We start from the raw sequence: 72,089 nt of genomic DNA on the forward strand, positions 1-72,089 counted from the left end.
TCCTGTGATACTTCTTGAGAGAGGGAATCCTGTGAAAAGTAGAGCTAATTAGTATGCCTTTTAATAATCATTTATTAATTGATAGATAAGAATAACACTTACAATTTTTTCAGCAACCTCTTTCACACGAGGGTTGTCAATCACTCCATCTTTATTTGTTCGTGCCAATGCCCAGAGTCTTTGGTGGGATATGGTAACATCCGATCCCTTAGCCTCAACTTCTTTCTGCTCCACGCCTGCATACCCTAACCTCCCTACTCTGTAAGGGTATTCATTCTTGGCCACTCTCTTCTTATTTTGGGCGCTCAGTTCCTTTAATCAATAACAAAAATATCCTATTAGTACACATAGATATATTCAATAAAAGGCACTAAAATTTAAATTTTAGAAACATAAATACCTTAAATTCCTTCTCATGCCGAGAGACAACAAAAGCATCCCAATCTTCTTGCTTTACTAAAGGCTGTAATAGGGGAGGAACTTGGGCTACAAATTCAGCATCAGGGTCTTTCAAATATTTTTGTGTAATAAAATGTCTGAAAGACCGTAATGCCCTCCCAGCCTTTTGAAGGACAAAATCCTTCTTGCTCTCGTCTATTTCAAATCCTGACTGTAAAATAAAATAAATATGTTAGGTGCATCAATTTAAAATATTATAATAGAATATAACTTAGTCAAATGCAACTTACAAATACAGTCTCCCAAACAATGTCCTTCGTGGCTTGATTAACTTTACGCCAAGATTTTTGCATGATAGGTACAGTTGTTTTTGCTACAACCCCAATATAACTTATAAATTTTGCAGATTTGATGACTTGGCCTTTCTTGTTCCACTGCACTGATATTTTGTTCCTTGCTGCTCTTGTTTTTGTGACTTCTTCCATTATTGTTAGGCCTCGTTGGATATTGTAATATTCCTGTTCCAATTTTTTTTGTGACGATGGAGCATCAGTAGAAGTTGTAGCAGGATCTGATAGAAGGATTTCAGTAGACTCAGAATTTGAAGCCATTTACCTGTAACACAATAAAATTCCAAAATTAATCAACCATGATTAATTCAAAAAATTAATCAACCATGATTAATTCAAATATAATCGACTATATTAATTCAAACATGAAACAAAAATGGCATAATTAATTTAAAGGTTACATGTTCAAGTTGCTCTTTTTTGTTTCCTTGACTTGGGTTTTTTACTTCCCCCTCCTTGAAATATTTTCTTCTTATGCTGAAATAATTTACCCCTCTTTGAAATCCAAATGCCTTCATTGTAATCATTTCTCATGTATAGAGCTTCATCAGCAGTGTCGTTACTTTAATTTGATGTCCCTTCGAATGGGTCATCTTCAATTGCTACATTTTCATTTATTTTTTCATGTAACATAAGAATAGAGCACCCCTTATTAGCAGGGTCAGGGATATAAAACACTTGTTTGGCTTGTTGCGCTAAAATAAAAGGCTCATCCTTATACCCTTCCTTGTTTAAATTGACTTGTACAAAGCCAAATTGGTAATCAAATTTCAAGCCATTTTTTTGATCAATCCACTTGCACCCAAAGACTGGAACTCGAAAGGATATGTAATCTAAATCCCATATATGCTAAATTACACCAAAGTATGACATGTTTGCATAGAAGGATTTTTATCCTTAGTACTGGAAATATGCATGGAATAAGTTACAAGAGTTACACCATTATTTTGCATTGTGCTCCTATCATCTTGCTCCCTTATATAAAATGTGTATCCGTTGACAAGGTAAGCAGTGTAAGAAATGGCTTGTTTGCTTGGACCGTTGGCTAACTATCTTAATTTGTTAGAAACTGAATTGGAATTAACATTTAACTTTTGAAGAATGTGCTCCTTAAAGCATCTTGTAAAAGTTTTGTTGTGTTCCCTAGCATACCAAATTTCTGATTTATTGAGATTGTCCCTCCTAAGTTCAGCCATATGCTTGTCTACATACTCTTCAATCTCTTCAGTGTTGTGCAACACATATAAGTGGGCTTGCTCCCACTGTACACTTGACATAGTAATGACTTTGCTTCCCATGATCCCCTCTCCACTTATTCTACCCATATGTCGAGACTTTAGAAGCCCAACATAGCTAATATGACTCAGGTATTCAGTACAAAAGTCAATAGCCTCTTCACAAATATACCGTTCAACAATACAACCCTCCGGTCGACTTCGATTTTTCACATAGCCTTTCAAAATCTTCATATAGCGCTCAATAGGATACATCCATCTTAAATAAGCAGGCCCGCATATTTAAACCTCCCTAACTAAGTGAACAGTTAGGTGGATCATAATATCAAAGAATGGCGGTGGAAAATACATCTCAAGCTCACACAGTGTTAATACAATTCGAGCTTGCAACCTTGGCAACTTATGCAAATGGACTTGAAAAACAAAATAACTTAGTGATCGCCCCTCGTACTTTAGGGGGTAAAATTGCACGTATAGCAACTGGAATGAAATCCTCCATTAAAACATGGCAATCGTGAGACTTTAAGCCTTTCAACTTTAAATCTTTCATTGATACAATATTTTTTATATTTGAAGAGTAACCCTCAGGAACTTTAACTACATTAAGGAACTCACAAAATGCAGTTTTCTGTTTCTTAGATAGCGTATAAGCTGCCGGAGGGAGAAAGGTACGGTTCCCTTTATCTTGGGGTGCTAATTCTTCTCTTATTCCTAAAGAGACCATGTCCAACCTTACTTTTATGCCATCTTTTTTTTTCTTGACACTTGGAGTAAAGTCCCAATAAGACTCTCACAGACATTTTTTTCAATATGCATGACATCAAAAAAATGCCGAACATCCAAGGTGGTCCAATAAGGGAGTTCAAAGAAAATAGATCTCTTCTTCCATCCGGTTATCCCAAGGTGCCTTGCAAATGGTTTGCCAAATTCAATATCCAAATCCTTAATCTTCTCAAACAACTCATCACCAGTTAACGGTAAAGGTGTCTTACCTTCTTCTGGATTTCCATTGAACGCTTTTCTCAACTGCCAATAACGATGTTCTTGGTGTAAAAACCTATGGTGGCCAAGGTAAACATTCTTCATCCCATGCTGAAGCCTCATAGAATGTGTTCCCTCTTCACAAATAGGGCATCCAAGTTGCCCTTTAATGCTATACCCTGACAGATTGCTATAAGCAGGAAAGTCATTGATTGTACCGAAGAGCATAGCTCTTAAATTAAATCTTTCTTCTCTATACCCATCATATACCTCTATACCTGACTCCCACATGATCTTCAAGTCATCAATTAGAGAAGCCAAATATATGTCTATGTCATTCCCAGGTTGCTTGGGTCCCGCAATTAGCATGGACAACATCATATACTTGCGCTTCATGCAAAGCCATGGAGGAAGGTTATAAATCACTAAAATGACTGGCCAAGTGCTGTGGCTACTACTTTGAATCCCATGAGGATTCATCCCGTCGGTAGACAATGCAAGGCGTAGATTCCTACTCTCTTCCCCAAATTCAGGATACTCATAACCAATCTTTCTCCATTGTGGAGAATCAACAGGATGACAAAGCATGCCATCTTTTATCCTTTCATCCGCATGCCATGTTAAGTTTTTCACAATTTTTGCATTGCTATACATGCGTCTAAATCTAGGCACGATTGGAAAATACCATAGTGCCTTCGCGGGACTTAATCCGTTCTGCTTGTAGCGTGAGGCATTACACTTCAGACACTCGGTTAACGACACATATTCATTTCGAAATAAAAGGCAATCATTAAGGCACGAGTGTATCTTTTCATAACTCATGCCGATTGATCGCAATACTTGTTTTGCGTCATATGTTCGATAAGGAAGCTCATTTTCCTTAGGAAGTAATTCTACTTTCAAATACCCAAGCAACTCAGTAAAGCTTGCATCACTCCATCCATGTTTTGCCTTCATGTTGTACAATTTTAACACTGCTGACAACTTTGATGCACTACAACCAGCATACAACGGTGTCTCCGCATCACTTTTCAACTTCTCAAACATTTTCGGATAATCCTCGAGGTCTTCTTCAACTGCTTTAGCCATCTGTTCAAGACAATCTTCCTCAAGTGTGTATGTGTCAAAATCATCAGGAGATGATGCACAGCTTTCACTATGCTTCTGGCTGCAACTAATATTATCTCTTGTCTCTCCATGCATTGTCCAACACTTGTAACTTTGATCCATCCCATTAATCACTAGGTGTTCTTCACAAGTATCTGGACTAACCCGCTTCACAAGACCACACTTTAAACATGGGCAAACAATCCTAGTAGGATCCTCTGCATGCTTAACTGCAAGCTTAACAAAATTTGCCACCCCATCCCAATATTCCTTGGATAGACGATTGACAGACATCCATTCTTTATCCATAATTCCTAGAAAGATTAAGAGGGAAATATGATTAGTGACTTTGACTACTCCTAGATAGTGGGAGAATTAGATACAAAGATCAATTAGTCAATAAGTCACTAACCACATGTTTGCACATTCCTTCTTTAATCTTGTTTAAAACTAATAATTATATTTTAATGCTAGCCATTGAAATAATTTTGGCAGCATAACAACTTAAAAAAGAGAGTTTCCCGGGCCTTATCCCCTCTTCCTATTAATATAAATGACAACAACAACAGTATCCACAACAACAAACACATAAAGTTATATTCAAGAATAATTTAAAAAAATTAATAGTATATATTACGGCTTAAAATGAGTATTACCAGGTCTTTATGCCTTTAAAAAAATCAAGTTATCCATAATGAGACTATATATGATCCTACAACAATAATAACAACATTAATAAGAAACTTAATTTTAATTAAAATCATATTAAACCACATCAAACACTATATAAATATCAATTTAAAATATCAAAAATATTAAAAATAAGGTAATTAGGTGGTATACTATTTTCATATCCTTAATGAATTTCCTCATATCAACAAAATAATTGGATGATCCCTTAATTCAATAATTAAGTACCCAAAAACTTAAAACTTCAAACACTCACTGGGAAGAACAACAATGCAGATCAAAATAAATAACACAAAAATTATTTATTACGTATGAAAATCAAAATCAACAACCTATACATTCAAAATGAAGATTAATGATTGGGAAAGCAGGAACCTACCTCAACAAGAAGAGGGAACACCGACTGTGCAGAAAAACAGAGACGAGAGTCTGTTGCCGAGTGATAGAGACCGAGAATCCAAACGAACGAGTGCCCACGAGACTTATGGAGGCCGAGAATCAAAAACCCCTCAAGAATCGAGACTGAAAATGTGTTTTTTGGCAGTTAGAGTGACAAAAAATGGGTTTCGGTGGCTCTGGGTTTGTTTCTGAAGACGAAGGATTTGCAGAAATGGAGAGCAAAAAAGAAATCTGGAGGGAATTTAAATGACAATACTTGACGGTTATTTTGACGCTTGTTTTAAAACAACCGTCAAGTATATAGCAGACAAACTTGACGGTTATTTCAAAACAAGCGTCAAGTATGTAAAAAAAATTTAATTTTTTTTCTACTATTAATTTGACATTTGTTTATTGAAGACCGACGTGTAAATTTTAGCTTTATATGACGGTTATTTATAAAAAACGTCAAATATATATACTTGACGGTTATCTTTAAATAACGGTCAAGTATTTATTTAAATATTTGACGCTTGTTTCATAAAAACCATCAAGTATTCTCCGCCTTTCTTATTTGTCGTTTTTTTCAAATAAACGTCAATTATAGGGTGTCAATTATATACCTTTTTGTAGTAGTGATTTTTACTCTACCATCTGATGCTGCAATAAATGAATAATGGTCCTAATTGACTTTTAGAATGGAACAATTTTGCTTTGCTGAAATGGTGTTTGGGAAGTTAAATGGGATTTTGGAAACTTGAAGTGTTTGGGTAAAAATTTTTAAGACCACAATTTTGTGACTAAAATCAATTTTTAAAGTGTTTTCAAACAAGAAATAAATTATTGTCTTTTTTTTTCTTTGGTTGCCCACCTGGTATCTAGAGGTTTTCCTGTATACATAAGGCTTAAATTTAAGATCTTCTTTGAGCAAAATTGAGTTGCTTATTACTGGAACTAACCTTTGTTGGTGCTCCAAATCATTGTCAATTGTGAATACCTATGTAAATGATGAAGAAAGAGCAAGGCGTGCTTACAGAAATGGGCATGGTAATTAGTTCTTCATACATGGGCCACAGATTGACCCAACTTTGAGCCCATAAACCTAGATTCTCTGTCCAATCATCTGCACCGGCGAAACTTTGATTATCCTGATGAGTTCTTGTCTTGAAGAGTGAAGACCATCGAGCGAGCGAGAGAGATGGGGGAAGCGAGAGGGATGGTAGGGGATATAGAGAAGATGATCGCAGTGGGCCTCGTATGGGGCGCGACAAATGCTATCATGCGCCGTGGTGCTCTTATTTGGGATCACGCTCTCAAATCTTCGTCCTCATCGAAGCCACCTCGGCACTGTACAACTCTTCCCCAGAGATGTCTTTTTTCTCTGGGAAATTGGCTCAAGCTTCTCTCGATCTGGCAGTACACTATCCCCTTCTTGATTAATCTCTCTGCCTCTGCTACTTTCTTTGCTATTCTCAGTGACGCCCCGATATCGCTGGTTGTCCCCGTCACCAATGCGACAACATTTGCCGCCACCGCCGTGTTTGGTATGCTACTTGGCGAAGAAACCCACGTCCCTCGAGCTTTGTATGGTACGGCTGTTATCATTTTGGGAGTTTGGCTATGTATTAGTTAATAATTTAATTTTTTTTTTGGTTGGTTGATTGTCAATTCCAATTTTCGGCTTTCGTTTTGAAATCTTGAACTGTACAGTTTATATGCTTGGTTGATAATTTTTGAATTGCATTCTTGTTTGTTCGTCTTGTTCCCATAGTTTCAAATTTATGCCGTGCGTGAATTTGTTAGCAAATGAAATTTCTCTGATCCACTCATGATTCCAGAACGCATTGCATTAATACTTAACAACCAGGCTTCATTTACTATCAGTCTACTATCGTACTCCATGAAATGTTATCAATTGAAATGATGAAGAAACCTGTCAAAACATTAGTTGATGTAGGAATAAGCGTAGAAATCTCACAGTCACATATTAGTATAAAGTGATGAGATGAAGTTTTGGGCTAGGACGAGATCAACTGATCTTTTTGTAGTTTCAAGCCCCATTGGATCTCTTCGCCACCATACACACCCACACACACATCAGTGAGACAGTTACTTGCATTATTTCATTGTCTGAATTATATCGGTGAAATGAATCCCTTTGAAGCTTGCAGTACTCTATTTTCTATTTTCCAGTTGTATGGTCCTGAAATCAATGAGCTAGAGGACGAGCTTCTGCCTGGGTTGCTTCTATAATATTTGGGGTTTTCTCTTTTCTGGAGTCACGGAATGTTACAATTAAGTTTTATGTTTGGTTGCATTGCAGAGGAATACTAGATAACAGAAGTTACAATGCGTGCCAATCTAGTATTAACCCTATTAACTCATTCTCTTTATGTGATGAAAAGTTGAGAGGAAATAAAAGGAGTTCATTAGAAAGCCATGAAAATTACCCTGAACGTCGTGTAAAACTCAAACCTTGTTCCTTGCTTCGGGTTAAATAAGCAATCCCCTTTCTTCAATAGTTGTGCAGAAGCTTACTTGGCAGTGATAGATCGTGGAATTAGAGAGGTATGATTGTTTTTACAAAATTGAGAATAGTGAACTAGTATTTTCTGGTAGTCCTTGTGATTCTAGATGTAGGATATTTATTCTGATTAAGAAAATTAAATAGGGAAGAAGTTAGTTATTTGAAAAAAAAAATGTGTTAAAGTTTTCCTTAAGGCCTTTAATCATTTACTCAATGTAACTTATGTATCATACATGAATCAAACCATAGGGATAGTTTGAGAAAAAAAATAATAAATTAGATATGGAAGACAAAGAAAATTAAGGTCATAAATTCAAGGCTAGAACAAATTCTCTAACTAGCTCTTACATTTAGAATTGAAGGGAATAATAACATTCTACCTTCATAAATGCAGAAGCTAGATGATGATTCACACATAATAAGAAATCTTTTTAAGCTTGTTATTTGTTAAAAAGAAAAGTGTGTTGGTTTCCTAAAATACTCCTTCTTTTAGTCATTTATATTGAACACTATCCTATTGATTGTACATATTTGAAAAAATAAAATAAACATGGGAGAAAGAGAAAATTGATGTCTTATATTTAAGACTAAAATAAACTTCTCAATTGCTCTAGATTTAAAACCAGAAGGAATATCATTTGTAGAGGGACCCTAGTGAATGGGTTGTGATTTGGTAGTGAAGTTATACATGAGGTATAATTAGGGGTGGAAGGACTAGGTGTCCTATCAGGGGCCTACAACTTGACCTACTTTAAGCCTGACATGACTTATTTACTAAATAGGTCATGTCAGGTTCAAGCCTCTGTTAGGCTCTTTTTGCTAAATAGACACTATTTTTATAAAGCTTAGCCTACTAGCCCTATGCATCAGTTTATTTACATATATATATATATATTATTACATAATATAGTACATATGTATAATATGTAAAAGCCTACTAGTCTTATGCATCAGTTTATTTGCATATATATTATTAATATAGTACATATGTATAATATGTAATGTATAATATATATAATATTTAATTTAGGAATTTGGAACCCTTTCTTTGGCTCCTTTCTTCTCATTCTTCCTTTGAAACAAAACTTGAAAGCACTAGACAGGTTCTTTCTGGCCTGTGTTTTTTTTTAATTAGCTTTTGTTTGATAAGTTGATGATATATCCATTTTACCATTTGATTTTTAATCAAATTGTTCTATTTTATTTCTAGTTTCTTGGTTATATTTTCAAATAAATTGAACTTATGTATTAATTTCAATGTTGCTACTGTAGCTTACAAGTTCTATTGCTTATTATGTATTTTAGTTGATTAATCAAGTTGTGCATAGGTAGGCTTTAATAGTTCTAAAGCCTATTATGTAAGCCTATTTAGGGCCCATTTTGTTTCTTCTTCTTTTCAATGAAAAGAGGACTTTTTTTTTTTGAAAAAATTATTTAGTGAAATTTTATGATGCTCGTTTAACTTTTTAAAATAATCAAAATCTGAAAAAAGGCAGATGTCTAATTATTTTGATGAGTTAATTTGAATAACTTCTAAGAATAATATGATACATTAGGTTAGAGTGAATTCTATAACAATGCGAAGACACTCAAAGCTATGATAAAATTTTAAAATGAGTAAAAATAAATGATTTTTTTATGAATAGAGATCCATGAAGATATTGTAAAATCTAAACATAACTAAATAATAATCACTTTTGATTATTGTAACTAAATATAAAATAATGTTTGTTTTTTTAATAAAATATCTACAAAATAAACCTCATTTCATAAAATTTGTAAATTATCTAAAAATCATTTTTTTATCTTAAATAAATGGGCCTCGCCTTGCTAGAGCTTTCCTTTTCACTTCACTTTGTTGCATAGGCAACCTCTTTTCGGGGCTCTCCCCATCGTGGGAGTCCTCCTCACTGGGAGTCCACTTATTGGGAGGTTTCTACTTGGAGCATTCTGAGTTCGAGGAGGGATTTGTCTTGGGGTGGGTTTTAGTTTGTATGTGGGTTTAGGTGAGTGCGTTTGTGATATCTGGTGGCAATATGGGGTCAAGGAGTTTTGATGGTTTGGAGGAGAGTTCTTACTGCCAGGATTGCGCACTGAATAACGATGAATGTGATTTTGACAATATCGTGATGGTGGAGGATCTTTGGTTGGTAACTCCAGGCGTTGAAGTGATGATGGATTGCATTTTGGTTCTAAATTGAAGACGCATGATTGGGCTTCCCAGGGATTGCTATGAAGGCAGAGATCACAACTTTGAATGGTGATAAACCAAAATTGTTACATCTTTTCATTCCTTTTTTCCCTCGGTTTTTGGCATTTATCTAAGGTATTTTGGACATTTTGGAAACTTATTGTTTATTGCCTTAATTCAATTGAAACAAAACACAAAGGGTTTACGCCAGAGACGATCCTAGTTGGTACTATACTATATAGTGGTTCCTTGTTTAAATTTGCATTTGACACGATTAAGACTTTTCAAATTTTCGGCATCGTTGTTGAGGACCACTTTGTTCTCTTGTTTTGATTGTATTAGGTTTTGTTTAAATTGATTCTCTTAAATTAATTGCTTTTGTTTTGGTTGATATGTGTTTGCTGGCTTGCAGTTTGACTTTTCGGGTTGACTATTTGAAAATTTTAGGTTCTTGTCTATAAAATTCTGAAAAATTCCAGTCCCAATGTTTTTGACCTTCCGAGCAAAAGTAATAGTTTTTGCTATTTGGCCTCCCCTGTTTTGGTCAAAAGCCCGTCATTTACCCTATTTTTTCCCGAATTTTTAGTATTTTTTGCATTTTTCCAATTTTTTGCAAATTCAATTTTTTTTCCACTGTTTGAGTTGGGTACTTGCCTTTTTGATTTCAATTAGCTTCATTTAGATAGTATAATTTTAGACTTAGGATATTACAAATTAATTTGCTTGGGTTTAATTTTTCTGGAATTTTTAGAAGTCTTGAAGCATTATATTCAATTTACTCGAATTTTTTTGTGTGCTTGAGTGGATTGTTTGACTCTCTTGATTATTGAAGATTGTATGTCCAGTGATAAATTTGAGAAAATTAATTTTAGCATATACAAAGGTCCTTGAGGAATTAAAGTTTAGGCTTGAGAATTGCAATTCTACTTCCATAATCTGTTGATAATCCTAAACTTGAATTTGTTGATTACTGTTGTTTTGAAAAATATGGTTGAGGAGAATCGTGATGTGAATGCTGAAATTCTAGGAAATAATAGAAATAATAATAGAAATGGTGAGAAACATAATGAGAATGTGCAAGATAGTAGGTCTATTATATATATATATAGAGAGAGAGAGAGAGAGAGAGAGAGAGACTTCAAACTTTAACTATGAGAGGTTTGGAGCAGTCTTTTCTAACAATCAGACGGTTGAGGAGAACCGTGATATGAATGCTGAAATTCTTGGAAATAATAGGAATAATTATAGAAATGGTGAGAAACACAATGAGAATGTGCAATATATTAGGTCTATTTTAAAGAGAGAGAGAGAGAGAGGGGGGGGGGGAACCACTTTAAACTTTAACTATGAGGAGTTTGGAGTAGTCTTTCCTAACAATTAGACCATTGAAGTTAAACCTTCCTTGCTTAATTCTTTGTCTAAATTTCATGGGTTAGCTGGAAAGGAACCTAATAATCATCTTTAGGGTCTTCAAATGACATGTGCTAGAATGAGACATGGGGGGTTCAAGTAGATGATGTCATCTAGAGAGTGTTTCACCTAACTCTACAAATGGCAGCTAAGGATTGGTTTAGAATATTACCATCTTATATAGTTTACACCTTATGGATTGATTTAAGAAAGACATTCTTAGAGAAATACTTTCTAGCAACTACAGCTTAGAATGTCTTTCTTAAATCAGTCCATGGAGTGAATAGTTTAATATATATGGAATCAAAAAGAGTTTAATTAGGAAAGCTTTATAAAATTGAAGTTCATGAGCGTAGTCTCCCACTTGGTAGAACCAAGAAAGCTAGCCATGCATTGAATTTATGCTCCAATAGGTGTCAATTTATGCTCCAAAGCTTCATCCATGTAGAGAAAGGAAGGAGGAGAATTGGCTAGCATGAATGATCACAAATTGAGATGATTTTAAGGATGGTTTTGTGTGGACATTGAGAGAAATTGAGTGGTATATTTGGTTTTGAGATTGGTGAAGGATTGGAGGAGATATGGCTGAGGGGGGGGAGAGAGGATGAAGAGAGAAGATAGACAAAATTGATGAAGAAGAATAATGAGACGGTGATTACAAGGTGAATGGTGAAATCAGATTTGAATTCTCTCTCATTTACTCCAAATTGGACTCAAGAAATAGTTGAAAACGTGTTTGTGTGTTGTGTGAGCAATGTGAGAATAAGGAAGCGTAATGGACAAGTGAAATTGAGATGCACGGGGTGGGTCATGTGCTATAGACCTAGAGATCATTGTGTCTCTGGCTCTTAGGATAATATCGATTTAGGTAAGGCCTCTCAACACCACTTCTAGGCAAACACGGCCACTTTAAGATCATCAATCCCTTGATATATTAACCCATGGATCTTTAAGTGTAGGGACATGGCTCACACTCATGGATTGCGCTTAGATTCTTTTTGATGCATAGTTTCTCAAAGAGGCAAAAGTAGAGCAAATCTAGGCATGACAAAAGTAAAATGTTATTGAATCAAGCTTTCAGAAGAGAAGAGAGAGTTTAGAAGAGAGACATAAGGAAACACATCAATTTTTCTTCTTAATGGAAGATGCGTATAGACTATGCCTTACAACATGATTGAAGCACCCTTTTAGGGAGGAGAAAGATGACACATACTGTTATCATAGATTTGGCTAAAAGCAAAGGTAAAAATTAAGAGTGAAAATGAAAGAAACTTTTATTGAAGCTGATTTCAACTAAAGTAAAGCTTCTTTAGGAAAAGGCTAAAAGCACAAAAGAACAAAGCTATTTTTCTAAAGATGACTGATTAAAAGTTAAAGAAAGAATTGACAAAAGTAAAAGCATATTCTCATGCGTGACGAAGGATCATATGCTTGTGGATGCACCTTTGGTTAGATGTCAAGTTCGAATACTAGTTTTTTTCTTTCCTAAAGTGCCTTGCTAAGGTGTCTTTTATCCATTATGCTTCTTTGTCTTCTTGCTCCTCAGACTGTCCATGATCAAAAGATTCTTTTGCTTTAGGAAATTGCTGATGGAATTGGGACTTTATTTCATAAGGATCTTGACTTTTGGAGGAAGGGTTTCATGTGGATCTTGGCTTTGAGATAGTTGAGCCTCATAAGTAATGGAAGCTCATTCCATCCATGTGGAATATCCCTTCTTCATAGTAATATTAACAATCCATTTTGGTAGTCAAATTGCTTGAGTTAGAAGATCTTCAAGGACGACAAGCTGAAACTGAATAGGACCAAGTGAAGTACATTTAAGATTAGGATCTATGCTCGTAAAGTTGTTTAAATCACATAAAAAATCTTTTAATTCATAGGAGACTTCCTTTTTATGTGATGACCAATTAGGAGAGGATTTCCATAAGTAGGTCTGATTGGCAACATAGAGATTCCCCTTTCTATCCAAATTGTAGGGATAGTGGATAATGAAGGAGTAAACCTTTTGTTTGTTTAATGGTAACTTCCATAAGCCAAAGTTTTCAATGACCTGATAAAGTTTATTGCGCCATTGAGATAGTGGTGAAAACCATTCAAGAAAGTTCCAAAAGTTAGAACTTTCATTAGTAGTGAGAATATAGAAAGAATATTGTTGTGTAGATTCTAATTTCTTATTCTTTCAAAGATGTTGATACCTATGGGAGAACAAGAGCGAATGAAATCCTAAAAAATCCTCCCTCAATTAATAACAAAATAATCAAGAAAATTAAAGAGAGATATTCTGTGATTATTTTAAATAATTACAGAATATTATAGACACTAAAACATAGATAAAATAAAGATACTAGGGTTAGGGTTACAAGGTAAATAGGCCTAGCTAATACAAGACCCCTTCCAACACTTCCCCTCATGTTTGGTGAATAGATATTTATCATTCTTAGCTTGCTTATAATTCTACATGTTTAGTCATAACATCAACCACTTGCTTCCTATAAGGAATGTAGGATAAGTCTATCATCTTGGCTTCATTTTTCCCTTTGATAAAATGTCGATCAATCTCAACATGCTTAGTGTCGTCATGCTGGACAGGATTGTTGGCAATCGTGAGTGCAACCATCTTGTCACTCAACATCTTGATTAGAGATCCCAAGTTCTTTCAATAAGTGCACAATCCATTTTCCTTCATAGATTTCGAGTGCCAATGCTTTATATTTAGATTCTGTATTCTTCTAGATACAATTGGTTGCTTCTTGCTCCTCTACGTTACAATATTTCCCCAAACAAAAGCACAATATTGTGTGGTAGAGCATCTATTATCAATAGTTGTTGCCTAATAAGCATTTGTATATGCTTATACACCTTTTGGTTTCTTTGAATCGATTATACTTTAATCTTCTTTTGATTTCCCTTAGAGAAAAATAGACCCCTTCTTAGAGTGGTCTTAAGGTATCTAAGGATACGATATATAGCTTCCATGTGCTCCTTTTAAGGGTTACTTCCAAATTGACTTGCATCTTCCACTACTTAGGATATGTCAGGTGTAGGGTGAGATCTTGATAAATCAACTTACAGTTAAGTTCCAAATTGTCTTTATTGATAGATTTTCCTTTTAGTTTTACTTCTAACTTATAGTTAAGTTCCATAGGGGTATTTGCAGGTCTAGCCCCTAGCATACTTGTCTCCTTAAGTTGATCTAAGGTATATTTTCTTTGAGGCACTCAATCCTTTAGATGATCGAGCTCTCTCTATCCCAAGGAAGTGTTTTAAACTCCTTAAGTCTTTCATTTCAAATTCCTTGGCTAGTTTCTCCTTTAGCCTTGCAATCTCCTCAGTGTCATCTTCTGCTAACACTGTATCGTTTGCATAAACAATCAACATAATGAATTTTGAGCCATTGAGTTTAATAAATAGTGTGTTCAGCTTAATAGTGTTTATAACCAAAACTCTTAATAGCACATGTAAGTCCTTCAAACCAAGCCCTTGGGGTTTGCTTTAATCCATATAGAGATTTTTAAGGCTTGCACACTTTGTTCACATTCTCTTCTCCTCTCAGACCTGAAGGTATCTTTATGTATACCTCCTCCATCAAGTCATCATTTACGAAGGCATTCTTGGCATCTAACTGGTACAAGGGCCAATTCAAGTTCACAACAAATGAAAACAAAACATTAATGGTATCAGATTTAGCAACAGGAGCAAACGTTTCTTGGTAGTCAATACCATACGCTTGGTAAACCCCCTAGCAACCAGCCTTGCTTTATATTTATTGATACTACCATCAGGATTAAACTTTTCAATAAAGACCTATTTGCACCCTACAATAGACTTCCTTTTAGGTAGTTTAACATATTTTTGAGTTATATTTTTTCATCTAGAGTCCTCAATTCTTTTTCGATTGCCAATTTCCCGTTTTGATTAGATATAGCCTCATTAAAAGTTTTAAGAATTTTCTCCCCATCAATATTTGCCACAAAGGCCTTAATGTGAGGTTTGAGTCTATCATAAGAGACATACTTGTTGATAGGGGTAACTAGTATAGCTTCTTTTGCCTTTCCTATAAGCAATAGGCCACTTTAGAACTTTAGGACTATTCTTAAGCAAGATATCATGACTTTGCCCTGGACTTGTAATGGGATCTTTCTTTCTTGCTCTATGATCAGATTGGTTTATTTTTGTCTTAGTAGTTTCTAGTTTAGTAACAGATTCATGACAAGAAGATAAGTTTGGTTCAAGTCTAGAGGGTGATTCAGAGTGAGTTCTAGGTGTTGGAAATGGGTTTTTGGGGTTTGGATATGGTGTTTTAGGGTTTGTAATCATGTCAATAGGTTAAGAATCTGGACAAAAATCATTCTATGGTGCTTAAGGTCCAGTGAATGGGTTGGTTTGTGTGGTTAGAAAAATCATTTGCGGCATAAACTGACCAATCACTATCATTGTCCTCTTAAGTGGTTAATTTAGGGTAGAATGGTAGTGTTTCAATAAATTGAACATTCATAGTAATATAAACCTTGCGTATCCTTTTTTAGATGAGGAACATCCCAAGAAAATACACTTGATGCACCTAGAGTCCAATTTTCCACCACTATCATCAAACATAAAAGCAGTGCAACCAAAAACACATTTAGGAAGAGGGTGAAAAAGATGTCAGTGAGGATAATTTTCACAATTTTTGTATTGATATTTGAAAGTTTAAAACATTGGAAGGAATCTTTTGTTAAGATAGGTTGCAGTAAGAACCGCATCTGTCCAAAACATATTAGGGACATTACTACCAAGCAAAAGAACTCTAGATACCTCTAGAAGATGTCTATTTTTCCTCTTGGCCGCATCATTTTGTTGAGGTGTGTGAACATAATTAGTTTGATGATCGATCTTTTTTTTAGCAAGAAAATTTGTAAATTGAGAATTAAGGTATTCCTTGCCATTATCACTTCGCAAATTTTTTATTTGAGTTTAGAGTTGATTTTTGATAAACACGAGGTTTTGAAAATAAAAAAAAAACTTTAGATTTATCTTGCATCAATAACAGGCATGTTAAGCTAGTGTGATCATCAATAAAAGTGACAATCCACTTGGCTTTAGAAGTAGTTTCAACCCTATATAGATCCCAAACATCATTGTGGATGAGAGAAATATTGAGTAGGTTTATATGGAATGGAATGATAGGAATTACGTGTTTGCTTGGCAAAAGTTGAGTATCACAATGAAAATCAAATTTCATTTTATTGATGGTATTGGGAAACAAGACTTTCATGTAATCAAAATTAGGATGACATATTCTAGAATGCCATAATATAAGGTCGTTTTGAGACATTATTGAAAAAATAGAACTAGTCTTGAAGCCTTCACTTTTGGAGTTGCCTTTAAGATGATAAAACCCATTACTTTCCTTAGAATTGCCACTCATTTTCCCTAAAGCCATGTCCTGAAAATTATAGCCATATTTGTCAAGAAAATACTAGGAAATTTAACTAACAGGCAACACATTTTACAAATAGCAAGTTACACTGTGTGTTAGGTACATATGAAACATTTGTAAGAATGATATCAACTGATATAACAACAATTCTTGCATAAGTATTATTAGCAACTTGAATATGAGTATGATTGGAAGATGTATTTAATTTAGAAAAGAATTCTCAAAAGCCTAAAATATTATGTGTAACTCATGAGTCAACTACCCAAACATTTTTAGACCATGAAACCATACTTAAAGCAGTGGTAAGAGCAATACTTGCTTGGACTAAAGGAGTAAAAGGAGTAGATTTCTCATGAGAATATTTGTTTAGAATTTTTCTTAACATAGATAGTTCCTTGTTGTCCATGAGATTACTTTCACCCTTGAGATTGCTAACCATTAGGCCCTTGCTCTCCCCTTTGGATTTTTGCTTCAAATGGGTAGGTTTGCCATGAATTTTCCAATACATATCATGAGTGCGACCTTTTTTGTTACAATGATTACACTTTATATTCTTTTTGGTTGTTGATCTTCATCTTAATTTCCATGAGCCACTAAAGTGGAGGTTTCAATGTTCAGTGAAGGAGAAATAGGCAATTGACTCTATACTGGCTCCTTGCAACTTTCTTTATATTTAATCATGTTGAATACTTCTTCTAGTGAAGTAAGAGGCTTCATACCTGTGATTCGTTCCCCAAACATCTTTAAAAGAATTAATTAGTCCAAGAAGAAAGTCATAGCAGTGTTCACAATCAATTACCTTTTGAAAACAAACTTCATCAGCGTGACATGGCCACTGGTGCGCCTTATATAAATCAATTTGTTGCCAAACTGCATAAGAGCATTGAAAAACTAGGTGATAGACTTCTCTCCTTATGTGATACCATGAGACATTCTCTTAACTTGAAAGATGGCAGCTATATTCTCGTTTACGAAGTATGTGTGTTTTGCTTACTCTCAAGTCTCTTGTGCAGAATTAGCAAGTAGATAGTTTTTGCTAATTGCAAGGGTCATAGAATGTGCTAACTAGGCCATGATAGCATTGTTCTCAACACATAAAGTCTCACACTTTGAATCCTTTGTTGGTGGCATAAGGTCCTAAATGAGATGCTTTTCTCTGTTTCATCCACAGACAAACATAAGTACATTCCTTGACCATTACAAATAAATGTTCCCATTTAGACAATGGGAAATTGTAACGTGAGCGAGCGCATCCCCTCTTTATTGTGTTAGAAAATTCGTGCCCCTCTCTTCATTTCAATTGCCCTTATTGAGCATTTTCTAAATGTTGACCTTGTCTTAGGGTTCTTACCATTGGTGGTACATGCTCTTGGAGGATTGGTCAGCATAGCTTTGTAAGATATGGGCATTCTAGCTTTGATACCATGAGAATACGGAGAGAATATTGCTGTGCAAATTCTAATTTGTTATTTCTTTAAAGATATTGATACATATAAGAGAAGAGGAGCGGATGAAATCCCCTAAAATTCTCCGTCAATTAATAATAGAATAATTGGAAAATTAAAGATAGATATTTTGTAATTATTTTAAGTAATTACATAACATTACAAACATTAAAACGCATATAAAATAATGATACTAGGGTTAGGGTTACAAGGTAAATAGGTCTATAGCTAATATAAGCCCACTTTCAACAATTAGTATCACTGAGGTAGTGGTAAATGGTTAAAGGTGAGATAGCAAATGCATATTCATAAAGGGCTAAAAGGGACTAAACATACCACATGGCTTCTTTTGGAATGGGACCTCGGATATAAGCAATGGCTATATATGGAGTTTAAATATCAAAATATTTAAGGTTAGGATGGATTTGGGTTTTTTTTGAAGGAGAAGGTGGAGCCAAAAAATATGCTTCTCTTAGCTAACTGATGGACTTCAAGAACAAATGTGAGATAGGAATTAGGAGGAAAAACTAATTTCCTTGGTATGAAGTTGATCATAAATAGAGATTGGTTATGAGAGTGTTATGAGTTGGACTTTTTTCTAAGGCCTAGCTAGCTAATTTGCAATGGTGTTATGACTTCGTTTTATGTGTTGAATTATGAAGTTATAACAAGAAAAATAGTCTTGCCATTGCAGAAGTTAAGCTTTTAGGGAGTACTTTTTTATTCCGATCAAGGATTTTGGGGAATGACATGTTAATTTCTATCACAAAGTAGTAGGAGTTGAGATGAAAGTTGAACTTTTCTATGTCACTTTTAATAGCTATAAGTTATATGCGATGTCATAATACTTTAAAGAGGTTTTGAACTCTTCGCTTGCATGACTATAGTAGTGTCTCTTTCCATGTTCTTCTCCAACGAGTACTGTTCCTTAATTGTTATCACTTGCATCCATCTGCAGAATTCTTTACTCCTTATCAGGGATCTTAAGTTATGGAGGATGTTGATATATCCATTTTAGATATTAGACAGCTTTAGTTTGGTTACCCCACGTTGGTGGATTTTTCCACAGCAACTTGGCTAGTGTAATTTGACACATGAGGAATGAAGTCTTTGATATAATTCATGTTTCTTAAGAATTGTTGAATTTGAGTCACATAAGTTTTTATCTTGAAAATTCAATAATTCCTGAGCAGTAGGTGGACTGAGTTGGTATTGTCCATCTTGGAGAATCATACTTAAGAACTCTATTTGGGTTGCTCCTATATGATCTTTACAAGCCGAAAGCATAATTCATTATTTTTGGATTATCTTGAATTTGGTTAGTAGGTCTTTATGTTCCAGTGCAGTTTCTAAAAACAGTAGTATGTCATCAATATAGACCAAGATGTTGTTGATAGTGGGCTTTAAGATGTGGATTATAGCCTTTTGGAACAGTGATGTGATAGTTTTAAGTCTGATACCATGGGGGTGGGACTCATGCATGCCTAGTCTCAGAGATTCTTATGTCTTAGCGTATTGTAGTATATTGATCTAGGTAAGATTCATTAATGCCTCTCCTAGGCAAACTTGGGCCACTTTAGGATCCTTAAGCTCTCAACACATAAGCTCACACGCATGAACCATTGGTCATATTCTTTTTGGTGTATAGGATCCTCATAAAGAGGCAAGTACAGAGCATACTTGAATCTTGATATGATAGAGGTATGATATTAGAGATTCAAGCTTTTAGGAGAGAGAGGAGAGTTTTAGGGAGACATGTTTTAAAAAACACACGGAATTTTTATTGCTTAACCAACTCTACTCTACAAACTAAATGAAGCCATGATTGCATCTTTGCAAACTATATTGAGAAAGGGAGGAGGATTAGGACATTTCTACATGATTATAAGAAGATGAGCCATTATCATATGCATACCTAATTTAGACACTCTTGATATAAAACAAAAGTAAAAGTAATGCAATATAACTAAAGTCAACAACTTTGTTCAAAAGTCAAAAGTAACTTTTGACAAAATATTACAAGACAAACTTACTTTTTGACATAGTATATTACAAGACAAACTTGACAAAAGCAAATATGACTAAAGTAAATAGATTCCTAATTATCGTAAGATTTTGTGGATGCACTCTTGATTTGATGACATATTGAGCCACCTTTTTTTTTTTTACTTTTGGCGCCACTTGCCGACAGAGATTTTAAAGAAAATCTTATCTTCATCAAGATCTTGATCTATTTCTTGAGTAGGTTCAAAGGTTGATGTGTTCTTTAGTTTTGGAAATAGCCGGTGGATCTGTGTCTTTAGTTGGTATGGGTCTTGGCTATCTGGTAAAAAAGGAGGAGTGGATGAGGATATTCCGTCATAGGATTCCATCTATGTTGCATATTCTTGTTGGACAATAAGACTCGTGAGCCATTTTGAAAATTCATATTAGAGAGATGGTAATGGATCACTAGGAATGATAGGCTGATTAGGAATAAGACCAAGTATTGTGCATCTAAGATTAGGATTAGGGACTAGATAATTATTCATTTCACAAAAAAATTCATAGTTGAATTTTCATATGCTGGCCAGTTATGTGCAGTTTTTCATAGATATGATTGGTTTGCTAAGTAGAGTTTTTGTTTATTGTTGAGATGATAAGGATAATGGACATTAAAAGAGGAATAAACTTTTTGTTTCTTCCCATAAGCTTCTTGATTTAATGACCTTAAAGAGTTCTTGACGCCATCTTAGTATGGGAGAAAACTAGTGAAGTAGTTTCTACATGTTTGATCCATTATTAGCAAAATCAGAGACAAAATATTGCTAGCGGAGGATAGGATAATGCACAAACATAGAGTGGAAAGAGACCAAAAATACCACATTAGTTCATCTGGGAGGGGACCTTTAATAAAATGAACAACTATATAAGAAGCTTAAAGATCAAAGAACTTGAGCTAAGGTTGGATATGGATTTTTTGGAGGAGGTAAAGTCAAAAGCAAAGACTTCTTTTGGAAGGCTTTTGGACTTTAGGGATAGTGTTTGGACTATGACTTGGAGGAAAAATTAATTTACTTGGTATGATGTTAAGGATAAAAAAGGGGTTGAATTTGTGAAGGAGTGACAAAGTTAATTTTTTTTTTTTTTGTGGTTTGGTAAGGTGACTTAATGGTGCTGTGATTTTCTTTGATGTGTTGGACTATGAATTTATAGCGTACAAATTAGTCTTTCTATCAAAGGAGTTGAGTTTCACGGAGGATTTTTTTATTTTGATCACGCATCTTTAGAAATGATGTGTTGTCGTAGGGACTGCAATGAAAATTGAATTTTTCAATGCCACATTCTATAGCTAGGATTTTTTTGTAGGCTATGTGGCAGTGCTTTTTATAGTCTTTGAATTCTCCATTAGCATGACCACAGTAGTGTGTTTTCTTATTTTCTTCTTCAATAAGTATTGCTCTTCAATAATCATTACTTGCATTAGTTTGCAAAATGCATTATCTGTTGTCAGGAATCCTAAATGAAGGAGGATGCTGACAAATTTACTTTAAGTGTTGGACAACTTTTGTTTGATTGGGACCCTATGGTTGTAGATTTTTCCACAATAGCTTGGACAACTGGCTAGTATGATGGGATGTTTGAGGAATAAAGTATTTGATATAATTAACTATACCTAAAAATTATTAGATCTAAGTTTTGGATATGTTTTCATCAGGAAAGTTCAATAATTTTTCTGCAATGTGTGGGTGGGGTTGGTACTGTTGTTCTTGTACAAGCATTCCAAAAAATTTTATTTATGACTGTACCAATATAACCTTTTCGAGTGAGAGCATGATCTCATACTGTTGGATGATTTTGTAGAATTGGTCCAATAAGTACTTATGTTCTTGTTTTGTTTCTAAAAATAGTAGTATGTCATTAATATAAACTAGAGTATTATTGATAATGAGCTTAAAGATTTTAATCATGACCTTTTGAAATAGAGATAGAGTAATTTTAAGCCGATAGGGCTTTAATGTTCATTGGTCTTGAGCATTTGGGATATAGAAGGATATCTTGTATTTGTTTATAGGGTCTATATCCAATTTCCAAAAGCCTGCTTTGAGGTCAAACTTAGAAAATATTTTGGCCCGCTTGAGATGGACCAATTGATTGTTAATTTTGGGTAAGGAAAATTTATCATCTTAAAGAAAAGCATTGAAAGACTTGTAGTTAATCACCAACCTATTATTTCCTTTCTGCTTCTCAGATCATTTTTCAACATAGAAAGCTTGACATGTCCAATCTGATTTTGTTAGTTTAATAAGTCCTTATAAGGATTGATATCTTTATTTTTCTTGAAGGGAAGTCTAATGAAAAATTCCTTAATTTTTTTTCGCAAGGGAGATGAGTGTTGAATTGATCATGACTTTCACAATAAAATTTCAGAAGTTGATCCTTGATTGATTCATATCTTGTAGGAGTTTTTTGAATTTCCATGATGTTGGGAATTTTAGTATATGCTTTGAAGAACTATTTGAACCTTATTCCTTTGGGAAGTATCTATAGGTTGTTGGTTTGATAATACACATTAGATCCTGCAAGAATGTCTTTTTCAGGTAGGTTACTTCCAAGAATTTTGGTCCGTATAGTGCATCCAGAGAAAAATCTTATACCAATTCTTCTTTTGGTAATAAGATATATTTTAAATAGCTTTCCATCAATAATGATGAAATATTCATTATGAGGGACTCATTCCTCTTTAGGAAGGATATGGGGCTTCACACTCTTGCAGGAACCTGTGTCCATGAAGGCAATAATAGATATGAGGTTATCATACTTGGATGGGAGGATTTGGATTTTTATATTGGGCTGTGGATACTGTGAAGGATGATGTAATTGATTTAGATTGATGAGGCCTGTTGGTGTTAGGTTTCAAGGAGATGGGCTAAGGGTCTGAATTAGACTGGGTCCAATGGTATATACAAGCGAATATTAGGATGGATACTGTTCTTCATTCGAGCTGTCATTTGATACAAGGAGAATGTATTGGGTATCTTCATCTCTTTCAGGCTATTCGTTAAGAACAGATTCAATATCTTGATCATCTTTAAGAGGGATAATCTTAAGGGATTGTAACATCTTTAAAAAATAACAATCTAGGCAACTCGTCTAATTGTATAGCCCAAATAGAATTTTTGGGAATGCTTATACAAGAAAGTTAGTGCCAGCTTAGCTTGCACATTACAAAGGAATTATTTAACTTTCCTGATGAAATCTTATTTAAAACTCAACACCAATAGTTTTGGGTATTGGTTATTATACTAGAGATTTTATTTCTCAAATATCCTATCATACTAGCCAACTATTTAGGCTACTGTGGAAAAATCCACTACCATGAGGTTCTAGTCAAATAAAAGCTGTCTAACACTTAAAATAAATTTCTCAATATCCTCCTTTACTTAGGCCTTTTTTATGCATCACTTTATCTGAAAGGAAACTAGAGCAAAGCTCTCCTTTGGGTGTTAGGCGCTCCCGTGGTTTGCAAGAAGGAAAAAGGATGAGTCCCTTGTTGCATCTGGCATGACAAAGGATGATGCATTTTGCAGAAAGATGCAAGTGATGATTATTAGGGAGCAATACTTGTCAAAAAAGAAAATGGGAAAAGACACTACTGTGATCATCCTAGTAGAGAATTCAATGATTCTAAAAAGGACTACTACAAATCCTACAAAGAAGTCCTACATGTAAAACATGGCATTGAGAAATTCAATTTTTATCTCAACCACTACCACTTTGTAGTAGAAATGGATAACATGTCATTCCGAAATATTCTTGATCAAAATAAGATCCTCCCTGAAACTCAACTCCTTTAATAGAAACACTAGTTTGCATGTTGTAAATTCACAGTTTATCATATCAAAGGAAATCACAACACTATTGCATATTATCGTACCATACCACAAAAAAAGATTAGCCTTGTGACTCCTTCACAAATTCAACCTCTTTTCCTCCTTCACATCATGCCAAGTAAATTATTTTTGCCTCCATGTCATAGTTCAACCATTGTCTCTAAAGTTTTAAAGCTTACTAGGAAAAGTCATTTCTTTTGGCTTGACTTCTCCTTTTAAAAAACCCTTGTCTAACCTTAGCTTGAATTCTTTGATTTTCAAGCTTCTTATCTAGCTGTTCCTTTTCACTTTATATGTTTGTGAATTAGTTTTTTCTCTACTAAAAATATTTCATTAACTCTATGACTTTGCTAATGAGGGGCCAAACCTGTGGAAACTGCTTGACTAGTTCTCTTCCATACCCAGGTGGTGTCAATGACTCTCGAAGGTCATTGAATCAAGCAGTTTATGGAAAAAACCTCTGAATGAACAAAAAACTTATTTCTTTTTTATTGTCTATCATCTATATCATCTCAGTAGTAAAGAAAAACTTTATGTAGCCAATCAAGCATGTCTATGGAACACTCTATGTAACCTCTTCTTATGTCCACTCGATATAGGAGAAGATTAACTGAATCATCACATCACAAATTTGCACAATAATCAAATATTTTATTTGAAAAGCTTTGGTTAAAGACTTATTTGTAAAACCATCCAAAATCATACTATATTAGAGAATACATAGCAGAAGCAAATCACACATTTGTATAATGCATAATAGCGATAACCCACCAGCATTCCTATCACAATTGTATGCATTTAAAATCACAAAATTAGGTTGGGAATTGGTTCGTGCACCATAGCGTGCAGTATGTGTGCCACGTCATGTGGCACGGAGCTACACGCTCAACCTTTCTGTGTCATGTGCTGTAACATGTAACACTATGCATCGTGACGTGCTTGTTTGAAATTCTGTTGTCATTTTGACAGCAAAATGACGAACTTTTGGTGTGCGCCATTTTCTCATACGACGTCCGATCGAAGTGATTCAAGCACCCACATGAAGCTTATCTTATAAGCTAGCTAATGAGATATGTTTGCATATGATTTAACGGTTTGATCAAAATTTGGACATCAAAGTATAAAAAGTCACTTTTTTTGAAAATTTCACGCACCCAAGCACTCAAATCGATCCCTTTCTCTTATTAGACCACACAAGGCTTTAAATTGAGTTCAAAAGGACCTAATATACCTAAATGATCATATTATATCATAATTATACCCATATATTAAAATTTGACTCTTCAATGGTCCATTTCTACATTTCACAAACTTTCACAAATTATCATCACTTGGCATATCTTAGCCTACTTGGCTCTTTTCTCAACATAAATATATATATCCACATTCATAACACATGTATTACTCAATCTTAATTTCAAATTACTCATTTTATCATAATTTTTCATTGGGTCTAAGATTCACCAATATCAACAATAATTTCAACTCAAATATACTCAAATCATAGCACTTGATTCATTTCATAACACATACATACAATTGGTCTAAGATTTTCCAAAATCACGACCCAAGTTATGCATGCAACTCTATGGCAATTCATTTACAAATATATACATGAGTTTCTTAGTTCATTGTACAATTTTAGGGTATACACGGCTTCAACAACTCAAGCCAGTTCAAACTCTCTTTCCTTACCTTAATCATTACCTTGCCTTGTAAATATGTAATCATGGGGGTGAGATAAAAATTTCAATTATAGAATAACTTATTTCTATTGACTGTCACATGCAACTATATTAAAGTAAAACATAGTATACTATTTTATATAATATATCCTATATTTCATTTTAAATCACACCAATCAAACATTTCATCACTTTTACACTTGTTTTACTACTTTTCTTCACTTATACCACATATAGCAACTTATTGCATCACATAGTATTCTATAGCACGCTCGCTATCGATTGAATCTCCAAATTACCCTAACACGAAATTATAGGCTTGCCTTAGACTAATGTACACTCTTATTGGCCTTGAGCTCACTTTAGTGGTAGAATCACTCGTCTAAAGGTGTGTTATCTCACTTCCGGACTATGGTTTTCCTCAATACACACAATGGGGTGTTGTTGACTCCAACACCATATCACACAGACAATAAGCAGTCTCAAATCTCTAACACTGCACTTCAATAGGTATTAAGGAGGTATAATTTTTCAATATCGCACCCCGTTGGGCACTAAGAAGTACTATATGGTCTTATTATCACCTCTCCACTCGGGTGAACTCCTACCCCTAAGATCCTACTTTTCGAATCATTCAAGGTTCTCATTTAGCACTTTACATGTTTTTTTAATAATATATATATATATATATATATATTTATTATATATAACATAACATATTATTTGAAAGCACCCATTTCAATGTTTTTATTCTATCAAAAGTTATTTCATACAATGTTCACACAATGTTATAAAAACATGTTTGGTTCAAGATGCTTTTATGCACTACCTAGTTTACTAACACAGTTATAATAAACAGTCAAATAAAGGAAGTTATTCAGTTATCTCAACCCTTCTGTTACTAGAAAGGCTACTTGTGGATTTTAACAACCATTATAACTTATCACAAGCTTTGTTTCTCTACTCACACATTCAATATGCCAATCTGAACACATTTGATACATTTTAATCATTTGGTCTATTTTGACTAAAAACTCATATTTACTACTTATGGTTATATTTAATCATAAATTCTTTTTCATTTATTCATTTTAAGTTTATTACTACTCAATTACTATTTTACATCACCTTAATCGATCTCATTTTACTCAAATCAGATTTTTGCCTTAAATTCTCTCTCTCTAAAGGCCAAATTGAGTTTGTGGGTTCAAAGCTATACTGTTCAGCTTTAAACTAGTCGCAAAGCTCTAATATAACTTTCGAGAACCTTTTTATTACTATTGAGTAAGAATTATTAAACACATCAAATTTCACTTATTCAATTTCTCTATAACTCATTTTTGGAGAAATTTGAGTAGAATGGAAGGTAAAAGTTATATGTAACTTACTCTCTAAGTTACAGATCAGAAGCACCTTCCAATGACATGAAATAGCTTGCCTTAGTACCTCTGCCCTTCTTCTCTCCCTTTCTCATGTGTTTTTAGATTTTCTTTTTTTTTTTAAATCACCCAGATTTCACAACTTAAGAAGTCATTTTCTGATCCATGCGAGCACAAGCCATGGCACATGGCATAGTGAGATCTATTCTCACCACACACACTTGCTTCAATTCGAAAAGCACTCCTTCCCCCTGTATCTGTTCATTCAACATTATAATGAGTTAAATTATCAAGTAATCATTGAAATATTTAATCCCACATTAATTATCACTTTACTTTTGATTAACCATTAACCTTAAGATTAAGAAATTCAGGATGTTACATTACACATGACTAGTCAGCACATAAAAATTCAAGTTTAATTGAATTAAAATAATTTTTATGTGAAATGAAAAATTATTGAGTCCCTGATCCTAATCTTGGATGCACATAACTGGATCTTATTCCTAATAAGCTTATCCTTTCTAGTGATCCATCATCATTTGTCCAATATGAATTTTCGAAATGGCTCACAAGTCTTGTTGTCCATTAAAGATATGAAACATGGATGGAATCTTATGATGGAGCATTCATCCACTCCTCCTTCTCTACCAAACAGCCAGGTACCAGATAGAGACATAGACCTACTAGCTATTTTCAGAACTGAAGACACATCAATCTCTGAACCAAATAGCCAGGACTTGTACCAGATAAGATTTTCTTTGAAATCTTTGCCGCCAAATGGAGTTGAAAGGAAGAAAAAATGTGGCTCAATGTCATTAGATCAAGAGTACATCCACAAAAGCTTACAATGATTGGGAATATGTTTACTTTATTCATATTTTCTTTTCTCAAGTTTGTCTTGTTATATACTTTGTCAAAAAATAAGTTTGTCTTATAATACTTTGTCAAACATTGTTTTTTGACTTTTGAATAAAGTTATTGGCTTTAGTCATATCACATTACTTTTATTTTTACTTTATGTCAAGAGTGTTTAAAGTGGATATGAATGTAATAATGGCTTGTCTTCTTGTGATCACGTAGAAATGTCTTGATTCTCCTCCCTTTGTTTGTTTAAGGAGGCTTCAGTTGGTTTGTAAAGTAGAGCTAATTAATCAATAAAAATTTCATGTTTACTAAAACATGTCTTATTAAAACTCTCTTATCTCTCTTGAAAGTTTGACTCTAATATCTTATTTCTATCATACCAAGATTAAAATATTTTTTGCACTTGCCTCTTTGTGAGGATCCTATGCACAAGAAAGAATCTAATTGATGATCCATGTGTATGAGCCCATGTCACTATGTTTAGAGATTCGTGGGTTAAGCTTTTGAGGGGTTGAGGATTTTAAAGTGGCTTGAGTTTGCTTGGAAGAGGTGTTGATGGGCCTTACTTGGATCAATAGACCTTGAGACAATAAGACACAAGGATCTTTGGAACTAGGTGTACATGAGTCTTGCTCCTCTGGTACTTGGCATTATGAATACATAAAGTAATTTTATAAATATTTGTTGGATCAATCTTAATTGCTAAAAACTTACTGTGGGATTAAACTTTGAGAATATTTTAACCGATTCAAATGGATTAGCTAATTGTTGATCTTTGGTAGAGGAAAATCATCATCTTGAAGAAATGTTTTGAGAGGCTTATAATCAATAACTAACTGTCTATTTCCTCCATGTTTCTTTGATCTCTTCTCAACATAAAATTTCTTGGCAAGCTCAATTTGACTTTCTTGGTTGTACAAGCCCTTACTTGAGTAAAACCATGCATTCTTGTCTTGCTAGTATATGATCTTCTAGATTCATGTTAGGATAAGATGCTTTTGTAGGATTCGCATCTTCAATTTTCTTGAATGGAAGTCTGATAAAAAATTCTTCATTTTTTCATAGAGGAGATGGATGTTAAAACTGATCATGACTTTTATAGTAGAGCTAAAGGAGTTGATCTTTGATTTGTTCATAGTTTAGAAGAGCTTGTTGAATCTCCAAGATACTTGGAATATCTGTATTTGTTGAAAAATTGTTTAAACTTCAGTCCTTTAGAAAGCATTTGTATATTCCTTTCTTGTTGATAAACATAAAAGCTAACTAGGATATCTTTGGTAGGTAAATTGTTTCTAAGGAGTTTAGTCCAAACAACACATCCAGGGAAATCTTGCACCAATTTTTCTTCGAACAAGAATATTTTGAATGGTTTTCTAACAACAATGGTGAAGTATTCATTGTGCATGACCTATTCTTCTTTAGGAAAAATATAAGTTTTTATGACACTTCTATGGGAACCAATGTTAATGAAGGCAATGGCTAAAATGTGCTTATCATATTTCCTAGGCAGAATTTGAAATTAAGTTAAAGTGTATTTTTATTTTTGGATTTTTTTTAGGAGCGCTGGGTACTCTGTATTGATAAATGGGGCAATTTTTTTCTTGGAAATTTTTTTGAGAAGCAAAAAACCTCTTCTGTTAGTTATTGTGAACACCGTATTTTGTCTGGGCAATTTTTTTTAAAATTTAATAATAAAAATAAAAAATATAAAAAACATAAAAATGAAATTTAATCCTTTTTTAGGATTATATTTTTTTAAAAAATCTTCCTTAAATTTTTTTTAAAAAAAAAAATCTTTCAAATTATCCCAACCATTCAAAGATATTGGGAATCAATTTTTTGAGACTCAATTATTTTTAAATTTCTCTCCTTAAATCTTTTGTTTTTTATTTAAAAATATGTGTTTTAAAATTAGACTTTTCTCTCCCTCAATCTAATTAATAAAAAAGGCATTAAAGAATGGCTAAAAAAAAAAAAGAAACATATGCATGCAGCATCAGAACACAAGAAACACACGTACACATACACACTTTTAGCCATGCAGCAGAAAAAGAAGAAAACAGTAGAAACAGAGACACGAAACGCAGAAATAGCACCCACACACGAGTAGAAAAACACAGCAAAAGAAGTAAAAAAAAAAGAAAAAGAAATAGATACATGCAGCATTGGAACACACGAAACACACGCGCGCGCACACACTCTTTCGGCCATGCAGTAGAAAAAGAAGAAAACAGCAGAAACAGAGACACAAAATTGCAGTAAAGAAACATGCATGACACACATGAAACATATAGAAATAAAGCAACTCTAAAAGGACTCATACACAAAGAAAAGACAGAGATGCACATTGTAGAAAAAAAGCAAAAGCAGAGCAGAAATGCGGCGTGCACGCAAGTGAAAGGAAGGAAAGCAACGTGCACCCAAGAGGAAGATCCCGAGCTTCAGTGATAAAGAGCAGGAGAAATAGCAGAAAACGGGGGAATGAGAGAGCATAAGAAGAGAGCGAGAAAGCAGAGACGGGGGAGGAGAAATTGAAAACAAAAAATAAAGACAGAGGAGAGTTCGAGAGAGGATGGAGAATGAGAAGGAGATGAAGAGTGAGAGATGAGAGAGATCGAGAAAGAAGAACAGAGGCAGAGGAGAGAGTCCGAGAGAGGATGGAGAATGAGGAGGAGATGGAGAGTGAAAGATGAGGAGGAAACCGGGAAGAACAGAGCATAAAGGAAACACCGCATGCACGAGAAAAAAAGAGTCCTGAGAGAAAAGGAGAAGAGGAAAACGGACAAGAGAGAAAAAAAGACAGAAAACAGAGTAGAAAGATCAAGAATAAGAGAGCACGAGGAGAAAAAAAGCAAAGGATGCTGGTCATGGGACCTTCGGCCAGACGAGAAAACTCAGAGAAGAGAGAGACTGAGGAGAACGAGAGAGCAAAGCCTGGAGTGAGCAAGGACAAGTAGAAAAAGAAGAAGAAAGCTATACGAGAAAAAAAATGAAACAAACAGAGCAAAAGTGATCTGGAAGGGGAGAAGCAAAAACTGAGAGCGTGACAACTTAGGAGACTATGGTGTGGACATAATGAGCATAGTCAACCCTCAGACTCATAGCAAAGAATGTTGATTCTCACCCTGATCTTCGAAGGTTGTGGTCTGAATTAACGGTAAGATTTCTATATTAGATCTCTTTAGTTATAAAACTTATTAGTTGTTAATTTACTCCGCAAACTTTTGAGTATATTTTGCTTCAAATATCAGCAATCAGTATGTTTATAAGTTAGTTCTTCTAAATGCCAAAGCCACTGGTTATTTTTATCTTCTTATTTATTTGCATACTCATTATGTCACTATTGGAAATGAGTTCCAATTTTTTTTTGGATGAATTTTGCATTTTGTAATTGAGATCCAATAAAAATAAGAGAGTATATACTTGTTTGTTACTTATTTGTCGTGTGAAATTTTAAGAATTTTCACAGGAATTTAAAATGATCTCATATCGTGTAAATCAATAAGATTTCACAGGTATGAAGATCCGACTTGTATACTAAAGATGGGTTCTAATGGCTCACCATTAAAATTAAGTCTCTTTATACTAAATATTTAAGTCTCATGTGAAATTTCAAGAATCTTTGTTGAGACATAAATTAATCACATTATCGTGTAGGATAATAAATCCTCGTAGATATCGTGATTCACAATTTGTATGGTAAATAAATAAATGAATTTTGTAAATAAAATAAAAAATATTTTTATAATTTTAATTAATTAAATTAATGAACTTAGATTATAATTATATTTACCAATTGTATCTTTTGATTATGTGAGATTTTTGAAACTCCGTAGACCCTTAAGATAATCGTACTATCGCATGAGTCAATAAGGCTTCGCAGATATAACGATTAAGATTTCTATATTAAAAAAAATGTGTTATATAATTACACATTAAAATATATTCAAAGTGAATATTATTTAATTCTTTTATCGTGTGAGACTTTGAATCTCCACAGATATTCAAGATAATCTCGTGTCATGTAAATCAATAAGATTTCGCAGATATGAGAGCAAAACTTATATATTAAAATTAACTCTCCTTTTATAATCCAAATTAATAATTTATTTAAATCTCATGTGAGATTTCAAGAATCTTCGTAGAGACTTAAATTAATCACATCATCGTGGGGATAATAAGTCCTCACATATGTATTGATTATCAATTTTTATAATAAATAAATAATTTTTGTAAATAATGATATAATACATAATTTAGGAAAATTAATTAATCAAATTAGCGTATTTAAATTGCAATCATATTTACCAATTATATCTTTTAGTCATGTGAGATTTTTGAATCTCCATAGACTTCTAAGATAATCGTATTATCGTATGAGTCAATAAAATTCTGCAGATATAATGATTAAATTTTTAAAGTATATATATAAATTATATATTAAATTAATCAATTAAGAATGCACTTAAATAAATTTAATTCCTTTATCGTGTGAGATTTTAGAATCTCCGCAGATATTTAGGATAAATCATATTACTGTGTAAGCCAATAAGGCTATGCAGGTATGATGATTAAAATTCTTTAAAAACATGTACATGCATACTTAAATAAATTATTACTAGAATTTAAAAATAAATAAATTAAATTGTTAAATTTTTTTATCGTATGAGATTTCAGAATCTTCGCAAATATTTAGAATAACTGCATTATCGTATGAGTCAATAAGGCTCTGCAGCTATAGCAATTAAAATTCTCAATCATAAAACATAAAGAAAAATAATTTTAAACCCTTTTCTTTTCTTTAATTTGAAATTCAAAAATTGAGAAAATAATTAAAATTAAATTACTTTTTGTAATTTAAAACACACATATCGGTTTCAGAAATCATTTTGTTTGCAAAATGGTGAATTATTTTTAATTAATTTCTCTTTAAAAAAAATATTTTCACCAACAACTTTTAAACCTGAACTACGTGGATTTTGATCCCCATCACAGGGTACGTAGGCCTCAGAGTCAGATTTTAAGTTAAGTTCGTCCTCCCACGTAAATAAATAAATATTTCTCACTCAATTATCATCATTTTTATATCAAACACATAAATATAAAAGGGATAATTAAAATAATTATAAAACCATATTAAAAGAGCACAACAAACTTCAGGTAACTGTTCTGAAGAACGGGTGTTGTGGGGTGCTTAAAACCTTCCCCATACTCAACCGACTCTCGAACCTATTCTCTGATTTTGCAGACCACCCTTATCCTCCTTTTAATCGGTTTCCCAAGATTTACCTCAAAATTTTGGTGGCGACTCCTCGTTTGATCCGATTCTCACCGCGAAGGCCGGCACCTCCGCTCGCTCACCATCCATGTCGCATTTTTTTCGGGTGTGACAGTTAGCCATCAACATCCTTGATTTTTGTTGATGTGGCATATGTGTAGAGCCCACGTACAGTGACAAATAAGATTTTGACAATGACCTTTGGTGCTAGTTTGCCCTTGAACTCTTTTTCAAGCAGTGTTGAGCACCTTTAAATCCTTTTCTAGAAGCACTTGATACCTAGAAGTCTTATTAAAATTAAATTTAATAAATATTGTCAAAATTCATATTTAATAATTTAGGCATTATTATTTATAAATATTCATTCAAAATTTATAAATTATTTTTTAAATATTAATAACACAAGCTAGCATTTTATAAATTTATAGATAACTTTTTATTTTTTATTTATCTATTTTCAATCTTTTTTTTAGATAGTGCCCAAATCGTTATGTTTTTTGTTTGTGTTAGAACTTATATTTGTAATATTGGTTAAATTCTTAAAATTTTAAATTATTTTCTATAATTTTTTTGTCAACTAACAAGCTTTCTCCAAAATATTGCAATGCCCAAATTTCATACTCTTAGTACATTATAGTGGTAGGAGTAAAATTAAAAACATGATAAATTAAGACCAACAATATGCCAATAAAAACCTTTATCTAAAAGATATTGTTTATTCTATTAATATTTTACAAAAAAAAGTTACTTAATAAGAGAAAAATGAAAAGATGGGAATAAAAAATTCCTTCATTAGTTTGGATGTTCATTCCCTTCATTTTAAATACAAAATTATAAAATATTAAAAATATTAAAATATTAAATTGGTTGGTGTAATATTTTGAAATATGATGGTTAGTTGATCAAAAAAATTATAAAAAATGATTTAAAAAAATTTAATGAACTCAATAAATATTAAAAATATGATTAACATCTAAAAATATTATTAGTCATTTATAAATTTTTTAAAAATTAATTTAAAATGTTAATATTTTAAAAATAATTTTTAAATTTTGAATGAGTGTTTATAAATAATAATATTTAAATTATTAAATATTAAAATACTTAATATTTTAATAATATTTATGAAATTTTATTTTAACAAGACTTTAGAGTGTCCGGCATTTTTAGAAAAAGACTTTAAGGTGCTCAGAATTCTTGAAAATAGTTTAGGAAAAAATTAGCATTAAATGACGTGGTTAAAGTTTTATATGTCACTATGTATAGGCCCATGCATATGCTATATCAACAGAAAATAGAAAAATTAATGATTGATAAATAAAAGGAGTTTTTTGCTCTTCAAAAAAATAGTTCATAACTAAAATTGCCCTACTTATTAATTCAGGGTGCCCAACACTCCTTAAAAAAGAATTTAGGGATAAAATTATACTTTAACCCTTTGAACTTTGATATTGGGTTAAGGAACTTTAAACTAGTGAGAGAGTTGATTACAAGATCTTTCGATCTAGAGAAAGGACTAATAGTACATATGGATGGATATTGTTCAATATTGTAAAAATTAGATGTATCTCTTGGACTTATTTAGACGGATTGCAAGATCTTTCTTTTGATATAGGAAGAGCATATTGTGTGTCTTCATTTTGTTTAGATTATTCCTAAAGAACGGATTCGATGTCTTCATCATCATGAAGGTAGACAACAATCTCAAAAGATTGAAGGAGCTTCATATATGTCTTGGACTTATTTGCACATTTTTTTTTTGCAAAATGATCTTTATGTCCACATAGAAAACATCGATCAGACTTTTTTTTAACTTTAAGGACCTTCTCTTAAAGAATTGTTACATTTGCATTTGTGGAAATGGTGTTTCTTCTTACAAGAACATTGATCACGATCCTTGCATTTAATGTTTAAGTATGACCTTTTATAAGCAGGTTGTAACTTGATTATCCGTTGAGCATGGACTTAAAGAACTTCTATTGCTCACAGTTTATCTAGAGTGGAAAGAGTTAATAAATTTCTCTGAGAGTGATTTGGGACATATGTCTCTATACAGTAGTATTGATGGTTTAGTATAGCTCTAGCTATAACTCATCTAGTAAGGAAGCAACAAATGTATGCTTGAGATTGACATCATTGGAACTGTTTAGCATGTAGTATGTTTCAACATATGTAACATCCTGAATTTCTTAATCTTAAATTTAGATGTAAATCAAGGGTGAAGTGTAAATTAAAGTGAGATTAGAGATTCAGATGATTGATTGGTATTTTGACTTGTTTGTGTTGTATGAACAGATATAGGTGATAGGAGTGCGTTTTGGGTCAAAGCAAGTGTGTGTGGTGAGAATAAATCTCACTGTGCCATGCGCTGCAGCTTGTTCTGCATATGCCACGGCGCATGGACCAGAAATTCACTTCATAAGTCGTGAATTTTAGAAAATTTTAGAGGAGAGAATTTGAGAAACACATGAAACAGAGAGAGAAGAAAGGCTGAGAAGATATGTTAAGTCATTTTGGAGAGCTGGAAGGTGATTCGGATCGGTAACTTGCGAGGTAAGCTATGTATAACTCTTACCTTCCATTCTACACAAATTTCTCTGAAAATGAGTTATAGAAAAATTGAATTGATGGAATTTGAGGGGTTTGATTCTTGCCCAATAGTTAAATTAGAGCTTTAAGATTGGTTTAGAGCGAAATGGTTGAGTTATGATCTCGAAGGCTCAATTTTAGCCTTTAGAGAGAGAAAGTTAGGGCAAAATCTGTCTTGAGTGAAATAAGACTAATTGAGGTAATGTAAAGTAGTAATTGGATAGTTATGGACTTAAAATGGATAAATGAAAAAGAGTTTACAGATGAATATAGCTCTAAATAGTAAAACAAAGTTTTTAGTAAAAATGGACTAAATGATTAAAATGTGCCAAATGTGTTCAGATTAGCATATTGGGCCAGTGAGTGGAGAAAGGAAGCTTGAGATAAGCTTGTACGATAGTGAAAATCCATGGGTAATCTTTCTAGTGACAGAAGGGTTAAGATAACTGAATAACTTCCTTTGTTTAACTGTTTATTGTAAATGTATGTTAGTATACTATGTAATGCATGAATTAAGCATGTTTTGTGGTATTGAGTGATTGTGTGTGTAAAATGACTTTTGGTCAAAATGAACATTGAAATTGTGTTTTGTAATATAAAGTGCTATATATATATATATGTTATGTATAAGAAAGAGTTAAATTGTGAAAAGGGAACCTTAAATGGTTCGATAAAGCATGAGCTGAGTAGTGGGAGTTCACCCGAGTATAGGGAATGATAAAGATCATATGACAAGGTTTCCTTAGTATCCTGTTAGGGTGTGGTGTTAGAAACAATTCTCCTCAGTACCTTGAAATGTGCTATGTTAGAGAAGATCTCCTGAGTACCTATTAAGGTACTGTATTGGAGATGAGAGACTCCTTAGTATCTTTGTGATATGGGTTGGAGTCAACGACGCCTCATTGTGTGTATTGGGGGAAAATCATAGTCCATATTGTGTGTTAGAACATCTTTGGCTAGGTGATTCTATGATTGCAAGTCAACTCAAGACTAATGAGAGTGTACATTAGTTTGAGATGAGCTTATGGTTTCATGTCGGAGTGACTTTGAGGTTTGATTGGCAGAGATCATGCTAATATTTTATGTGATATGATGAAATATCTTGAGATAGCATGGAATCCTTTGGGATTCATGAAAAGATGAAGAAAATGAAATGTAATATGATGTAAATATTACTTTATGAGGTTTTAATGGTATACGATGTTTAGTTTCATATTGTTGCACGTGATAGTCAATAAGAGTGGGTTATTCTGTTACTGAGATTTTTATCTCACCCCCGTGGTTACATGTTTACAAGATCGTGAAGTTATTAGGCCAAAGGAAAAGAGTCTGGACCGGCTTGAGTTGTGAAGCCGTGTACCTTGAGGTTGTGTAATGAACTGAATTAAAAAATTGAATATATAATGTATATGAGTTACCATAAGTTGCATGCATGTATTGAACTGTGTTTTTGTGAAATCAAGCTCGATTATGTGTATATGTGTTGTTTAAGACAAAAGAGACTTTGATTTGAGTATGTTTGTGTTGCAACGGTTATGTGTTGGTGAATCTTAAGCCAAAGGAAAAATTATGAGGAAATGAGTAATTTGGGGGCTAAGATTGTATTGTGATTATGATTGGTGAATCTTAAGCCAAGGAACAAATTATGATGAAATGAAGATTGTATTATGAATATGATTGCATATGTATGAGTGGAGAAATAGCCAAGTAGGCTAAGTTATGCCAAGAAAAAGCATAGTATGTTAAGTTAGTGAATTGTAAAAATTGACCATGGAAGGGTTAAATTTTGATATATGATCATGATTGTGATTAATTATAGTCAATCAAGTGCATTAGATCCTTTTACACTTAGTTCAAGGCCTAGTAAGGTTTAATGAGAGAAAGGGATCGATTTCAGTGCTTGGGTGCGCAAAATTTTCAAAAAAAGTGACTTTTTGCAGCTGGGTGTCTAAATTTTGATTGGACCGTTAGATCGTGTCCAAACTTATCTTATTAGTTAGTATACAAGCTAAACTTCGTGTGGGCGCTTGAATCACTCTGATCGAATGTCGTATGAGAAATTGGGGCACGCTGGAAGTTTGTCATTTTTGTTGTCAAAATGATAGTAGAAAAACGGACAAGTGCGCTGCGGCATATGGAGACACATACCGCGACACACGACACAGACAGAGAGAGAGAGTGTGGCTCTATGCCACATGCCGCGGCACATGTACCAAGTTTCAGTTTTTAATTTGTGTTGAAGTGCATGCATTTGAGATAGGAATACTAGCGGGTTATTTTTACTATGTATTTGAGAAGTATATGATTTATTTCTGATGTGTTTTCTCTAATTGAATTGAGATTTAATTATTTTCATAAAGTAAGTCTTCGGCTGAAACTTTTGAAAAGAAATTTGATTGTCATGGATGATGTGAGAAAATGATAGCACCATAATCTTCTCTTATATTGAGTGGATATAGGAGGAAGTTACAACATATGTTGAAAATGCTTTTATAAATCTCTTTGATCTAATGAGCAGTACTTTATTTCAAAGAACTCATGTCTGCTCTGTTTATCTATAAGATTAAAAGCATCCTTAAGAATGATATTGCATTAAGAAGTCATGATGTTTGCATTTTCTAGTACTTATTGAGGGGTTGAAACCATTTTCTCAAATTTCTAATCATTTTTTAGAGAAATTCTAGGAGTACCTTTTGAAGAGTTATATCTTGTCTTGTCATTTATAAATCTTTTCTAGCTCCAAACTCATTAAGTTTTCCCCTTCATTTATGAAAAGGTAGATTATCAAAATTAAACTATGGTCTAGGGGATGGTTTAGAATAATGGGTGTTAGCTCTGGCTAAATTATGTTCAATGAACCTTAATTCATCTTCCAGATCCTCTACAGTTGGTTTAAAAGGAGGTTGTACCATGAAAATTTTGGTAATATGAACTAAATGTTGATCATCCCCAGATTCTTAATTTTCATATGAGAGTTTAGTTGAAACAATTGAATCTTAATCTTCCATATTATAGACTTGTTCAAAAATCATTTTTTATAAAAGAAATGGTTTTTGAAGGATCTATTGAGTATATGATGATTTTAGCCTTTTCAGAGAAAAAGGGTGGTCGTTTTGGTGGTGAAGGAGGTGTCGATGTTTTTAAGGGTTGGATAGGATAAAATTAAAGATGTATTCTATAAGATGGTGAAACTTGATATTCTCGAGGTTTAGTATGACCATGTTGAAGTGGTTGTGGTTATATTGGTTGTGATCATGGCTTTGTTTCTTTCTAGCTTGTCTGAGGATAGCATAAGACATCTTAAAAATTATACCATAATCATAAAGTAAGGTTTATATAAGTGTATGATGGAGATTGTATTAGTGGAATCATACTAAGATAAGTAGTATATGATTCATAAATAGTTTTGCATTAATCTTTAGCTAAGTCAATATCTATTCTCTTTAATTCTTTTTAGATTTCAAAATTTTTTATTCCTTTCTTGCAAAATGATGCCCAACATATCTAGTTATTGCTCTTGCTTCAAAAGTCTTGACTTGGTCATCTATCTGATTAACATGTAATGACAAGGCATCTGTTTTATTTGTGAGATGGTCAAGCTTAGAGTCAATCATGCACAAGACTTTATCTTAATTGATAGTGTTATGAGACTACTAATTGATAACTTCTTCTATTACTTGGACAAGGTTGAGGGTTGTTTGAGGAGTGACTTCAGTAACTATAATGAAGGGTCTACCTGTCACAGTGGTGTTATCTTCATATCTATATTCCAAAGGAAGAAAATCTTCCTTATATGATCTCATCATTGCTATAAAAGACAAAGTTTGTCTTTCAGTAGGTAAGAATGTTGGAATCGTAGGATTAGATTTTTTTAGTGGAAGATCTTTATGGCCCAATTCTTTTATAAGCCCAAAGAGAGAGCTTTTCTCAATAGGGGAATTCGAAGGTCCTACCCATCTTCTTCTAGTTTGTTTAGGCACATGGTCTTCATCATTATCAAGATGTTTGTGTTTGCAAGGGGACTTGTGATGCCTAGTTTTTCTAGTAGTCCTTTGTCCACCACACCACTTATTATCATCATCACAATTATCTTAGAGTTCATAGTCACATATGGGTTCACACATATGAATTTAATTTTAGACATTAATTAGATTTTATTATATCACATGCTATTTAATTAAATTATGTGATTTATATGATATAGGTGGCATGTGACTTGTGCATCAATTAGGCAGTTGAAGTCAACACTCCTTGAGGTCAATGGTTGAGCATTTGCACGTGATTTGTGCTATTTTTAGGATATTAAATCAGTTTAAATGATGTGGATGACACATGTGAAATTACACATACATTAAAATCATCTATAAACCAATAGGAAGTTGCCACTTTAAAAGTATGACAAGACTCCCATTTTCATTTTAATTTCTTTTCTTATTATTTAATTAAGCTTTCATCTAATGGGAAACAAGTGGGAGCATGCCATTTACCCCTTTTTTTTCAGATCAAACACTCATCTTATTCATCTTCCATATTTTCTCTCGCTTGTTCTTGGTGTTCTTCATTTTTTCCTCCTTTTCTCTACAATACAGCCATGTCTAGCCACCATTTCTCCCTCTTTTCACCATCAAATCCACTTAATTCTTCCACCATTCTTCTCCTCTCTTAAGGCTGAACCAACCCCAAGGAACTAGAAGGAGATTTGAAGCTCAATTCATCAAGAAGCATGGAGCATGTGCCATGACCTTGTTGTGTTCATGGAGGAAGCAAAGTGCTCTTGATGTTTTCTACCTAGAGTCTCCATGGAATTCTAGGGGAGAGTTGATGGAAGAGGAGTTTTGAAGTCTTTACTTGGCTAAGCTCAACTATTTCTTTATCTTGTTTCAATTCCATTAGTATACTATGACTATTGTTGATTGTGGTTCAATTTGACTTTAGTTACATAGTTATTTGTAATTTGTAATGTTGAAACAAGATTGTTGAGTTTAACTTCATGACCTATGTGCTGCTAGAATTTCATCTACTTTATGAATTTACATGATAATATGTGATTTTAATTGGTGAATGTCTTGTATTAGCCTAGCATGTAATTGTATGGTGAATACTTGATGAGTTGCTTGAGTTTTTATAGTTTTGAACTTAGGTACAGCTTTAGGCAGTGGCATTTGGGAATGAATTTTTGCTAAACACTTGGTCAGTTTTAGAGCTAAGCTAGTAAGGTTAAATAGAGGGCTTGTAATAGCACTTAGGAAATTAAATTAGTGAAGCTATGATACTTGAGATAGTTGTCTTAAGTAAGTGCATTTTTCAGCCAAGGAAGAGGAGTTGAGTAAGCTGCCATGTTTGATTAGAAATTAGGATTCTTCCATTAACAACACCTTATAGTTCCTACTTAAATTGGGAAGCTACTTCATTCATAGTTAGGTTTAGTTTGTTAGTTTAATTCACTAGATAATTATGTTGGCAATTAGTTAATCAACTTCAAACTTTAGGTGATTTATTTCACTAGATAACTCTAAATTAGAATTAAAATCATTCCTTGGGAGATGATCTAGGATTTATCTACAATCTACTACCATTGATTCCTACTTCTGGTGGGTTTTGACTCACATTTCTCCCTTCTTAAGGAACAAAGTACCCATAGTAGGGGATGAGTATTGTATAATTTCTAAGACAAAGGGAAAGAGTTGTATAATGAATGTATATTAGTTGCTAATTATTATATATGAATGTAGCACACCAAGAAGAGTATGGTAGATTTCAGAACTTGAGAAATTGATACTAAATTGTATTGCCTGACTTGACATTATCATTAATCACCATACAATCACAGCCCATTGTGGTAATTAAGAGCTATAACTCAAGTAAGAAGTTAGAGCTCAAACTTAATATTTTTTTAAACATATTAGAGCATGAAAAAGTTTGGGAAGTAAAACACCTAAAAATAGGGTCAAAAATATCATTTTTGTGCATTCTGGCACTTATGCCACGGCATGAGGCATATAGGGCTCAATTTTACTGTTGTACCATATGCTATGACATATGCAATTATGCCACATCATAGATGCCAGTTCATTACAGCATTTTACTGTCATGACAACTTTTTAAGGTGAACTTTTGACGCGTGCCATTTTCACATTCGATGTCTATTGGAATGATTCAAGCAGCCATGTGAAACTTATTCAATAAGCTAAGTAATGGTATATGTTTCATTATGATCATATGTCATATGTGAAATTTGTGGAATGATTCAAGCAACCAAGTGAAAGTTATTCAATAAGCTAAGTAATGGTATATGTTTCATTATGATCATATGTCATATGTGAAATTGGTATACTTGGATGCAAAAGTCAGATTTTAAAACAATTTTCAAGCATTCAAGTATCTAAAACTCAAAACTTATACCATTAATCAATTTTGAGGCTAAAATCAAGTCCAATGGACCATAATGTACCTTATTAAACATTTAAATAACCAATAATACTTTAAAACTAAGATTTGGCCACTCTATGCTCCATTTTCACATAATAAAGTAGGTCACCACATTTCCACATATAAGCGCTATTCAGCAAAATCATCACCACAATTCACATAATGCACACAAATTACTACATCTTCCACTTATAATAAAAAATTAGCTTTTACTACAAGTGATGTTATCTATAGTCACTCTAGGCCAATTTATCATAGTACACATCACTATAAGTGCAATATTCAAACTTAACACATTTACATGCAAATCATACTTGTACTAATATATTAGCCCTACGCACAAGAACATCAACACCCATACCAAGGCTAACATGAAAATATCATACAAGCACGCATCTAAAATATGCAATCTCGTAAATTGACAACTCAACTTATATACATAATTATTTACAACAAAAACATAAGGCATTACAAAGAAAGTAGACAAGCTACTCTTGGCCAAGATTTTTCCCTTATCTTCTCTCAACCTTAGAACTTAGGAATATGTAAACCCATGGGGTGAGATAATGTCTCAGTGACCAAATATTCTATACTACTAATTAATAGGTAAGGGAATAACAAGTAATCATATAATAACTATCCCCATGCACAAGCAATATATTTCAATTCATCACTAACATATGATAACAAATTCCATCTGAACCTCTATTGCTCCTCGAATAAATTCGTAAGCAACTCTAACCATCTCCCAAGAGATTTCATCCATTCTTAACCTTTAGTAGGTGAACCACTAGGCCAAGGTATTTTATCTCACATCTGGGCTATGAATTTCCCCTTACTACAAGTAGCTAGGGTTTCGTTGACTCTAATACTGGACCTTTATAAATACTAAGGAGTGCCTATGATAACTTCTCGAATTACTCATGGTAACAACCTTAAATATGTGCCATACCTAGCATCCCATGGTGATAGCAGTACCATATGAATTTTTCACCACTATTTCACTATTTTTCTCCACCATGTCTCCCCCTCACATTATGAATCACTACATATGCATAAATAATTCACGACAAAGACATACATGCAAATTGCCACACATAAGGATATTAATCACTACTTTCTTTGATGCATTTGTCATACACACATGCACATGTCCTTTATAAATGTCTATTAATTTACCACTATGTTTTATCTCAGTTATGTTTATAATGTATATTATATGCATGAAACTACTTGTACATACTTAAACCAGTTAATAAATAGTATAGACTATTTAGTTACCTTAACCCCTTTTATCAATAAATGGGTTACCTGTGGTCCACATGTGCTCTTATCACTTCCTTTACCTCAAGGAGGTCTCAACTACCAAAATCTACAACATACGCACTATATGTTAGCTTTCAAATCCTAATATGAGCATTCCTTAGCTAAATTTAGTTAAATTTAGCTTCTAAAAGATCCCTAACTTTTATTGTTAAGCTATTCGAAGCTACAACTACTCATAACATCTTCATTTAGCAATAATAAGATAATTTGTAATTTTCTTAACTCTCGCAACTTCAAAACTCTCAATATATAGCTAGGATTCATTCCACCCAAATCTTCATATTAACACTTATTCAACTCAAAGAAGCTTAAATCAAACTCCCATAACCACATACAAGATATAGGATTCAAGTATAATCCCCCTCCAACTTAAAACCCAATCATCCATTCTTAAAAATCTAAGAAAATCATAGTAGATAGGTAGAAAAGGTTATTGGAAGCTTACCTATATGATTGGATGTCCAAAAAAGCCTCTAACCTTGGCTAAAGCTAAGCCCTAATAGAGCTTTCATCATGCTCCTTCATGCCCTAGCTTTTCCCATATTTTCCCATGCTTTTCTTATGAATTTTGCAGCTTAAATTTATAGAGCTTTGCATCATGCTGTGGCATAATGTGCTTATGCTATGGCATGAAACACAATAAGCTTAATCTCATTTGTGCAAGTCATCTTGTCCAGATCTAACCTAACTTTGAACTTAGCCCTTCCTTGGAGCTATTCAATAATCTAAAATGTCAATTAGTAACTTGAAAACATGGTTAACTTAAGTACTTGATTAATTTACAAATTTACCCTTTATTAGTAATTAATTTCCATCTTTAAAACTTATAATGTTATAGATGCAACCCAATAGGTGATTACCGTGTGTGGACAAGCATCCTTATAAGAGGAGTATGCCCTTTATTTGCTATCGCCCACAGTTGAGCCCTTTAGGGAAGATGACTATTCATGGTCAAAGAAGGAGGGGTAATATGAATAAATGGCTTTAATCATGAGCGATCAACATTTACCACGTGTATGATTATGCAAGGAGGAAGCTTTAAAAATGTGGTTTAAGTATAAAAAAACACACAAAACAAAGGAGAAAATGAGAGAATTAGAGGAAAAGAGTCATAGCTTTAATAGGGTAAGCCATTTTTGGATATTTAGGGTGTGGTAGAGCTTGGAATCACTAGAGGTAAGTTCTTAAATCCTTCCTCCTCTATTCTAACTCTATTTTGAGGTTATAGTTCCTTGCTTTCCTCTTAAATTTAGTCCTTAGCATACTTTCTGAGCTCTTTATAGTTATAACTGAATCAAATGAATAAAATAAAGTAGTTAGAAGTTCATTTTTTCTCCTAAAACAATGGCTACTAATTGTTTGACCATTGAATTTGAGTTTTATTGGTTTAGACAAACCCTAGGCACTTTGATGAAGAATTGGAGTTGTAGGGTGTTATATTTGTTGTTATTTAAGTTTTTTGAAGAAAAATAAAGTTAACGAAAGTTAGTAAACTCATTGGATTTGAGATTGTACTAGTGGTTGGGAACATTATTTGTTGATTATTAATGATGATTGTTGTTGTGAATTGTAGATTAATATAGTAGTACACCATTTAAGCTCAACATAAGCTCGGGAAGCAATTTTGGTATAGGGGTAACCTTTGAGTTCTCAAATGTTTGAAGTAATCGAGAGATTCTATTTTATGCTATGTGGTTGTAAAATTGATTATGGATGTTTATTAATTTATGAAATATGTACTTGTATCTTTTTATGAAAATTATGCAAGTGTGGCTTTGAAATGACAAATATAATATTGCAAAGGTTTTGATAAAGATTATACATTGAGATGAAGTTATATGTTTATAGCTTTATGGATTGTGTCTTATGAATGATAATGATGTTGGATTGGAAGGTGGAGCAGACAAATAAAATTTAAATCCTATTCATGATTGTAGACCAATCGAACTCGTTTAAGTCAAGGTAGATAGAAGAGTTACCTTTTAGTTTTTGAACTTCTCACGTGGTTTCTTCAAGTATTTGGATCTCAAAAGCTGACAATGGAGATCTGCTCCCTTTACTCCCTTTACCAATATCTACATAAACAGCATGCTAACGCTCTTTGTATCTAATATCCGTTCATCTGTTAATTTAGATGATCTTTTGTTTTATGGGAATTTTCATGGCTCTTAGAGTTTTACCATCAAGAGACTCATTCACCAAAAAAACTCATCCCTATCTATCTTATATAAATTAGGGTTTTAATCTTCCCTCATGAGCCCGTGAAATTTTAATTAAATTTATCTCATAAATTTAATCTATGATATCATAGCTTATTCAAATTTATCTTATAAATTCAAATTATAGAATTGATATGATATCTTATTATATCATGTTTAGTTATTAAATTTAATTTATTATATAAAATTAAATTTAAAATTAATATAATATAATATAATATAACATAATATAATATATTAGATATACATATTATATTATATTATATTATATTTTAAATTTTATATATCATATACATGTATATATATATATACACAAATATTTATGAGATAAATTTTCAAATGTATACACACACATGTGCGTGCGTGCACGTGCACACACACATAAAATTCATTCATCCTAGGTAAAGTATTATATTCATTGAATCTAGACACATTCTAGATTTAATGAACTTGGACATTATAACTCTAAGTTAGGCTGTTCTTGTGTACGACCTTATAGGCCCTTATGAAGTTGGTAGTAGGCTAATAATGCTACTTGCCCATAAGTTATAAGTGGCCTTTAGTAAGACATTGCAACTAGTCAATTTATATAGGGATTAATGATCTAATGTAACCTATCATATAACTATATCACATCACTTTTGTTACAATATTTTAGTCAAGTATAAGACATGGAATTGTCATTTTCATTTACTTGATCATTACTTTCTTGATCTTATAGTGGACTAACTATAGTAATGAAAAAAAACCTTTTCATTATAGTATAGCTATACATTTTCTCAATCTTACTCATTGAAAGGCCCAGTAATATCTCTCAATTAATATGAGAGGCAAATTCCATCTTGACCACTTATATTCCACTTGATGAATATCACTACACTCTATTATAACCTTTATGATCACCTGTGTAAAGGTTACTTTTGACTAGGTCAAAGTTCAGTGGTTATTATATAGGAATCCATGATGATCTCAGGTCAAAAAGCTTAGTGACATGGTTACATATAAGATAAGCTTATGACTTGTACTATGCAGCTTTCTTATAGTAGGTGGGTCTAATACCTCGTATCCTTTCAAGTGCCTATAACTTTTATTGATATCTCTATAATTAATTAAAGTTATATTAGTCTTGTTTCATCTATGATCCCTTATAGATAACCGACCAGGGACATTTAAGACAATCACTATAGTTTATCTAAAGATATAGTTATCATAGTGACTATGCAATTAGTATGATAAAAAAAGAGAAATTGATTAAATAACAATGTTTATTGTACAATAATTGGCCCTTGGGCACAATTTCTAATAGATGATATTATTTACCTTGATTAAACATAAGATTTGTTGAACCCTATTCTTCATGACAACAAATTAGAGAAGATATTGTTTAATGAGGGAAATTAATAGAAATTAAGGTAATTAAGGAATAATTAGACCTATATTCATTAATCTCTTACTCTTATTCCTTTAAAATATTACTACCTATATTATCATGTTTACACTAGTACTAATATGAACATTCTTGTTTTCCTAAGGCTTGATTTCTTTTGTCTCTCTATGGGTTAAATATTTGATTTTCGCCAAAGTCTTTTTAAGGCTTATTTTGTTACATACCTTAAATTATTGATAAGTATTTCAATGTTATCAATCATGTATTCATATTTGTTTGGGTTTGGGTACTGAAACTTCTCTACTAGTATAACACATCAATACTTGTACTATTCTTGTATATACCAGTATTGTATGCTATTCCATTAGTTTCTCTCTAATACTATTACTAACTATCAGTTCATCTTGAATATCTTGTATCGGCACTAAATCTTCTATACCCATACCAAGACCTTATGCCCTTAGATATTCATTTTTATTGATATTGACCTTTGTTAACTTGTTTCTTATATCGATACTAACCAATTAATACTAATACTATTCATTAATTCCTTTACTCTATCATTTATTCTGATATTAATGGCACTTGCATTAACATCTTTTATGATAAACACTTCTAGTACTATTTATTTCTACCCTTATTTGCACTTCCTCGGAAATTATTCATTTTCAATATTGGTACTATGGACATTAATACTAATATCACAAGTACAAAATATGAAATTTACAGGGTACTTTTTACATCGGTTGGAAGGCAAACGGTGTAAAAAATATAGGCGGTGGTATTTTTGTAATTATGTTAAAGTTTTAGACACTTTTTACACCAGGTGGACTGACCCGGTGTAAAAAGAGGACTTTTGACACTAGGTGAGTCCACCCCATGTAAAAAGTATGGTTTCTACAGTGGGTGGCCATGCACCTGGTATAAAAAGAGGACTTTTTACACCAAGTGCATGGCCACCCAGTGTAGAAAATATTTTTAAATTCCCCTCCTTCTTAATGTCTTCTTCCTCTATTCATTTTCTCCTTTAGTTGCTTCCTCCCTCTCGCTACCCTCCCCCTCCTCCCTCTCCCCGTTGCCGCCCCACTCCTCCTCCTTTTCCGGCCCAGTCGCCGTCCCTTCCCCATCATCTCCCCCTCCCTGTTGCCCACCCCATCCCCCTTATATCCCTCTCCCTGTAACCTGCCCTCTCCTTCATCACCCTCTCCTCCTCGTCCCCTACCCCTTCCTCACCCGTCCCCCTCACTCAGTCGCCCCCTCTCCCTCATCTCCCTCTCCCTGTCGCCCGCCCCCTCCCTCGTCGACCCCCTTGTCTCCCCTCTTACCGCTCCCTCCCCTTCCCCCTCCCCCTCCCTCTCCCTCTCCTTCGTTCGTCCCCCTCACTCAGCCACCTCCTTCCTTGGCTGCCCCCTCTTGCTCGTCTCCTTCTCCCCGTCACCCACCCCCCTCCCTCACTGACCCCCATGTCTCCCCCCTTGCTGTCCCCCTCCTTCTCCCTCAGCTGCCCCTTCCCCCTCATCTACCCCTCCCTCACTTGCCCCCTCCCCCTCCCCTTCCCCCTCCCTCTTGCTCGCCCCCCTCCCCCTATCCCTACCCTCCTTCCTCAGTGCCTCTGTCCTACCACCACTCCTTCTCCCCTCTTCACTCTCTTGGTGCTAAGCTGTTGCTGCCACTTAGGTATATGTTGAATATGAATTTTTAAATTTTATAATGCTTAAATTTAGTTTTTAATGATATTGATTATTGTTGGGAGTACTGTTAGTGACTTTATAAGGCCTTAGATTGTTGTATGTGATCATTTATTTGGTTTAAAATTGTCAATTTTCTCGTGTAAAATTTTCTAAAACTTTTGGGAAGTCTAATTTTTAGGGGAGACTCTGTCAAAATTTTTTTTTAATTCATTATTTCATCTAAATTGCTTAAATTTAGTTTTTAATGATATTGATTGTTGTTGGGAGTACTGTTAGTGGCTTCATAAGGCCTCAAGTTGTTGCATGTGATCATTTATTTTATTTAAAATTGTCAATTTTCTCTTGTAAATTTTTTTTAAAAGTTTTGGGAGATTTAATTTTCAGGGAAGACTCTGTTGAAATTTTTTCAAATCTTAAATTAATTAGAAATTTAGTTTCTTAAAATAGTTTAAAGGTAATAACATTAGTTATATTCTTTAGGAGGTGACACACAGATCATAGTTGGATAAATGCTAGACGAACGTGTGACGAATATGATAATGGGGTGAAAGAATTTTTGGAATTTGCTAAGAAAAATGTTGTTGACAGTAGTGAAAGGTTCTATTATCCTTGTGTTAATTGTTTGAATGAGAGGAGACTAGGTGTTGCCGAAATAAGAGAGCACTTAGTTTATGATAGGATTTGCAAAAATTATACAATAAGGATTTGGCATGGTGAATGATTGGAAAATTATAGTAACAAATCTCAATGTTTGGCAGTTGATAATCTTGATGATGAAGTAAAAATGAATGAAGATCGGTTAGAGGACATGATTTGTGATGTTGGGGAAGAGGCTTTTGAACGAGCACATGTGTATGATAACTTGTGCACTGACGCAGAGAACCCTCTATACCCAGGGTGCACTAATTTTAGTTTGTTATCTGGGGTGTTAAAACTAGTTACCTTCAAGGCAAGAGCTGGGTAGAGTGATCAAAGTTTCACATGGTTGTTAGAGTTACTTCAAATCATGTTTCTAAAAGGCAATACACTACCAAATCATTATTATGATGCAAAGAAGATCTTGTGTCCAATGGGTATGAAGTATAAAAAAATACATGCATGTCCTAATGATTGTGTGTTGTACAGAAAAGAGCTTGAAGGGGAGGAGAAGTGTCTGAAATGTGAGGCACCACGATACAAAAAGAAGGGGGCTCCTACAAAGGTCTTATGGTATCTTCCAATTATACAAGGTTCAAGTGTTTGTTTGCAAATACTAATGATGCAAAGAACTTGATGTGGCATGCAAATGAGAGAATATCTGATGGAAAACTTTGACATCCAGCCGATTCTCCTCAATGGAAGAAAATTGATCACTTATTTCCCAAATTTGGCAATGACCCAAGGAACTTGAGACTCAGACTTTCTACTGATGGAATGAATCCTTGTATAATTGGAAGCATACTTAACTTACATAAATAGGGCCAAGCTTCACCATTTAGTCAAGTTCCATACACTTAACACAATCATCACCCAAATGTTTACATATAATAATAATGGAACAAGTTAAATAGAATACATTTACAAACTTGCTTGAATAACATCTAGGCCTACCCATATGTTCACTTTTATGATACCCTCAATGAGATGTAATACAAGTTGTATGAGTAAGTCACCAAAACAATACAAACACACATATGCACCCTAACTAGCAACCAAAATATTTACTATTATTATACGTTCATTACATCTCAATGATAGCTGTATGCTACCAAAAATGAAGTTAACCTTCTCGTGCTTCCTTTCCTAGCCTTCTAGAACTCTCTTCACCTATACACAGGACGTAACAGAGTGAGACATACATCCAAGTAACTTAGATAAACCCCAAATACCAATTAGTTTTCTAGTTTAATTCATTAGATAATTAGGTTAGCACTTGATTAATTAACTTTAAACTGTGATTTATTCAACTAGATAACTTTAAATTAGACTTAAACCCATTCTTTAGGAGATGACCTAAGGTTAGCTCTATATTACATTAAGGTTAGCTTTAGTTTAATTTTAAGGATAAGAGACTAATTCCTATCAAGTATCATCAAAATCTTAATAAAACATGAAATGAACAAAAGTTACATAAGTAATCAAAAGAGCAAATCAAAGAATAATAAAGAGTTTTTCTACCATCGAAATTGTCATCTTTGTGTTAATAAGTCTTTTAGGCCATAAAATGAATTGTCCCAATGCTTTGCCTAATTTTCTAACCTCATCAGTGGGGAATGACACATTCATGTTTGGTTGATCGTCCGAAATATTCATATTATAGAATGTTTTCGCAAACATATATAGCCATGCTGAACTAAAAATCTACTTCCAAGGATTATCCAAATAAAGAAAACAAACTTGTTCCTCCTCTATTAAGGGACTAGAGGCATGCGCTACCATTTTTGGTAAATTACAGCTATCTTTAGTGCTTTAAAGCATGAGAGAAGCCTGGAGGAATAAGTACACACAATGAAATAAAATTTTAAAAAAATAGACAAAACTAAATATTAAACTAAATAGAAATAATGAAAACTCGGGGTTCCTGCCGCCTAGTGTCTTGTGTAGCTCCCATATTGGTGACCATGGATTTCACCTCTTGAAGAATTTGCTCACGAAGCAACAAATTATCCTGCTCATACTTTCGAGAAACTTCTTCTCTAACCATTGCCAATAGGTCATCAAGCTCAACTCTAGATACAACTCCAGATAAGCCTCATGGAATTGGTTTGAAATACTTCCTGAGACCAACTCCTTTTCCTATCCCCTAACACGACTAGAATAATCTGTGTTCCAATTGCTAATCCTAAGATATCCATTCTTCCAGTGGATTGAAATAAACCTTGGGAAGCTTGTTTCTAATGTGAATCCTACAATATATAATTAATGAATTTATCTTAAAAGATACAAAATCTAAAATTTGATTTAATCCGTTTAGTATAATTACTTATAATCCCTTAAGCAATTTTAGCAACCTTCAAAGTAATATATTGGCCTTTCTTGATTTGGCCTCTTTCCATTTTCTTTGATGAGTTGGAGGAGCTAGGGGATGAACAACAATACTAGGGTCAAATCTTGTAACTTCCTCCAATTGCTTCAAATCAACTTCCCTAAGTTTTTAGTCTAGCTTCCTATATCCCCTCAAGACAAATAATGTTTATAATTATTTTTAGACTATCTTTCTTTATTTGAAACACTTAATTCCTATAATGAAATAAAAATAAAGTAAGTGAGTCAGATGCAAACTAAACAAAAATAAACTAAGTAAATTATTAATTATATTAAAATTTACCTAAAATTTAAGATAATCTCATGACCTCACAAATTGTCTTCAAGTGTCTTAATCAATGAAATTATATTCCAAACTTAGATTATTGTTCTTCTTTGCTCCTCGTATTTCTTGGAAAGTAATGACTTGAAATCTTTTTATCAATCACATACTTGCTGAAGCCAATGCTTTTTCATGTCCTTAGTAGAAAGGATATCATAAGTAAGCTACAAAGTATCATAATTGTGGAGTAAGATAATAGCATCTAATATAACTCAAACAAAAAAAAATAAAAACAATTTGCATACCAAAATATCATTCCAAATCATGTCTTTTTGTAGCTTTTAGTACTTCTTGCCAATTGGGATACAAAATGCCAACTTTACTATGAGTTATGAGATCTATATAACTGACGAACTTATCCCCTCTTAGACCAAGTGGTCTTTTACTACCACCAAACTTTAAATGTACTCTCTTTGTAGTACCTTGGCATAATGCTAGCTCCTTCAATTTTGTATTTGCTTTACCTCTTTTCTTGTAACATGCGTTGGATGTGTCATCTACATCTTCACTAGAACCATCTATGTACCTGTTAAGATAAAAAAAAATAATATAGGTAAGTAACTTGCATTATAATTAAATATATATAAATGAATATATGAATATAAGGAATCAATTACTTCAATATTTTATCAACTAATTCTTTCTTTATTCATTCTCCTCAATTCCTTTACAATAATCATCTTTAACTGTATATTTATCATCAACCAAATCTACTTCAATTTATCTAGGTAGATTTGTATTCAAAGGCAGGGTTTCATCAAGGTTAAAAGTTGAGTCGTCATCCTCCACATCAATAATTTATCTTTTGCCTTATATTACAATAGAATGCTATTTATTTGTTAGATTAGTGACATAAAATACTTATTTTGCCTGACTTGCTAAAATGAAGGGCTCCTCTTTAAAACCAAGCCTCTTGAGATCAATTGAAATAAACCCAAATTTTTATCTATTTCAATAGCATTAAAGTAAAGCCACTTGCATTTGAAAATAGGTACTTTGAATTTAGTATAGTTCACCTCCCATATCTCATCAACCACCCATAATAGTCCATGAAAGCCAATAATGGGTTATTATCTTTTGAACTAAAAGATGCTAAGTTTCAGCTTCTACTATTACCCCACTATTTTACATGGTGTTTTTATCATCTTGGGCTTTTATGTAGAAAGAATATCCATTTATATCATACCCAGCCTAATACACAACCTCAAAATAAGGTCCCTCAACCAACCATATTATTGTATCAAACATGCCAGTCTCATTCGTAACCTTTTCCTTGAACCATCTTTTGAAAGTCTAGTTGCGCTTATTAGCTAGCTACATTTCATTCTTTCTTAGGTATTTCTCTTTCAACAACTTTTTATGAGCATCTAAATAAGGTTGAATTTCTTTCATGTTATTTAACATGTACATATGTGCTTGTAAGACTTCTTCATGAGACATACACTTCACTTTGCCCCCCATGTTCCCTTACCAGCAAGTCTTGTCCCTTCATGTTGATGTTGAGGGACTCCAATAGCCTTCAATCCTTTTAGATATGTAGTATAAAATTCAACAACCTCTTCTGTCACATATCATTCAACAATTGATGCTTTAGGCCTTCATGGGTTCTTAAAATACCTTTTTAAGATTTCATATATTGCTCGAATGGGTACATCCATCTTAGATAAATAGGACTGCAAAGTCTTACTTCCCTAACCAAGTGAATTATTAAATGTACCATAATGTCAAAAAATACTATAGCAAAGTGCATTTCTAATTGGCATAAAATAACATAACCCTCATTTTCTAATTCATCCAACTTGTCAGAATCTATGACTTTACTACATATAGCATTAAAGAACATACATAATCTAGTTATAGTACGTCTCACATCATCTTTCATAATCCATCAAATAGCCACCGGTAAAAGTTGTTGCATCAACACATGGCAATCATGAGACTCATGCCTAGTAACTTTAAATCACTCATCGAGACAAGTCTTCTAATATTAAAAGAATACCTGTATGGCACCTTAATATCATGCAAACATTCACATAAACTTATTTTCTCCTCTTTAGATAATGTGTGCGTCATTAGGGGTAAATAAGCTTTCTTCCCCTCTTTTTGTTATGCATGTAAGCATTTTCTCATTCCCATTTTAGCTAAATCTAGTCTGGCATTTATTTCATTCTTAGTATTGCCACATATGTGCAAAAGCATACTAATAAGACTATCACACACATTTTTTTTCACATGAATCATATCAATACTATGCCTCACGTCTAGACTCTACTAATATAGAAGATTTAAAAATAGACCTTATTTTCCACATATTCTTCTCACTTGCATTCCTTTTATTCTTATGAAAATGCCATCGATTCCTTCCACATGTTGATAAACTTAGTCTTTGGTTAAGGCCTTTGGAGCCATTTCATACTCTTGCAAGTTATTAAAACCCTTCTTCAATATATGATAAGGGTGATACTGATCAAGAAATTTTTGATAATCAAGGTAGACTATTTTTCTTTCATGCTTAAGTTGGTGGTAATGTGTGCCTTCTTCACATATAGGACATGCATTAAGGCCTTTAACACTATATCTTGATAAGTTTTCATATGCAGGAAAGTCATTTATTGTTATAAAAATCATGGGACGCAACTTGAAGTGCTCTTGCTTATACGTATCAAATACATGTACACCTTCCTCCTATAGCATTTTCACGTCCTCAATCAAAGGAGCCAAGTAGATATCAATATTGTTTCTTAGCTATTTTGGCCTCGAAATCATTGAAGACAACATTATGTACTTATGCTTCATACATGACCAACGAGGTAGGTTATAAATAACTAACAAAACTAGCCATTCACTATATGTACTACTAAGATTTCCATATGAATTGATTCCATCCGTACAAAATTCAAGCTAAAGGTTTCTCAGATCGCTGCCAAATTGAGGAAACATATGATCTATTATCTTCCATCAAGGAGAGTTAGCTGAGTACTAAGGTTTCCTATCAAATATTTTCTCATCAAAATGCCATCTCAAATTCTTTGCTTCTGTTAGATTAGCGACCAAATGTTGGAACTATGGTACTATTGGAAGATACTACATCACCTTTACAGGAGGCCCTTTAGTTATGATCTTATCACCATGATCAACATCATCATCCTTCTTCACTTTGTACCACAAAGTCCCACATTTTGAACACTTGTATAGCTCTTCATACTCATTTCTATATAGTATGCAATCATTAGGATAAGCATGTATCCTTTTATAATCTATACCTATTAGGCACAAGATTTTCTTTGCCTCATACAGACATTTTAGAAGCAAATTATAGGCTGGAAGTATTTTATTCAAGAATTCAAGTAACTCTATAAAACTCGATTCAGTCCACCTACTTCTAGACTTTAAGTTAACCAATCCCAACACAACTATCAAGAGCGTAAAATTAGTATACCCTGAATATAAGGGTTTCTCTACATCACTATGCAAGTTTTCATACACACGAGATTGTGCAAATGATGTCATCCTAACATCATGAATCATGTCCTCTATTTTGTCATCCCATTCATTCACAATTGGCTCATTTTGGGACATAGAAGTTGTTCCTGCTGCCTTCTCATGCCATATCCATCCTATATACCTCAAATTTATCCTATCACAAAGTAAATGCTATTTTATTTCATCAATACCTAATTTAATCTTATTCATGTAGTTAATACAAGGACAACAATACTTTTCATTTTTGCTAGGAACATTTTTTTTAGCAAATTCAAGAAACTGATCCACACCATTCTTATACTCTTTAGTCATTCTACTAGCATTCTTCTAACTACTATCCATTCTATTTTCACCTAGAAAATCATCATAAAGTCTGTCAAATTAATAATTCACTACCATAATTGTGCTTCAATTAGGCTCATTTTTATAAAAAAAAAAGAAGTAAAGTTTCTCTTTAAAAATTGAACATCCTAAAATTACAACAATTATAAACCAATAGATGCAACAAGCAATTAAACAAATATTTCCTACCTAAACTAATTATGAAATTAAATTCAATACAAACAAGACCTAACCATTATCACAAATTCTCAGGTGCAATATTATCTAAATTTTTGTTAAACTATATAATTAAATTAGAGCAAATAAATCACCTAATTAGAGAGTGAAAAAAAAGGACATAATGTGAGAAAATAAATTAGAAATAAATCATAGAAAATAAAATGGGCATAATCAGCTAGTAAGGGTGAGTTGTTTTTCCCCCCTCTAAGAATGGTTATGCATATATAATCATGTGAAGGTGTATACATAGATAATTTATTCGTATAATTATTTAAATTATTTGTAAGAATATATTTATAAAATTGAATAAATTGTATACTTTTTTATTTTTGATGAAAAATTTTATAAATTAATATTGTAAAAAATTTGATTTATAAGAGTTAAATGATTATTATTACTTATTTAATGTTGAGAAAATCTTATGCATTTGCTTGAAGTTCAAAATAAGTATGTATTTTATATTGATCTTGATATTAATTTTCTTTTATCAAGTTATTTTATTTTGTATTCAAATTCATAATATAAAAAAAAGTATAAACCATTGATCATAATTCATGTTTAATTGATTGGAAATATAAAATATAGGCAATTTTTTTTTTACTTGAATGTCACACACCTAAAACCATATCTTAATAAAAAACATATCTTTAGATAAAAGAAAAAACATATATTGACACATACAAGAACAATATAGGCTTTTTTCCCTCAAAAATTAAAATCATAATAACATTGTTTTATATTTTTATTTTGTTTTTGGTAATACAACAGTATAAATCAAGTAGCAATATCTCTAACCCAATCTCAACACCTCACACATTACTACTCACTCTCTCTCTCTCTCTCTCTCTCTCTCTCTCTGTTCCTTGGATTACTACTTGCATGCAAAGGCATCTCAAAAAATGAGTATGATCACAATGTAAAATAGATAAAAATATTTATACAGCTTTCACATTTTAGGGGGGCATCTGCCCACCCTCAAAGTAATGTAGCTCTGCCACTATGAGGAGAAGAAATAACCTTAAATGAAAAAAACCAAAGAAAGAAAGAAAGTGAGAAACAGTGCTTAGAGCTAGTGTGATTCAGCAAAGAGAAAAGGAGAGAGGCAGCTGGAAGAAACAAGAGATAGGTATCATCGACGTAAAGGTGCTCAACTGGAAGGAACAAGACATAAAGCAGCCAAGAGAGGATGTGAGTTTTTAAAAAATGAGGGCTGTGAGAGACAAAGATAAAGATAAAAGAGACGAGAGATGAGAGAGATGAAAGACAAGGAGGAAGCTCAGAGAGACACAGAGGCAGAACAAAGACAGAGAGAGAGAGGGAGCTAAGAGATGAGAGACAAATAAGGTAAGCTAAGAGAATGAAGTTAATGTGTTTTGAAAAATAAGAGCTGGTGGTACATGGCTCAAGGAAAGAATATTCCACATCCCTTTCCTTGGTAAGGGACGTGGATTCTGATAATCCACGTCACCCAAAAAGGAGAGGGACATCCTATATGATCTAGATGACATGGATTATAAGAAAGCGACATCCTTAAGGAGATGGGGGACATGGATTTATGTGCTGTTTCCACCTAAAACCCTGTTGAATTCCTTTAAAGAAGCCATATCACCAAGAGAGGAGGGGGCATGGATTGACAAATTCCTTCCACTAATTGGCTCTCTTCTATTATCCTTTCCTTTCTGTTACTGCCATACTTGCCCTAAAGAAGCTGCAGTACCCAGATCATGATATGTCTCAGCTTTATTAATTATATTGCCATATCATATAAAGTAAGGGTTATGAAGCTTTTTTATGTTTTTCTCCAATCTCTTTTGTTATGTTTTTCTTTCCAATTCCAATTGTCTTTTTTCTTTAGTTCGTTGGCTTGTACATTAATTTGAAGTTCTAAAGTATAAGAGTTTTTGTATTTTTTTTATATGATTTTTTAAAGAAAATTATAAAAATCACATACTTTTATATTTTAAAAATCATAAAAAATACAAAAATATACTATTTCAAGATTTTAAGATATAAATAATTTTTATTTATATAAAAGCCAAGGATCTAAAAAAAGACAACCAAAGTTAAAAAGGTGAAATATTAGAAAGAATATTATAAATAAAAAATAAACATTAGAGCCCCTAGCCTAGTATAGTATAAAAGGTGAGATATTAGAAAGAATATTATAAATAAATAAAAAACATTAAAGCCCCTAGCCTAGTATAGTATAAAATATACTTTATGGGAGTAAGAGAAAATAAAGAAAAAAAATTTTTTGAACATCAAAATGATCATAAAATAAAATATAAATTATAATTCCTTTTTTCAAAGAAGCCACGTCTCCCAGGGAAGAGGGGGATGTGGCTTCTTTATAATCCACGTCTCCTTTCTCCTTAAGGGACGTGGATTCTCTATAATCTACGTCAACCAAATCTTGGGGGACATGGACTCATTACAAGCCACATCTCCCAAGGAGGAGGGGGACGTGGATCATTTAAAATTAAAAAAAAATAATTTTTTTCAATCCACGTCCTCTTTTTATTTGGGTGATGTAGATTGTATTCTTTCTAAGTCCCATTTTCAAAATGTGATGTGAATTAGGATAGTAGAATTGCCTTTTTCTAGTAGTAGAAACTTAATAGGCAAGTTAATGGTCTGAGCTAACTCCCAAGACCTTGAAAATCCAAGCCTTATCAAAGAAGACCTCTTCTCTCTCTCTTCCTTGCGTTTTTCTTTCCTTTTCCTTCTTCCCTTTCTATTTCATGAGCTGATCACATTAGATTTATCTAAATTCTATGCTATGAGCTATGGCATGTGGCATAGAGAGACATTTCTCATTTCTTCTTTCGCACTTCATTTTAGATCATCATTCCACCACTCGATCCTATTAATACACAAGCCTAAAAATACCAAACATTAATCTACTATCGAAAACCACATTTAGTTTGCTAATTATGAATTTACCCTGGATCACCAATTAGTTTTTTAGATTAAAGTTCAGGATGTTACAAATAACATTCATAGTATGCAAAGGTAATGAAACCATCTTCCTAGCAGAATCCAATATAGCATTATTGGCAATCAATCAATCCATGCAAATGAATACATAAATTCCCTTCATATGAATACCAATAAGGTTGATGGTTAAAGCTCTACTTTCAAATTTAATCTTGACATTAAGACATACCTTATTGGTGCTATCAAATGACCCTTACGATGTAGTCACCTTAATAATGAAAAGTAACTCATGCATAGGCACTTTCAATTTCTCTACATACTCACTAGATATGGAGGAATGTATAGCTCTGAAATCAAATAAAGCTTATATATTTTGATTACAAATGAGAATTGTACCTTTGATCAAGTTTAGAGACTCCCTATCATCTTCCTAGGTTATCATAAACACTCTTCATAATATGGTAGATCATTGCTAAGATGCTTTAGCTCTGCCTTCTGGACATTGTTCGGTGAGGTGGTCCATCTTGCTATTCTTAAAACATGTCCAATACTTTCCAACATGAAACTTGCCACACTTTGTATACTATGCCAATTAGGTTGTACTCGAAGTTAAAGCAAGCATGATAGAAACATATCATGAAGGTTGTGAAGCCCTAACACTTCTAGCCTCACTGTTTCTCTGTATAAAGCCTTAAGATTGAGACCTTTTAATGACACTCTTCTTCCTTGAAACCCTAAAACTACTTAGGCCATACCCAAACTTCTTTGAAATTCCTCCTCATCAGACCCAGTAGGAATGAGAATCTCCCAAAACTATCTCTTCTTCTTTTTACTTCTGTGTCTCTTCCTTTTTTCACTACAACCCTAAGCTTATTACACATTCATCAAATGTTGTGATAGCAAACAAGGCAATTCGTTGCCTATACTCAAGGCATGTCTTTTCTAAGAGTCTCTTTGCCTTCCACTTACTATCATTCTTGTGTTATAGGTATGTAGAGTACTTTGACAACTCATTATATTTCCTTATAAATGCTTCTTCATCCAAATCTATGCTTGAAAGTATGAAATATCTCTTCTTTCTTATACGTAAGAGAGATTGAAAAATAATACCTAAAGAATATATGCTTAAATTGTTCCCAACTCAAACGAGTACCATCTAATGGCTTAGCCATGTCCTACCATTATATTGGTACCTTAACTAATAGCACTATGGTCAACACTACCTTTTACTTAGAGGAGAAAGTCACTAACTCAAATATTGTCTTAAGGTGTTCAATCCACTTTTTTGCCTCACCATCTTTCATACTTTCGTTAAAGGTTGGTGGATTAAATTAAGCAAAAGTCTTCCAAGACCAATCTATAGAAACTATGTTACTTCTACTAGCTTTTCCTTTTGGCCATAATAGCCTACTACTAGAATCTTAAGGTGGTTTACGTCTATTCATGTGCCTATTTATGATCATGTGTGCCTTCATTCTCTATAGTTCTACTTTCACTATGACCTCTATTCCTTAACAAAGTATCATGTTCTTGGATATTCCTTTGAATATCAATCATTATATCCCTTAGTTCTTCAAGAAGAGCATTGCCTTGATTTCTTGGTCTCTGCTGTATCGATTATTCCTCTGGTATTAGTTCATTATTCTTTGAGGGATTGCTAGTAATCAAAATTTTCCTTACCATTTCTCCCCTTCTAAGGATGAAACTAATCATAGGAAAAGAGTTAGTGGGTGAATAATCTAAAAAATATGCAAAGGGAAAGAGTTATGCAATGAATGTATATAAGTTGCTAACTAGTATAGAATGAATGCAACATTCCCCAGTATACCAAGTCTTGAAACTTGAGAAACTGATACCAAATAATGATGTTTGCCTTGACATTTCCAGCACACAACCACATTTATAAAACACAATGGTAAATGAAAGTCATTAGACTTCTAAAGATACCTTAAATGAAGGGTTAAAGAAAAATAGATTTACAAAGTTTTGAAAACAAATGAAATTCTAAAAACCCTTTAAAAATATGTTTGTTCTTAAATAATAGGTTTATTTAAGTAATGAAAGTAAGGAAGATCATAAAATCATAACACATAAGAAGACAAGGGTAAGAAGGACATTTTCCTATGAAGTTGTGTATGTCGCAACTTGTGTGCCATATACCGTGTTATATGGCACATATAAGCACATTCTAGCTCTATGCCATGCACCATAGCATGTCACTATATAGTGTGACACGTGGCTTTTCATTATAGCATTGTGCTATTATGACAGCTCACTTAACAAACTTCTGGCATGTACTATTTCCATATTCATCAATCAATTAGAGTAATTTAAGCATTCACACAAAGTTTGTTTTATAATCTAGCTAATGACATAAGTTTCACTTTAGTGTAATATCATATTTAAAAATTAGATATTTGAATGCCTAATAACCACTTCAATGTCATTTTCAGGCATTCGAGAGTCCTAACCTATAAACTTGCACCATTAACCTAATGCATGGCTTTAACCATGTCTAATATACCAAAATATGCTTGATTGAATAATTATACAACAATCATATGACCTAAACTAAATTTGGCCATACAAGACCCTGAATTCACACAACTACCTCCATTCCCAAGATTTGTCAGATAATTCATTTCCTGATGAAATCATTATATCATACTAATTCAAAATATACTAATGATACACTTGTATGAGTATCTCAACCCTTTTACCACATACATCACAAACATATACATTCAAGCTAACATACCTACAACATCAACTCATACAAGTATGACCAAACATGCATATGTGCTCCTAGTTGGAAACTATATACTTATAATGACATTCATCTATAAACCAAAATATGAAAGCATTACAAGTAGATATCCACCATTCGATGCCTAGCTCTTTCCCTTAGCCTCTATCTAACTCTAAATCTATAAAATAGTAAGCATGTGGTGAGATAAAGTCTTAGTAACCAAGATAATTTACTACTATCCATTAACAAATAAAATTATAAACATGTAAAGTGGGATTATAAAACATATATTATAACAGATACAATTACAGTATCACATGCATAATCATAAGATCCATCCTAACCTCCATAACAACCTTTAACTTAATCCGTAGACTATAATACTGGACCAACCCTGAACAAACTTATTCGAGCTCAACTTCCATAGGAGAACTGCCTAATCAAAGGCAATCTATCCTACTTCTAGACTATAGACTTCCCCTATTATTTAAATTGGGGTGTCATTTGCTCTAACATCACACCCTATCAGGTTCTAAGTATCACATGTTATGATTGCTCAAATTTTCCATGGTAATAATCCATAACATGTTTGCTATACTAGATGTCCCATATTGCTAGCCTAACCATATGCATTTCAACATTATTTTACCAACACTAAACTCCCATCCTCTAATGATCATGATTTCAACACACACTATAACCGACATACTTATCATTAAGCTTTTAATTAAAGCTCATTTAATAATTCATTTACTCAAAAGTTATATTTTCTCACTCTATAAATTCTAAAGGGAGAATGATAGAAATGTCCTAAGAGGATCAATTAATTCAGATTAAGTCTGAAGTGACAAACTTCAAGAATTTACAAGTTTGTCTCTCAATTTTATAATTTTGTTGTGATAGATTTACAATGTATTTTTTAAATTTTAATATGGTTGAAGAATAAATAAATTTATTTTTTCTATTAAAATTTCAAATACAAGTTACAAATTCATTACAACAAAGTTATAAAATTGAAAGCCAAACTTGTAAATTCCTAAAGTTTGGCACTTGGGACCTAACTTGAATTAAAAGGAACCTCTCTATCATTCTCTCAATTCTAAAATCATACAATATATAAAAATACATATTTAATTTTGCAAATAACTTATAAACAGTTTCACAAGCTAATAAACTATATGAATAATCTAATTACCTCAACCTTTTGACATAGAAAGGTTACCTATGGCAATTTGATCACTCTAATGATTCCTTCCAGCTTAGAGAGGTTCCAAGTAAGCAAAATCTATAGTGTTAAGTACTGTATGTTAATTGTATAACTTAACATAAGTGCTCCATAGTTAAATTTAACTAAATTTAGCTACACAGAATCCCCTAACTTCTATCATTATGCTAATCGAAGTTGTAATCAACTCACATAATATTTACCAAGCTTATTTACTCACTTAACAATCTCTCACAACTTCACAACAAAAAATTTCAATCTAAGTTTCATACAACCCACATAATCCACATTCAAGCTTTATAAAATTAGTTATGCAAGATAAACAGATTTGACTCAAGATCCTTAAGCTACAATCAAGCCCAGGTTTGAATATAACCCTTCTCCAACTCAAAGCTCGTCTTTCCAATCTCAAAAACCCAAGAAAATAAAGTAGAGAAGTAGAAGAGAGGAGTAGAAAGCTTACCTAAGTGATTAGCAATCCAAATTAACTCCCAAATCAAAGCCCTACCACACAAAATCTCCTCCTCAAGCTCTTAATTTTTCTCACCTAACTCATGACTTATCTATCAAATTTCAATATCATATACCATAGCGCATTGCGCCATGTCACAATGCAAGGTACAATAAGTCAAATCTTACTTTGGCTCCTAACTTCCACGCTAGCTAGATCTTAGTGTTGTTAAATGATCCAAAACATTAATTTACTACCCGAAAACAATATTAGCATAGTTAATCCACTAATTACTAATTTTTCTTTAATTAGCAATTAGATTCTAGATTTAAAACTTAGGATGTTACAATGACATTTATGGCCTTTTAATTATGATTTATGAATGTCAAGTTATTAGAATGAAAGATATCTTGAATTGCTTATAATATTGTATTTCTTATATATAAATGTGTCAAGTGGCAGTAATCTAACTATGACAAGTGCACATGATATGTAATATCTCACTCCAATAAACACAATCAATAAATATAACTCATGGTAATCAAAAGATTAACTCAAAGAAGAATTACCAAGGTTTAATTCAAAAGCAAGAGATCCCAAGTTTTTCATAATCACAAAAAGTTTAAAATATTCAAGATCTCTCATATTAGAGTAAAAATAAGTTATGGAAGGATTGGATATCTCAGAAAAGTGAAAGGAAGCAAAAATAAGTAAAAAACAATTCTTTTGCTGTGTGACAAAGCAATACACTGTGGATCATCCATGCTACATCACGGCATGTTACATGAAAATTTAGTAGATTTTACTGTCATTTGACAGTAGAATTAAGGAACTTCTGACGCACCCTTATTCTCCATCCAACATCTAAATGAAGTGATCTTGGTGTCTACAAAAAGCACTTAACATGAACTAGCTAGTAGTACAGGTTTCACTTTCAAAACAAGTCACACCAAGAAGTTGGATACCCAAACACATTTTGATCATTTTACACAACTTTCACATAAAAAAGGTATCCAAAACCCTCAACAAGTGCCACAAGTCTTTCCTAACACTTGGACCATATCTATTGGACCTAAGACTATTAGTATAACACGTTACACACACTTTAACAATAGTATAACATAAATTTACTACTCAATGTCTTTTTACTAAAAATAGAGGAGGAGGAAAATTTCCATTGCATTTGATCAAAAATCATTATAACATATTTGAAACATCATTTCTACACTTGCACTAATATTTTAGCCTTATAAACATATATATCTCAATAGACGCAAATATCTAGGGCCTAAAATACAAGTAAGATATTTCTAACAATAAAATAATGCAAGTATAATGGCATGCAACCTAGAATTGGCAAACATATACTATTACACAAAATAAACTAAGCCAGAGGCATACAAAAAGGAATATGCTAATTCTTAGTCTCTTGGGCCTTCTCCCTTTATGCACCAGAGTTAAAGCCTAAAAAGTATTAAATAAAAGGGGTGAACCTAGCCACTCAGTAATCAAGGTAAAACCTACCCTATGCAGTTATACATCAATTATAAAAATAAGCACATACATATGAAACCAAAAACTTAAAACATGTTCACACACATATCATAACTTATCTGTTCTTATTAATAACATCTTTGTCTCACATATACTAGGTACATTACCACCATATTCTCTAATATGTGACCATGACTCTTTATTCATGAGACTTGCCACAACTCAACACGTGTGACATGTCATAAGTTTATATATATATATATATATATATCGAAAATGATCAACCAACATTATATCCTTCTTATTTCCTCAAATCGAAACCGTAGGCTAAAACACTAAATAAGGCTTCATTAATATGACTGAACTACCCAAGCTCACTAATCGTAAGGTGTGACCCAGCCAAAGATCACATGACTTACTCTTAGACCACAGTTTTTCCCATTCTCGAATCTCTGGGGTGTCTCATATCCTAAGCTATTCTCCTTATTGAACTAATAGAGAAAGTTAGGTTCTAGTCCCTCGATAAACAATGGGACAGTCCCTTAACAAACAGTGGGATAAGGCTATACCTTAATGTACCGAAGGGTAACCTAAATACTAAATGAATTTTTTTCTCTACTCTCAATCCCTAGGCGAACTCTCACCCATTAATCATTCCATATATGATACTCAACCATTTTCATATTTTCATTTTCATTTACTCGTTATCACAATAATCACGATGGGCTCATGACTGTGCGCTACCCAAGTACACATTCTCATCATTTTCTCAACATTATTCTCACTAATCTCAAAAATCCATTTCTCATTGACACACCTTCATCTCAACACAACATCACGTTCATTTTTCCTAAATACTTATGCATATTCATAGTTCAAAAATATATTGATTTTATATTTGCATTTCAATCAAAAAATAACAATTTGCACATTCAATTTTCATACATCTATTGAAACTTATGTATGATTTCACATTGAAAATCAATTCATACATGCAACATTCACAATTAATAATCAATTAATATATAACTACCCAATATAGGGTTCCCTCGGTTACCTCAAATCTTTGAGAGGTTAAAGGTTTATCCCTCAGTATAAGAGCTTCCAAGGTTGAATTTTCAAGCCAAATAGGTGTCCAAGAGCTCAAACTATAATCAACTAAGTTGAATTTTATCAACATTACTAACTCAAGTATTAAACCCTCAATCTCCACTTCTAAATTGCTCAATATTCACTCTACAAGAACTTGAGTCTATCCCTTAGGTTTATTAATTATCTTTAGTCCTAAATAACATTAATGAACTATTAAATTTCCATTAATGGTATCACAATCTTCTAACCACCTATAATAAATAAAATTTTTGGATATTAATAGTGCCCAACAACCCAAGACAATAAAAATTCATTATACTAGGTTTAGAAACTCTAATCTACTCCCATTAACTCTATTTAAGTTAATAAATTCAGACCCATAACCTATATAGACTGAAAATTCACTTCCACTATCAAACTCTAACTATAAACTCATAAATGTGGAAGAAATGGGGAGATTTATGAGTGTGGTACTTACCTTAGGTATTTATAGCCTCCAAAATACTCTCATTGTCATTCACATGTAAACCCTGGCAGAGCTTGGTGCCTCTTTCTATTTCTTCTTTTCTCTTTTCTCTTTTCTCTTTTTTTGTCTCATTTTCGCAACTGATATTTGCAGAAAATGACCATGCACTGTGGCAAAAGCATAATGCATTCTGGCGCATGACACAGAAAGGTCCTCCCTCACATAAAAGTGTCTATGCACCGTGGCGAATGATCTTCACACCACAGCTTGTGGCATAGCAACATCACTCTTCATTTTTCTTCTCCTTTTAATGCTCGAGTGGCCCTATTTGAAATACAATCAAATATGCTTATTAGACCTCCTTGGCCACACACTACCTCAACTTACTTAATTACCCTAATTAGGTTAGTAAATCATGGAATTAAAAATTGGGATGTTACATGCTATGTCTATTTAATATTAAAAAGTTATTATTTAGAATGTGTATGAGTAGGTCAAGTATCTCACATTATGATTGAATCTTTGACGTAGGTTTAGAAACGTGTTTAGAGTTTAGAAATGCTATTTTGCCTGAAACAAGTTTTTGGGGATAAAATCAGCATTTAGAGGAATTTCTATACAAAAACCAATGCATTACCTAGATTTTTAAATAAACTTTGTGTGGACACTTGAATTATAGTTGTATCTAAAAAGTTATTCATGTTTCAAGTTTAGAGTTCTATCAAATTTTATTAGTATTATTGATAGGCATTATGTGGTACAGTGCACATCGCTTATGTTGTGGTGCAAGGAACAAGAGGGAGAGACCTTCTTTGTGTGAAATGCCATGGTATAGAAGCACATGCAGCAGTCTATGACCTTTAGTAAGAGTAATGCTCTATATGCCTCTAGCTATAGTAGGTGCCATATGCATTACAGTGGAAGGCTTGTGATTTTCAAAACTGCCCCTACATTGTAATTTAACTTCCAAAAAGATCCCTTTTGACTCTTTTACCCTTCTAAATCTATTTTGGACAAATCAGCCCCCTGGGAACTACACTCACTCTAAATTACCTTCTCCATCATTTAGTGAATTTTAAATACTTTTTTTTAATGAGATCCCATTGAGTATACTTTAAGATATGTATTTCCTTTATTACCATGATAGAGTTATTTTATCATGTTTAATTCTTTTCTACCATGGTAAAACCTGTTCTACCATGATAATCCAATTGTGAAAGGTTTTCAATGTAAGAAAAACTTGTTCTAACATGAAAAGTTTTATAAAAATAGTCTTATTTCTTAATTACTATAGTAGTCTCTTTTTTACCATGGTAGGATTTTAAAATAATATTTAAAGTCCTTTCTACCATGGTGACCTTTTATGTACCATAGTAGTGTTTTAGAAAATTAAGCTTCACTCTTTATTACCATGATAGACATTTTTCTACTATGGTAAATGTTTAAGCACTTTAGTTCAATTAAATGAATCATAGATTTGTGAAAATTAGGTGTGAAATTTTAAAGTGCTATAGTACATAAATTGTGAAACTTAGGGACTATGGTTTAGGAACTTTTATATATATAGAAAAATGATAATTGTGAACTCTAAAAGGAACAGGTTGATGATGGAAAGACAAATTCTCACTTGTTGGATGAGTGTATAGTTTTATATTATAGACTTTAAATTTTGAGAACAAAATTTGTAATGTCTACCTTGACATTACTGCAACTTACCATAAAATTATCACATAGGTCATCAAGGAGCTCCAGGTTCACCAAACCTCTATAATCATAGAAAAGGGTTTAAGAAATTAATAAGGAAAAATGGGTTTATAACTATTGAGGTCCCATAATCCCTTTTTGAAAAGTGTTTGAGCTTAAATTACTCATTTGAAAAACATAATGGAAGCATAGGAATCAAATGAAGCACAAACCACAAGATAATAGAATCTAAAACACAATTTTTACTCATGGAGTATATTGTGTTGCAAATAGTGTGCATACACCACAGCATGTGACACAAAGATCTCATTTCAACCTCTATGCAATGGGCTATGGCATGGTAAGCATGCACCATAGCACATATGCCTAATTCATGACATTAAATTTTGTTGTCATGACAGTTCATAGAGCCAATTTCCAGTATACACAACCCAATGTTCGATCAAAGTAATTCAAGTACTCACATGAAGCTTATTTGAATATCTAGCTAATGGCATAAGTTTCATTATGATTTGCCACCCAAATATAAAGGTCAGATTTTAAGACTATTTTAGTGCATCTAAGTGCTCACATTGCAGACGTAATACCATTAACCCAACTTGGGGCTTGAACCAAGTCTAATTTACCATTATATACCTGATTAACCATTCAAACACATAATATCAATTCAAGTATAAGATTTGGCCACTTATAGCCCCATTCCACATATTAAGCCAAATATTAAATATTCATAAACAATCACTACTTAACCAAATCATTGTCACATAACACACTAAATTTACATTATTACTATATATATAACATGCCTACAATATGCACAAAAATCATTGCTTGTACTAGTATTTTAGCCTTTCACCACAAAAATAATCACATATTCACAACATATACATACTTAGACTAAAATACAATATGCCTACAATATCATATAAGTACAAACATCAAAATGGCATGCATTCTTAGTTAACAACTCATAATATCATATATTTACAATTATGTACACACTTAGAAATACATAGGGCATTACAATATAGCTATAAAGCTAGTCTTTCTCCTGAACTTTGACTGACTTAGAACTTTCAAAATAGTAACAATAGGGTGAGATAAAAATCCTAGTAACTAGAATAATCTACATTATTGTTTAACAAAACAAGTTATAAACAAGTATTATAATATGCATAAAGACATTTATTGGTATAATGCAATCACCATTATATATTGATGATCACTACCCATCTAAACCTTTAATACTTCCAACCGAACCTATAGGCTATTTTATGGGACAAAACCATAAGTCTGATCCAAGCTCACCATCCATGGTAGGACTACCTACCCAAAGCATCCTAATCCACTTTTGGACTATGGTTTCTTCCTATTACAAGTAATTAGGGTTTTGTTACTCTAACACGGCATCCCACAATGCTAAGGAGTGTAACCTCTGACAACACACCCTTTCAAGCACTAAGGAAAATACAAAATGCACCTGGCATCCTAAGGTGGTAGTAATGCCATATGGATTTAATCTCTACTATCTCCACTAGAGTGAACTCCTGGCCTTACTAATATACACCATATATCACCACTAGGTTATGCATATGTAATTTTTTATATAATATATTCATTTTTCCACATGCTCAATTATATCCATTACCACTTTAACATTTTAGTAACATATATTAATATTCTCTTGTATACATATAAATAATAAAAACCCTTATCTTTTACTTTAAAAGTATAAAGTTTCACAAGCCAAGACTATATATTTTTCTAAAATACTTTACTTTTGTAAAACATATACATACATATCTAACTACTAGTAAACACACTCAAATTGTGTATAACCTTTACAAGCTAATAAATAAGGTATTTTATTTGGTTACCTCAATCTTTTTGTTATAAAAAGATTACCCATGGTTTGTATTCACCACTTTTGCCTTTAGAACTCTAATCAAGCCTCATATACCTCAATCTATAATACAAAGTACTATATGTTATTTCCACACTTAGCACAATTACTTCTAACTATATATATATCACCCTAATTTCTCCACTAATCACCCATGATTTCACTCAAGGAGCTAGTTAAGGTTACTACTAGCTCATACTATCACCTCAAGCCCTCTCCTAACTTAATCTTATTGTATCACAAACATACCACAACATATCACACCTTAAGACCCTAGAATTTATTTAAGGCTTAATCAAAATTTGTCCACCTCTCACCTTCTCCCTAAAACTACTTGGCCCTAATTAAAGGAACTTAGGCAAAGCTATTGGAACCACATATAACACATAAAGCATGGATTCCTAGCTTTTCCAAGACATATAATCTCTCTCTCTCTTTCTAAACCCTTAAAATCCATAGTGTAGAAGTGGAGGGGAGAGTGGAAAGGATTATCAAAACACATGATAGTCTGAATCAGCTTCTAGTATCCCAACATGCTAAACCCTAACAGAACTCTTCTCTTCTCCTCCCATGCTCCTTAAATTTCAAAATTTCCTTTATGCTTTTCATCTTAATCCACAACTTATTAAATAAGTTAATTTGAAATGTGCCACAACATATGGCACAGAATCTGCTAGTACAATTTTTATTTTAATTTGACCCTGATCTGCTTTAAACTCCCTCCTAGCCTGACTAGAAAAATTCCTATTGAAACACCAATTAGATATCTAAAAGCATGATTAATCAAATTAATTCACTTATTTACTAATTCTACCCTTAATTAGTAATTAATCTAGATTATAAACTTTAGGATGTTACAAACTTCTAAAAGGAAGGGAGAATCATAATATCCTAAATTCATACCCTTCGAGTTAATCAAGTTAGTAATATTTTAAGATAGTTTAAGGGTATGTAAATACATTGAAAAATGATTTTATGATTATTTAGGGCTTTGAAGGAGATAAAAAATGAGCTATATTTATAATCAAATATTTTAAAATTGAAAATGATATTATTTTTTGAGTAATTCTTTTAAACTATAAAATAGCACCTCAAGCTTTATATAGAGTCGTAGTTCATAATTTTTTGAGATCTGTGAAATTCATTATGAATTTTTGAAATTAGGCTAATGAAATTGTACCATTAGCCACAATGGATGGCAATTTTAGGCATGATTTTTGTTTTTTAACTTTTGTTTGAAACAAAACACGTAAAAAGGGGAAACTGAAGGTTAAGGTGTGAAAGTATGGGGCTATGCTAGGGCTTCCTATTTCCTATCATTAGGGCACAATTTTGGGCTCCTAATCACTCATAGTTACTTCTTTAATTTCACTTCTACCTTCTAAACCTCTCTTTAAACTAGTTTATGCTTGGATTAAGCTTGAGTTTTCCTTTTAGTAGGTGCCTAGTCAATGGGTCCAAATTTTAAAGTGATTTTGAAGTTAAATAAGTGTAGTTTAGGTAATTTTCATGATGGTTATGGTAATAGGATGCTAAAATCCAAAAAATCTAGACTTGAGAGGAGATTTTTATGATGATTTGAGGTGGTATTGACTAGATAAATGATAAATAACTGTAATGATGATTATGGTGATTAAAATAAAGTTAGGTAACAATGTTGATTAAGCTTAATAAGGGTTAAATAAGTTAATGGAAACTAGAAAAAGGGACTGCTTATAGCTAAGATAATTAATAGGGTTCTTGAGCCTTAATTGTGATTAAGAGCTAATTAATGATGATTATTTATTAATGATGTTTATTAATCCTCATTTGTAGATTTA

The 72,089-nt window shown here is 32.9% G+C and overlaps 1 protein-coding gene across 8 annotated transcripts; it reads left to right on the forward strand.

The window, feature by feature from the left end:
- Nucleotides 1-6,106: 6,106 nt before the first annotated feature.
- On the forward strand, nucleotides 6,107-40,720 carry LOC129292938 (uncharacterized). 8 transcript variants are annotated; one of them, XM_054930654.1, is made up of 2 exons: nucleotides 6,107-6,729; nucleotides 27,667-29,201. In XM_054930654.1, the coding sequence occupies exons 1-2, from the start codon at nucleotides 6,339-6,341 to the stop codon at nucleotides 27,924-27,926; spliced, it is 651 nt and encodes a 216-aa protein (XP_054786629.1). In that variant the 5' UTR covers nucleotides 6,107-6,338; the 3' UTR covers nucleotides 27,927-29,201. The 8 variants fall into 8 exon arrangements, with proteins under 8 accessions (XP_054786629.1, XP_054786630.1, XP_054786631.1 ...); XM_054930655.1 differs by lacking the exon at nucleotides 27,667-29,201 and adding an exon at nucleotides 29,221-29,632 and having other exon boundaries at nucleotides 6,111-6,729; XM_054930656.1 differs by lacking the exon at nucleotides 27,667-29,201 and adding an exon at nucleotides 22,716-24,266 and having other exon boundaries at nucleotides 6,112-6,729.
- The last annotated feature ends 31,369 nt before the right edge of the window (nucleotides 40,721-72,089 follow it).

The sequence above is a fragment of the Prosopis cineraria genome, unplaced genomic scaffold (assembly GCF_029017545.1).
Source record: "Prosopis cineraria cultivar Desert tree isolate PC_DT_omini unplaced genomic scaffold, ASM2901754v1 PC14, whole genome shotgun sequence".
Taxonomy (NCBI): Eukaryota; Viridiplantae; Streptophyta; class Magnoliopsida; order Fabales; family Fabaceae; genus Prosopis; species Prosopis cineraria.

What these genes read in the sequence shown, in the direction of transcription:
- LOC129292938 (XM_054930654.1), top strand. Translation starts at nt 6,339, where the DNA reads ATGGGGGAAGCGAGAGGGATGGTAGGGGATATAGAGAAGATGATCGCA. An exon ending in CGTCCCTCGAGCTTTGTATG is followed by an intron (nt 6,730 to 27,666) that starts GTACGGCTGTTA and finishes TGTCCATTAAAG; the next exon opens with ATATGAAACATGGATGGAAT.